The sequence below is a fragment of the Aulonocara sp. 'chitande type north' Nkhata Bay genome, linkage group LG3 (assembly GCF_057382095.1).
Source record: "Aulonocara sp. 'chitande type north' Nkhata Bay isolate Kocher_YH1m ecotype deep benthic linkage group LG3, A_spYH_male_GT1.1, whole genome shotgun sequence".
In the NCBI taxonomy this organism is placed as follows: domain Eukaryota; kingdom Metazoa; phylum Chordata; class Actinopteri; order Cichliformes; family Cichlidae; genus Aulonocara; species Aulonocara sp. 'chitande type north' Nkhata Bay.
This window is the reverse complement of record NC_141346.1, coordinates 18,591,412-18,652,359: the sequence shown is the minus strand read 5'-3', so window position 1 is coordinate 18,652,359 and position 60,948 is coordinate 18,591,412. Positions and strand designations below refer to the sequence as shown.

Below are 60,948 nucleotides of genomic sequence, written 5' to 3'. Positions count from 1 at the left end.
CACCTGAAGATCATGCTACGCACCTGCAGCTGATCAGCCTGTAGGAGGAGCTACTTAGGAGTGTGGTGGAGCTCTCTTTGACGGTGGATTGTTGCGTGAGGTTCCACGTCAGTATTCTTAGTGAGATGCCTGCTGTAGAAAAGTGGCTTTATGGTAGTGATGGCCAAATGAAGCTTTCTGAAGCACTGAAGCTTGGATTGAAAAACGGTTCATTACTCGAAGCTTTTCAACACAGTCCTCTCTGGTGACATCTGGTGGCCAAAAATATGAAGAGCAGCTTGAATCCACAAAATAAAACCAACTGCTTCATAATGACTGCCCACTCTACAGAGTGGAATTCTGTCTGATGTTGGGCCACTTTGTGTTGCTTTAAACGTGTATTTTTTGGGGTGACAAAAATGTTGTTTTTCTTTAATACATAATTTTGAGCAGTAAACTCTGCTTGTTTAAACATGCACCATTGTGTGATTTTTCTTTGCTTGTGACTTCTTGATGTTGGTAAATACAATAATTGAAAAATACCACGTTACATATAATATACATATGATAATGTACAACACATTATGGAGTATGTTTCTGCTGTGAGGTCCCGCCTCCATGTACTTATGCAGTTAATCGCTAGACGGGTATTTTTATAAATAATATTATATTTTGGGAAATTTTCCCAGACATATTTTTGACCTGGAGGTAGATTTGATTGTGAACTGGAAAGGGAAAATGCTTATGAACTTGCAAATTAAAAACATGATGCATTTAAAGTAGCCCTTTTCCATTTGTATTTAAGAAGAGAATTTGTTCTAGTGTGCGTTCTAAGTTCTCTTGCCTTAAGGAAAATCCCTTCACATGGCACAGAAGAGGCTGGAGCGCACAGAAACTGGTAGAGATGCAGTTATATGGTCTAACTGGGCCCCACAAACTATCAGCTAATGAGAATAAATAAATTAAATTGCTGCACATTTTTTGCAGACTAGCAGTTTAAGATTATTTAAAACATAAATTATTTCTTTTTATAACATTAAATGTAAAGAGTCAAATAGAAGTCTTTCTAAAGTTATTTAATGATATTGTAGCGGCTCAGGGCTGTTCGGGGTTCTGTTTGTACAGTTATGTTTTGTGTATGTTGCCATGGTGACGGGTGACGCCCTCTCGCTGCGACGGTGTGTCCTTCCGGGGTCAGAGGGCGCCCTGTGTGTTGGTGTTGTTGCCGCGCTGAGCAGTTAGGTAGCGGCAGTGTGTTTTTCTGCAAAACGGCTGTGCTCCCTGGCTAGCTCACGGGAAGCACGACCAAACGATACCTCCGTCTCCTCCTTGTCTGAGCTCGCCACAATATTTATATTATGAAAAGCAGATTTTTGACATTTTAAGTTTGTCCCGTTGTCAGATAAAATAAACACGCACAAAACAAAAGCAAACAACAAGAACACAAAGCTGGAAAACCCACCCGATTGACCAAAATCAACTCAAAATATTCCCACACAACAGAACCTACTCTATTCCTCGCTGGCTCCAAATCTCTCAGTAGAAATATCAGTGGTTCGCTATCTGTCACCATCAAAACACTCCACAAATCCCGCGAATGATTCGCTTCCTTATAAACCATTGAATCAGATACCGAGGCAGTCAGATTCTAAATGAAGCATCGGACGTCACTGATCACGTGACTCTGGCCAAACAAATCAAGCTTCGACACACGCACCGGAGCGTCAGCTTCAAGCGGGCCATCACTACTTTATGGCTGTCTCCCCCAGGAGGAGTGTGAAAGGCCAGAGAGAGGAGACAGGGGAGCAAAGAAAAACATGGACTTTTTGGAGACGGCACGACACGGGAGTCAAGGGAGTGCACGGCAGTTTTTTGTGTGAATTATTTACACCACTGTAAATAAATGCACTGTTCATCACAAAGAGTCCAAGGTTTGTGTCTTCATTTCCCACATCCCCAAAGTGTGCCACACAGCCAGTGACAGCCATGGATTTAACACCTTTCCTCTGCTTTTTCCTTACTACATATTTTTGGGGATTTGCTTCTGCTCTCGATGGTAAGCTGAACAGCACAAGTATACGCAAACAAGTTTAGAAAATTATATAGAAAATAATTAATTGAAATATTTTTTTTCAGGTCAAGCTGTGCTTTCTGTAGTATACTGACAGTTGCTCTCATAACTCAAGTAACCGTTCTAAAATAACTTTGTCACTGATGTCTTCAAAAAGGTCATTATAACCAGTGTTGGGAAGGTTACTTTTAAAATGTATTCCGTTACAGAATACAGAATACATGCCCCAAAACGTAACGGCGGTACATGTATTCCGTTACTCCCCAACACTGATTATAACCCAGTAGTTATTAAGACCAGTAAAACCAAATGTCAAATACGTGCATGATTTGTGCTTCTTCCCTCTCTCCTTCTGTAATGCATTTTTGCTTGATGATATGAAACAGTATATTTAAACTTTATATTGTTTTATATTTTATTAAGCACTAGCAGTGTCTGCCTATTATTGTCTTTCTTTTTTACCTCTACTACTTTCGACCTTTATCTACTGGATTGAAAGAAAAAAAAACGAATTTCCTGTTCGGGTTTTTCCCCTTCTGTTAACAAGAAACTTGTGTTGCTTACTTCAGGCTAAGCAGGTATTTTGAGTCACTCCAAGGTAGACTTGACAACTGATATGATGATAATTTAATTTTAAAGGATTATGAACAGTCAGTCATTGCATTTCATTTGTAGATAAAAAATGTTGACATTTGAATTAAGAACAACACTAACATGGAGTATAATAGTATAAATGGAGTTAATTATTATACTACTGGTTCTTGGTGGAATGGATATATAAGATTAAAAAAAAGGTTGAGCAGCACCGCCGTGACATTGTACATTTATGGCTCAGAGATATATTTCTTCTGGAAAGAGAACGTTAAACTGTCAAAGCGTCAAAGGCTCATTTGACAGTGACGTGCTTTATATAAATATTTTCTTTCTTTCTTTTCTGTTTGACTTAGACCAAAAACAAGTTGTAGAAGCTGGAGAGAATGCACTACTGAAGTGTTGTGATTCCAGTATCGGTAAAATCGAAAAGTTATCATGGATCAGGAGAGATGTGGGAACAAATCTGCATGTTTTCTTCTACCGAGAAAATCGCCTCTATGAAAACATCCAGCATCCATCCTTTCGTGGCCGAGTGAAGCTGAGTGATCCACAAATTAAAGATGGAAATGTGTCCCTCATTCTCTTCAACACCACCACTAATGACACTGGAACATATGAGTGTTATGTGGTAGGCACTCACGCTGGACGCCGTAAGAGAGCAGTTTCTGAAGCCCAGCATGTAGTGCAGCTGAAAGTTAAATCTATAAGTACGTTTTGGCATCTTTAGCCTAAGTTAGATGAAATCTACACAATGCACCTTTTTTTCCCTTTTTAATAAAGCAAAAGCCATCATACCTTAAAACCATTGTAAGAAGATCAGAAGCCTGTTTATATGATTTTAAATTGGTTTCATTTTAAGTATCGTGTCAAGTGTTTTTAATGTAAATTTATTGATCAGTGATGTTACAATTTACAAACAAATTAGAAACTAACACAAACAAATTCCAAAGTTTACTATGATCTTTCACTGCTTCTTCCATTTATTAATTGATAATGTCTGACAGCACCTCACGCATGTTTCTCACCTGCAGCTCAGCCACGAGGACTCACGGAGGATGGATCTGTTGAACTGATGGTTGGTCTGTCAGCTTCTGCTGGGCTTCTTGTTGCTACTGTTGCTGGTTTTGTGATCTACAGAAAATTTGCGAATTCAAATTATCGCTCTCCTTCTGAACAAAAGCCAGTTTCCAGGACTCCCAAGGAAACTGTAAAGATGACAATTGAAGTCCAACCCGAGAGTCCTCTCCTATTAAACAGTTAAATACAGACTGAAGAAGTCACTTGGACGAGAGATGAAACGTTTCTCCTACAAAACGCTACGTCTGAATGAACAGAATCAACTTTTGGAGAGTTAAATATATAAATTTTTGTTTTCAAGTCTCAAAACAGAGTTAAAGCTAATGTGCACTGTTGTTCTCTCAGCCCACTGAGAGGAAAAGCACATCTTTATCAAAAACTCCTGCAACAACCTCTTTTTGTGGATTGTGTGTTTTTATTGTCTACTTTTTTTTTATTTAGGAAAGTGCATGTTAATTACATGTAAAAAAAAATTACATGAATGTAAACATACCAGATTATAGCCAAGGGCTAATTTCCATCTGTTGTCCATAAAACATAAAAAATAAACATAATAATTCATAAAAAATTCATAATTCATTCATAATAAAAACTCCATCACCAAACTCACACATACACACCATTCTTTTCCCAAATAAAACATTAAAACTGTACAACTTATACATGATCACACACTTGATTTGTCCATAACCAGTTTTTAACCTGTGCCTTTAAGAAGTTGAATGTCGAGCATTCTCTAATGGATTGAGGAAGACTCTTTCACAGATGGCCACCCTGGACAGAAAGGACGTTCTGCCCAAATGCTGTCCGTCTGTGGGGTATAAACAAGTCTCCTGAGCAAGTCTGGTCCTGTCTGAGCTTTCTTTATGCCTAATGAACTGCTTTAGTGGTGGTGGAGAAAGGGAGCGTGAGACTTTATATATTAAACACACTCTTTTAAATTTCACTAAGTTATTGAAGTTCAGTAATTTGTGTTTTTTTAACACATGACAGCGGTGGTGGGAAGTCGGTTTTTTGTCAAGTAGTTTTAAACTTCTTTTATAAATGTTTTCAATAGTTTTAAGTGTTGTTGGACAAGCAAGTGACCAGGACGTGAAACAATAGTCCATATGAGAGATGATCATACTAGCCATGGTTATTTTCTAGAGAAGTGATTATACAAGCCTTTGTTCTTCTGGTATGCTGTTGCTCGTGTTCATGAAGATCTAATTACACTGGAATCTTGAGAATCTAGTTCCTGACTGATTAGAATTTCAAATGCATATTTAAAAAAGTTCCACTACCATCTCCTTTTATTTCCTCATTCCTTTAGTCTTAAAGTGCGCAAAGTTAAACTCACAATCCAACAAGTGACTTTATCTCACAGTGGGTAAATCCAGGGAATTTCTTGTTATTGTTAACAAGTTAATATGAATTAAAAGAAGGAAAAATCTGCAGGTTCAAATGGACAATGTTTATGACATTTATTCTGCTCTTACCTTGTGTTCTATGAGGCAATAATGTTGACTGACAGGAGGCGTGAACATTGGCAATGTTGGCAGAAAAAACACACAAGCCTTAATTAACACTAAAACAAACACACACACCTGACTATGACTGGAACTTAGTCTTAGTCACGTCTTTCACATTACTAAAGGTAAAGTCACCTCTTTGGTCTTGCAATGGGGATAAATAGAGTCCAGACGAGTACAGAGCTGCACAGATTTATCAGGACTGTTTAACACTTTATAGATATTACATTGCATAAAGAAAACACTTCACTTTGCTTAACCTGTAAACCATGTGCCAGGTCACATCTATAATCTTTGATATTTTTATAGAAGAGATTTAACTGTCAGCAGTTCACATTTATGTCCCTTTATTTATATGATTTGCGGTGCTAAGGCTTAAGATGTAATGTGTAGGCCTGCTCCTACTGCTCTAGGTCAGTAAATATCAGCTGCAATATGTACATTAGCAGTAAAGTAACACAAAGACTCATATATTACTATCACGGGGGTCTCAGGGACACAGGGAATAAAGCTTATCCCAGCTCTATAAACTAAACAGGTCACAGTTACAAATATGTGTGTCTTTGAATGGTGAGAAGATTAAAGAGAGCACACAGGTGAACTGTCCCTTTAAACGCTCCTGTCGTGTTCACCTCCCGCCCCTTACTTTAGTGTTCCCATTCTTCAAAATTGACCAGCCAGTTTTAACTGCTCTTAAATCAGCACAACAACCAACAAATCTTTTATTCAACATTCTTCATCTGTGAACAATGTCTCAAAGTAGTGTTTAATATTATAATATTAATATGAATTAACTGCAGTAAAAATACAAATGGGCACTGAAAACATATTACAAAACGAATGAATGAAAGTAAATAAAAAACCAAAGACCAAACTCAACATGAAGCCTTGTGTGTGTGTGTGTGTGTGTGCGTGTGTGTGTGTGTGTGTGTGTGTGTGTGTGTGTGGCATGTGACAGTCAGGTGAGGGCCTTGCAAACATAGGCATCACATTTGCAGCATCTCAGGCTTGTTTTGTTGTCTCTCGGGGCACAGAGCTCACAGCGCTTCCTTTTCTGCTCGTGTCTGTGTTGGGGGAGAGCAGCCAGGCCAGTGGCTGGGGCTGGGGCTTGCACACTCTTCACCAGACTGGCAGAGGCTGGTGTGCGGGGAATGTGCTGGCGCCGTTGAATAAGAGGAGTCACCAAAGCTTTCCCCAGCTCTGCTAGGAAAAGTCTCTTCCTGAAACGCTTCCCCTGATTCCAGGTTGGGTTGATGGCTGTCCACACCACATATGCGTTGAAAGCAGACACATCAAGGATCTTGTGGAACAGTGCCACAGGCCAACGAGCTGTCATTAGCTTGCAGGTGTATGTGCCAGTAAACTGCAATAAAAGGAACAATAAATAAGAGATTGGGAACATATTGAATCTGTCGTACACAAAATGCTATGATTCACATAAATGAAAATGAAATACATGCAGGATCGATGAAACTTTACATTACCTTATCAAGGCAGTCAACAGCTCCTTTGTTCTTCTTGTAGTCCTGGATTATAAGGGGCTTCCTGTCCTCTGTGGTGCTGACCGCGGCGTCTTTGTGTGGCGTGCTCATCGGGATGACATTTCTATTCTCCGTGGGAAAATCCAACACAAGTGTGTGTGTGTCAGTGAAAGCACATGTTGATGAGAGTGCCTCTCTTCCTCTACTTTTTCTGCATAATCCATCATACAAAATGTAATCAAATGGAAAAGTCTCTTTTTAAAACTTGTTTTATTAGTTTTAATCTTTTAACTTTATGCATCAAGCAAAAATTTAATTATATGCAACATTCTCTGACTTGAAGAAATTAGTTTAACATTTAAACCTATTTTCTGCACATTCCAGCACATAAAATATATTTTTTTGTTTACACTCACTCTTTCAAATAGATGCAAGTAAAACACGGCAGAACATAAATAAAGTCAAAGACTCAGCGGTCCTGTTGCTCTATTTTCACCTGTAAAGCAGGAGTAGGGTAGGCAGAGGTGTGCTCTGGTGCAGGTGTGCCGGAGCGGTCAGTGGAAGAATCCGCGAGTTTCTCTGTGAGTTTCCCATTAAACCCTCACGCTGCACGAACGTGGCACTCGCTTACATCATTGTCATGAGACATTTTCGCAAAAAAATCACGGTTTTAGTAACGCAGTAACTGAGCGTTCCTACGGGAAAGTAACGGTAATCTAATTACCATTTTTGCTATAGTAATCCCTTACTTTACTCGTTACTTGAAAAAAGTAATCAGATTACAGTAACGCGTTAACGCGTTACTGCCCATCTCTGGTTGTCACATGTGGTATTATGCACTTGGAGACTGGTTGTTTTGTCCAGCACAACACACACGCCCTGGTTTTCGTCGGCTCCTCCACTACTGGGGTTCCCCGTGTATACCTGCATATTTCAGGCATAGCTGCTCCTGGCGTCACATGCTACCCAGACCTTTATTCCACTGTGGCGTGGGTGTGGTCTCTGGCCAGCTGCAGAGGAGGGGTGACGCAGTGAGCTCCTGGGGTGGCACAGGGGCGGGGTGAACAGGTGTGCTGGGATCTGACAGTGATTGTGTCTCTTTATATGTTGGCAGTGACAGTCGGAGGAGGGAAGCGGACGTGACAGCAGAGAGAGAGCGGGTGTGTCTGTGTCCCAGTAAAAACCACAGTATTAAATAAAAATTCTGCTGTCATCATATTCGCTCCAGCTTATGTTTCTTGGGTCCAACATTACATCCACATTTCCCTGGATTGCTTAAAATGTACACCTTGAAGGGACAGCGACCTCTGAAAGGAACCAGGCAACCATCAACCGTCACCTCAGGGCCTGGATTGTACATAAGCGCCACTGCTGCACAGTTCAAAAGCAAAAGTGGTTTTTATGGAGAACAGCTACCATCCAAGCTCTCTCAAAAATATCTGCTGAATCATTTTTTTCCTTTAAAACAAGTTTATCATTTAAATTTAAATGATGCCTAAAGAACGTGTAAGTGCCTGAGCACAAACTCTGGATGTTAAAAATGTGATCAGATGAGTTTATTCAGTAGTGCGTTGTCAGCTCGAACCTGTTTTTTTGTTGGGTCTTTTTTTCTTTTTCTCTATAGCTTTGCTCTTAGTGTTTTACAGTTCAATTCAATTGTATTTATACAGCGCCAAATCACAACATCATGTCATCAGGATAACACATCTCATGAAAGACTGAAATATGCTTTAAAGAAAAACTCCAGAGCAGAGATGCTTCAGCTGGATCAGAGGGAGTTTCCTCAGCAAGCTGTCTGTGTGTAATTTTTGGCTCACACTTGCTTTCACAAGTTGGATAAATCAGACTGTATCAATTCAGCCACATCTTCCCCTCTTATATGTAAATTGTCAGCAGTGCTGTGACATTTGTGCCACATGTGGCCCAAACAACACTCATTTTCACTCTGTCTGTGGCTATTCGTCGAATTCGGGGACTACAGTGTTATTTTATGTAGCTGTTTCTCTTGTTGACAGTTGTGCCAAAAGTGATTGTCTGTAGTTTTTTATGTGTAATGTCTTTACTTATATTTGTAAATACATGTTAGTGAACAGTTTTTGCAAATTTAAAAATTGCCTATTTTAACATAACATATACCTTTATAAAGCTAGTGTTATATTTTTGTAATTCCTGATATCCTCTTGGCCAGATTACTTCAAAAAATACATTTTTAATTTAAATTAGACTTTTTAACTCGATAAATAAAGGATACATCAGTTTGACAAAAACTGATTGCAGCTTCTGCCTTCTGACAGGAACGTGGTTTGTGGCTCAAAATGACATGATATCATTACTTATATCCATCTGTAATGTGTTTCACGTATTATAGGTCATGTACATTTGTTTAAATATGGGAAATCCTTTTTTGGCATATACTGAAAATCTGTATTTGGTAGACAATGACTTTTTCGGCACAACACTGACGTTTTAAAATGGCGGATTGGATACTTATGAATGAGATGTTCTCATGACTTATCAAGTGATGCCACTGATCAGCCAATCGGTGGCATGCAGTCTGATAAGGTGACATTTTAATACCTTCTCAGATTGTTTGAAACCCCAGCCGAGCAGATACTAAAAAGTACCTGGTACCAGGAACTATGACTCAATGGAAAACCCGAAAAACAGTAGTTGTGATCAGAGCTGTTTTGATTCTTTAAATAACAGGGAAACATGCAGCGGTGTTTCCTTTATGACCTCTATTAGCAGAGTAAACACTGGAGCATCCTTTATGATAAGAGAGCTGTATGAAGGGCAGGGATAGCTCAGTAGGTAGAGTGGTTGCCCCATGATCGGAAGGTCGGGGGTTCGATTCCCCTTAACAGCTACCCTGAGGTACCCCTGAGCAAGGTACCATCCCTACACACTGCTCCCCGGGCGCCCAATGGCTGCCCACTGCTTCACTGAGTGAATGGGTTAAATGCAGAGAGCAATTTCCCCACGGGGCTCAATAAAGTACAATAATGTACACACTTTCTTCTTCTGAAAACCTCTCATCATTCCTTCACCTCGTGATGTTTTCCTTCAACGACAAGGAAACATGATGAGCCAGAGACAGAGTTTTAAACTATTTGTTTCTGTCATTCAGCAGAACAGCGAAATAACAGACTCAGAAAATCAATGATGGGGAAATCTGCTGTTGCTCTCAAAGGAAGTCATTTAAATGTTTCGAGTACTCCGAGACTTGACAAGAGAGAGAGATAGAGAGAGTGAGAAGGCCACGCCCAACAGCAGTTTGTTTATCAGTGGAAAGTTTCTAACATTTATTCTGTGATTTCACCCATTTGAGACATTTTAATGACATAAAGATCACTGTGCATGACTTAGATAGATTTAAAGAAGCTTTCCCTTATTAAAGGTCAGAGGTCACAGTCAAGGCCTTGTGTGTTGTCGGTCTGACTGGGCTTCCACCTGCTGGTGATATCCTGTCAAAGCACTTTACAGTGACACTCCACAAACAAAAAAAAGGAAATTGGGTGGTTGTTACAAAAGTCTAACTTTTAATTGGTACAAAATAATTTTACGTTTCTCTGATGAACGTAATTAAATCATGCAGGATTTGTATGAAATTTAACAACTTCATTTATTCTTGTTCAGATGACATGATACAATCTAGTAAGAGTGGTTAGTTGCCCGGACTCACAAAATTCACAAGATCACACAAGATTTCAAACAACAGGAAAAACACTGGAGTTATAAGAGGCAGACAACTATGCACGCATCACATGTATGCTGTTGCTATTTATTGTGGTTTAACCTCTCAAGGACAAAAAATGCTGCATCAAACCTTGCAATCATAGTTTTAATACTTTTGCGACACATATACTGGCAGCTCGGTGGTGCAGTGGTTAGCACTGTTACCTCACAGCAAGAAGTAGGAGAAGGAGTTCAAATCCACAATTGGGCAGTGGGTTCCATCTGGTTTGCAGTTATTACGCCTAGGTTAATATGTCATTCTAAACTAATTGTAATGTTTTTTTCTCTGTATGTGTTAGCCCTGTCATAGACTGGCGATCTGTCCAGGGTGTACCCTTCCACTTACCCTATCACATCTGGGATAGGCCCCAGCTCCCCCACAACGCCGATGAAGATAAGAGAGTGGAGTGAAAGTTGTTATAAATCTATTACGTTTTAAGTTAACTAGACTGTTGAAGATTATGTAATATGAAGACAACATATAGTACTTAAGGGACCAAGTACTATTGGGGTAAAAGTTATTGTATAGTGTTGGAATAAAGTGACAAAATTGCGAAGGATTTAAATATTCCAAGAGCTCCACTTATTTCATCTAAATATGTTTCAATCACGTTTTATCAGCACAAAAGGTTTATTGAATATGAATAGTTGTGTTGTTTTAACTCAGTTGTTTAAGTTTCTGTCAAAGCAAAACATTTTTGTGCAACCAATGTCCACTATTCAGTTAAATACAGGGAGTGCAGAATTATTAGGCAAATGAGTATTTTGTCCACATCATCCTCTTCATGCATGTTGTCTTACTCTAAGCTGTATAGGCTCGAAAGCCTACTACCAATTAAGCATATTAGGTGATGTGCATCTCTGTAATGAGAAGGGGTGTGGTCTAATGACATCAACACCTATATCAGGTGTGCATAATTATTAGGCAAAATGGGTCAAAAGAAGGAAAAGTCAAAAATAGTGAGATATCTTGCAGAGGGATGCAGCAGTCTCAAAATTGCAAAGCTTCTGAAGCGTGATCATCGAACAATCAAGCGTTTCATTCAAAATAGTCAACAGGGTCGCAAGAAACGTGTGGAAAAACCAAGGCGCCAAATAACTGCCCATGAACTGAGAAAAGTCAAGCGTGCAGCTGCCAAGATGCCACTTGCCACCAGTTTGGCCATATTTCAGAGCTGCAACATCACTGGAGTGCCCAAAAGCACAAGGTGTGCAATACTCAGAGACATGGCCAAGGTAAGAAAGGCTGAAAGACAACCACCACTGAACAAGACACACAAGCTGAAACGTCAAGACTGGGCCAAGAAATATCTCAAGACTGGTTTTTCTAAGGTTTTATGGACTGATGAAATGAGAGTGAGTCTTGATGGGCCAGATGGATGGGCCCGTGGCTGGATTGGTAAAGGGCAGAGAGCTCCAGTCCGACTCAGCAAGGTGGAGGTGGAGTACTGGTTTGGGCTGGTATCATCAAAGATGAGCTTGTGGGGCCTTTTTGGGTTGAGGATGGAGTCAAGCTCAACTCCCAGTCCTACTGCCAGTTTCTGGAAGACAACTTCTTCAAGCAGTGGTACAGGAAGAAGTCTGCATCCTTCAAGAAAAACATGATCTTCATGCAGGACAATGCTCCATCACACGCGTCCAAGTACTCCACAGCGTGGCTGGCAAGAAAGGGTATAAAAGAAGAAAAACTAATGACATGGCCTCCTTGTTCACCTGATCTGAACCCCATTGAGAACCTGTGGTCCATCATCAAATGTGAGATTTGGGAAAACAGTACACCTCTCTGAACAGTGTCTGGGAGGCTGTGGTTGCTGCTGCACGCAATGTTGATGGTGAACAGATCAAAACACTGACAGGATCCATGGATGGCAGGCTTTTGAGTGTCCTTGCAAAGAAAGGTGGCTATATTGGTCGCTGATTTGTTTTTGTTTTGTTTTTGAATGTCAGAAATGTATATTTGTGAATGTGGAGATGTTATATTGGTTTCACTGGTAAAAATAAATAATTGAAATGGGTATATATTTGTTTTTTGTTAAGTTGAATAATAATTATGCACAGTAATAGTCACCTGCACACACAGATATCCCCCTAAAATAGCTAAAACTAAAAACAAACTAAAAACTACTTCCAAGAACATTCAGCTTTGATATTAATGAGTTTTTTGGGTTCATTGAGAACATGGTTGTTGTTCAATAATAACATTATTCCTCAAAAATACAACTTGCCTAATAATTCTGCACTCCCTGTAAATCCTACACGTTCTTTGAACAACATTGCTTTTATTTTCACAGACTGTACACAAAAATGAAACAAACATGAAGGCAACAAAGAACCAAAAACTAGAGACAAAAGTAATTAAAACTCAGAGGTTTTGAAAAATGAAATATAATAATCCTTTAATTCCAAAGAAGTGTTTTGGATTTTGTATGTGTTTTGTCTCTAGGGGCCACCGTAATGACCATATGCACAGAGCATGTACAAGAATTTAAATTTGCAATGCTCCCATGGCCCTCAGTGTATGAACAACAATGAAGAACTTAAAGATAAAAAGATCAAAATAAATGGTTTGGTATGGCTGTGGGGCAGGTGGTTCAGAGGGAAGAGGTGAATGCAGGTCTGGAGTTTTTGTGTGTGAGAGAGTCGAGAGGGACAGAGCAGGGATAGCCTAAAGGCCAGAGAGGGGAGGTGCATTTCACCATAGGTCTTGAATGCAGCTATGGACGAGTGCGCCGGACAACAGCAGCATGTGGAGCAGCTTTAAAGGTATGAAAAGTGATTAGATTTATTTTAAGTTTCTTATATCTATGTCTTAAGGTTTCTGTTGAATAGGAAAAGTACACCAAAAATCTAAATTTCAGCATTTTCTGTCTGAATGTAAAAAGTTATTTCACAATGATGCTAATATTGGTTAGCTAGTTGATAATTTGGAAATATGTTTTAGCCAAGTAGCCCGAATAAGCAAACCACATATAAATTAGACATTCAGAACTGACTTAGCTTAAAAATCAAGATACGTTTGATCAAACTTGGTCTTTGACAACCAAAGTTTCAATATTTTAGGGGATTTCAACTTTCTATGCTTTTATGATTTTAAAATAAAAAAGTTTATTAGCAGCCTTAGGTTTTTCATGTGCAAGCTAGGAATGAGTATTAGTTTGTTGATTAAGAGGTGCTAATCAAAAAGAAAAAACTAGCCTAACTTCACATACAGGTCTATTATGATATTTGTTTTATTTATTTATTATGTCACCCATATGTCACAAAAATTTGATTTGCAAAATACAGATTCCTCAAGCGATGAGAGTGAATCAGCGGCTGCTTAATATGGACATTAAACAATAAGAGATCCAACATGTCCTCTTATCTGGACCGACAGCACTGATCACAGTGAGGATTACAGAGTCTGTTACACATACTAGTCGTTCTGTGGTGAAGGAAATGTGTCTCTATTAGAAGGACCAGACCTCAGACCTCATACTTCCATTCTTCTTGTTATCTCCAAACACCTTCTTGTCCCATTTACGTCTCTGTTCTAGTGTTCATGTCCCACCCTCTCTCTCTTTGCTCGTTTGTCACTTTGTCACGTCTCATTGCAACCAGGGAGATCTGCCTGACCCAGGATCAGACACTGAACCTCAGCCTGAGGCAAGGGTGGGCAACTCCAGGCCTCGAGGGCTGGTGTCCTGCAGGTTTTAGATCTTAACCTGGGTCAACACACCTGAATCACATGATTAGTTCATTCCCAGGCCTCTGGAGAACTTCAAGAAATGTTGAAGAGGTCATTTAGCCATTTAAATCATCTGTGTTTAATCAAGGACACACATAAAACCTGCAGGACACCGTCCCTCAAGGCCTGGATTTGCCCACCCCTGGCTGAGGTGTAGATAGTTGTTTACCATTCATTCAATTGAATTTGATTTATAGAGCACCAAATCATCACAGCTGTTGCCTCTCATCTTCTATCAATAAAGTTATGTTTTATATTCACTCTCATGTTGTTTACCTTTTACATTAGAGCAACCAAATCTATATTAAAAATACTGCAAACTTACTGAAGCTGCATGTATGACCATGTTTTTCTGCACTTGTGCACAATGGTACCTCTGTCGCTCTCTCTCACAAACAAGAACACACACACAGACACACACACAGCCTTTATCTTAAACGGTGCAATATAATAAATATAATTATCACATGTTTAGTCATTACCACAAACATAAATTATTTTTTTCTTTGATCGGAGGATCAATCAGTGAAAGAGATGCGCTACCGTAAACCTCAGTGTAGAAGCGCAAGGAAAATTAACCCGCAGCTGCCATCACCTGACCACATGTAAGTCACGTGTGTGGAGGCTCAAATGCAGCAATGCGTAGCTGTAGTGTCTCCGTGATGTACGAACATATATAAAGAGGATTGGATCCCCGCAAAATGCGCATGTCAGTGTTCGTGTTGGAGTTTAACTTGTGACGTAGAGCTCGTTACCATGGAGCCTGCCGACAGAAGAAGGGGTTCCCCTCTATGGCAGCACTTTGAGCTGATCTCTCCCAATAAGGTACTCCATACAATATACCTCCATCCTTCGTGCATCCTTCGTGCATCCTTCCTCCATCCTTCCTCCATCCTTCCTGCATCCTTTATCCATCTATACTCTTTCTATCCTCCATCTGTCTGTTCTGCTGATCCGTATCAGCGTCACGTGACCACAGTCTTTGCTCCATGTTAGAAACACTGGAGCGGAGTCACCATAATCATCTCATTTTCTGCTGAATTTATTTAAATGTTTATTGAAACCATAGCGACACATTTTTGATCTCAGCATCTCTCGCCCTTTAAACACGTTAAAATGACTGAATCTCACAAAATGATACGTAGCCATTTTTGTTTCCATGGCAACAGCTGAGCAGCATCTTCACCACCAGGTGGAGCACCAGTCTGATCATAGGCTGGAGGAAACATGGTGGATGATCACCTGAGCTGAACTCAGCTTCTGATAAACAATCAAATCAGATACAGAAAACAGGATTAATATTCATGAATGACAACAAGGGAAATGATGACATCATAACAGAAACGCAAACAAGACGTACATGAGTATAAAACATGCCAGACTGAAGATGAGACGTCAACAGCATCGCAAACATTAACTTTTAAAGCTTCCATGTGGTTTTACATTTCTTCCATGAAAACAGGAAGTGCCGCTTTTCATTTGAAGACTCACATTTATGGACGTGGACGTGGAAAAGTATAAATCTGGGAGCTTTGTTTGGACATGAAGTTGGTAATGTGTCTGTGTGACAGCTGTGTGGAAGCATGAGAGCAACGTTTGCGGGAAAATCCACAGACTGTACCACTCGGACGTGTTTCAAGGAGGTTTTTCCACAATAAAATCAAAGCATCGGTTTAAATAAAACCTCCTTCACCTAGTAAGGAAACATTTTGTGGACACGATTTATGTCCATTTAACAAAGTTAGTTCAGTGAGAGATGGCAGGAGGAGCAGAGGTCAGCTCATGGTGACAGAGGTCAAACAGATGTGAGGAGGAACAGCACACACAGCACTGGTGTGTTTCATCTCCACACATAGACAAACCACAGCAACACTGACTCCACTCTCAGCCTCCCAGTGACCATGAGCTTACCCGTGTCACCGGTGCCAGCCTCTGTGGAGCCCAGTGTGTCATATGATGATGATACAGGACATTTTCCACACCCAGCTCCACGCTGAGTCCTGGCTTCAGTGGGTGAGTCCATCCAGCAGAGACGTGGAGACACAAAGACTGAGAACGGCTGGACAGGTTCAGGTGTTACACTTCAGTTCAGTGTTCATGAACGCAGGTTCATTGTTGTGCACTAGAACCTGATGTAGAAGTTACAGCATGCAAGCACACGGTGATGGGGCCGAGGAGCAGCTCTTTACTGACATCTAGTGGTTCTACATCTTTTTCCTGGTTAATAAAGTTCAGCTTTCTTCTCCTGCAGATCATTTGACAAATCTTTTGCTGTCCCCATGACTCGGGAGCCAAAAACGTCGGTGCAGCACTGGACCTGCAGCGTCTGTCTGAAGGCCTGAAACTCCTCCCACGCTGATCACAGGTGAGCATGGTGACCTTCAGTAAGGTAAACCTGTGGTTGTTTCTGTCCAACACAGCTGTAGGGCAGTAAAGAACGTCACCCAACCTCCACCAGAGAGAAAGAAAAATGTCTGTATCACGATTCATATTCTGTGAGAGTAATCACAGATCCCTGTGGGGTGTTTGAACACTCGTACACACTTCCAGCTGCACTGTGGAGGTGCAGTGATTGGAGTGTACCCGTGGGGATCTGTGATTTTGAAGGCTAGGACGTGTTTCAGCCTCTGCTGTCGTTGATGTCACAGAATAGTTAAATCCTTCCTGTTTCATGGGATCGTCCTTGTCTTCTGACAGCAAGCAGAAACATGGCTGTGGTATAGTTTTGTCATGTTGACGTCTTGTCACGATGTGAGCGTTTCATTTTATGACCAGTCCTGATGGACTGTGATTAGTGAAACTGGAGACTTGCTCCGCCTTCCACCTCTTCCATCATTTTCCTGTTTGTTATCCCAGTGTGTGTGTGCTTTGATGTGGATATATCGTCAACGTGTCCTTTAATGACGTGACTGTGTGGCTGCTGTTGCTCTGTCTCTCGTTTCTCTGGATCAGCTTTGTTTTCTCAGTCTGGAGGAAATGGGTGTAATACTCATGCCTACTCTAGGCCCCTCCCACAGGATAGACAGATTGACTGTGGCATCATCATGTGATAAAACCCATTCTGTTAAATCTTTCTGTACTTCCTGTTTAGTGACCTCATCATTTAGCACAGCCTCATTAAATCTGCAGTATTTAGATAGTTTACTCGTCCTGTCCTCACTGCCAAAGATACTGGTTTGTGTCCACACACAGTGGTGGGGTCTTTATTACAGTCACTGGTCCTATATAGTTTTTTACCAGGTGGTGTTGAAGAGCTCCCATGGACACGGGACATGAAGGTGACGTTAGTGGCCCAGTTCTGCTGGGAGCCGCTCCACAGTCTGTCTGAGAGCAGAGGCGGAGCCAGACATTTGAAACACCCGGGGCTTAGCCCAAAAGGATAGTATGCATGTGGGATTTTTTTTCCCTTGGGGGGGGGGGGTAGAAATGACTGAAAGATTAATTGGCTTTGTTTTGAGTTTTGTTCAAAAAAGAATGACTTCATATAGGGAAAAATATATATCACATGTGCAGAACACCTTAAACTAGTTTTTTAATTAAGCAGCAAGGCAGAACAAAGTCGGGCCTGTATCAAGACACGAGGACTACACCCCAATTCAACCAGACCAAGAACTGATCCAGAATTAAAACAGGACTACAACAGTAACCAAGACAGAACCAGAATCAGAACTAGATGATAGTAGCACTAAAAATCATCATAGACCTGCACTACACTTATTTTTTAATTTTACCAAAGTACAATATTTAGATTGAGAAAAGTTTATATAATTATTTAGCCTTGTTGTACAAACAAGCCTGCATAACTTAATAAATATAGAATTTGAAAAATAACAAACCTAAAAAGAAACACTAGGTATGAGATACATGAGTACCTATGATACGGTGATACTTTTGGTAAACAACCATTTGACTAACGTGTGTCTCACCTGCTCTTGTTCATCTCTGTTCTGTCCTCATTCTCCATCTCCCTCTCTGCTCCTCTCTCTCCCTCTCTGCTCCTCTCTCTCCCTCTTTGTGCTGACAATCATCAAATATACAGTTGAAACCAGATATTTACAAACTCTTCAGATCAAAACACAAACACTTTTTTAATTGTAACATCAAATCAGACTAAATGTTTATTTTTTTAGATTGATAAATATAAAAAACATATTTGTTAACTTTAAGAGTAAAGAGAGAAACTATCTGTATTTCTTAATTGCAAATGGCACCAAATTGTATTCAAAATTGAGCCACACTTATGGAGCTCCACAGTTCTTTTCCTGGTGTTTTGGTTGACATCTCTTGATGTTCCCATGTCACAGAAACAGGCTTTGTGTTTTGCCTTATATGCATCCACAGCTGTGCCACCTGTTTACTCACATGGACTCTACTAACCTATCAGAAGCTTCTTCAGCTCAGAATGGAATCGTCTGGAGTTTTCTTATTAATTAACAATAAACTTAGTGTACATGTACTCCTAAATTTGATGAAAGTGATAAAAAACAGAAAGCTGTGTCTCTCTTTATTCTGACATTTAACTAATTCAAAAGATATTTCAATATTTATCTAAAACAAAAGTTTACTCTAAATTGATGTTGTGCAGTAAAAATGTTTTATGTTTTCTCCCTAAAGTGTAAATATCTGGTTACAAATGTGAATATCCTGCTGTGTACTGAAATCCCTCTTGTTTTGCATAGAAATATACTGAACAACATACAAAGCATAATATATAAAATAACATTTACCTGAGTTTTTTCTTTGAAAGAACCCTCTAATGTCCATTCTTATATTTCAGTACATAACTGAAACCGATTTAGTCGGGGAGGGTAAGAACTGAAAATATGAAATAAACACACGTAAGCTAAGATTCTAAAAAAAATAGCATTTGTTCGGCTTTTCATTTCGCCATTTGTTGATTCACTTGAAGAGCAAGTAACGTAATATTGGTCAAGTGATCAGTTTGATATCAATCTTTCGTGATGCACCGTCATATTTACATTATTTGTACGGTACGAATGATTTGCTTTGGTACCTGGTCAAACTTAAGCTCTCCTTAGTATGGCTGGCTCCGTTTCTCCAACTGTGCACACAGGCAGCAGCTGCCCCGCCCCCTCGCTCAGTCGCTTAGTGCCTGAGCTCGGATCATACCAATATCAGGGGGGGATTCACGCACAGTCGTAAATTCCCACAGTGTGCACTATGTGCTTCGAATATTGTGTGTACTTTTTGTTTTATACAGTTGTCAGTGTTGGAAACACGCAGTTCTTTGAATCTTTGGGCTGAAGGAAGGACAATACTCGGTGTATCAATGCTCAATCAACAATCATTTATTTCCATACAATTCAACAATAAGAGCATTACAACGTCCGGACGGGAGAGATGCTACCAGAGGGTCAGGCACATGTCTCAAAATGGTGACGGGTTGCTCAGCTTTTTATAGTCTCTAGTGGCCCCCAGCTAGTCGTAAAAGCCAAAACATCACATTTTTTCTCTGTTACAGTGCCTAAGTTATGACCTCGGCAGTTGTTTCTCTGCTTTCTGTAAGGTGGGGGTGTGGAATGTGGTCTATCTATCTCCCCTGTCTTAGACACAGAGTCTCCTGCTTACAACCTTCTCTTCATGATTCAACAATTAAGCATGTCAAGAAAACAGTGTAACACATTCCCAGCAGATCAAGGATACAGAGTGATGCACATTTATCTAATGAACTAATATGTGAATATGTTCTGTTAACTCAAAAGTATAATGAGAACTAAACTACATACAGCTCACACACTCTATATTAAAGGGTATAATGTGATCTACAGCAGTATTCTAATTCAACTACTTTGATTACATATATAAGGTAACATATAATAACAGAATAATTTAATATCAGCCAGGCATCTAACTATGAAAAAATTGCACTCCAAAATACCCCGGGCTTCTGACAAAACAACCCGGGCTTAAGCCCAGTAAGCCACCCCCACGCTCCGCCCCTGTCTGAGAGCACAGCTGAAGTTAAATATACACAATATAAAAGTTTAAGACGTTTTTGTTTAAGCTCCCTCTTCTCACATGTTCTGTCTTCGCATCCAGCTGTTGGGTCCGCGTCTCGGTGCAGGAGATATCTGATCGTGCTTTCGTCTTTGTTGTTGACTTTGTTGTTGGTCTGTTCGTGCCCCTCTCAGCTTTCTGTCCTTATCTTTTCTCTCAAACTGATTTTCCACATATGCAGCCCGTTATGATCCAAAGCTGTCCAGCGGGAAAATCACAGTCCTTGACAGGCCAATTCTGGCCCCCGAGCCTTATGTTTGACAGCCCTGCTCTAGAGGATGCTGACACTGTAAAAACATTTAGTGTTGCAGTTTTCACTGAAGGCCAGCATATCAGGAATGGAGCTGGGCTTTTGTTGGCTCCTGAGAAGAAGAGCAAAGACAAACACATCTTCTCTTCCTCCTGAATAAACAGGAAACAGGAAAATCCTCCACTACAAATCAGAGTCAGTGGAGCATCGCTGCAGTTAGAAATGCTTCATTTATGCACAGGCAGGTGGAGGTTTTCCTGCTTCAGCTGCTGCTGGAGCTTCAACAGATGTGGTGATGGAGCAGAGGGTAGCTGATTACTGGCTGCATCTATAATAAGCACTGTTTGAATCAGACCCACAGCTGGGTTTCTGAACCTCACACTGCTGAGTGCCTCACTTGAACAGTGGACATTCATTTATAAGGAGCTCTATGAGCAAAAAAGGAATATAAAAGTAATATAAGGAGAAAAGCAGCACTAAGACACTTCACTGTAGCTTTGTGGAGCTCTTACACACAGTGTGTGTGTTCTAGTCCACATCACAATAAGACACTTACTGAGAAACAGCTAGTGCTGAAGACGCTGCAGCCCAGAGGTTGGAGGAACAGACAGTGACACACAGACATGAATCAAGAATCGGTTGCAGTGCGAGAAACAACACAGTGGCAGAAATAGAATATATGTTATTTATTTATTTTAGTATATATGTTATATACATGTCGATTCATCTGCCCATGGATACAGAATACAATTAGAAAATATGAAATATCAATGATTATGAGTGGGGTGAGTGCAAAATCCAGGTAGGACATGATGTGCAAAGAATCCAGAGTGCAACCTTTTCACATAAATAAATAAGTGTGTTATTGTAAGTGTGTTGTTGTAAGTGTGTTATTGTAAGACGTTAGCAGAGCAGTGATCGGTGTGATTCTGTGGACAGGTGTGCTTCATCCACACCTGAGCTGAGATCAGGAGTATCTGTACTTGGTTTGACTCTGTGGGAGATCTATGCATTTTCTTCTGCTTATCCAGCTCAGGGTTACAGGAGGCTGGAGCCAGAGTACACCCTGGCCAGGTCACCAGCTTATCACAGGGTAACATTTGCAGTGACACCTGCAGAATCACCGGGTGACCTAACCCCACTAACTGCATGTCTGTGGACTGTGGGAGGAAGCCTCCAAACACAGAGAACCCAGAGAGAACATGCAGACTCCACACAGGAAGGCCAGGTGGGGGATTCAAACCCTGCTGTGAGGCAACAGAGCTAATTACTGCACCACCGTACTGCCTCTGGCTGGGTTGTAGCACATCTAATACTTACCTCACTCAGGGACATGAAAACAATTCATACACAGCCTTCATGCTTTTGTTGATGTTCTGTCTCTTTTAAAATGAAAAAAACATAACACAAAAGACTTCATTGTGTGTAACTTATCAGATAATTATTCCCCCTTCTGTGATTTAAGCTGTTCCTGCTTCTGCTGCTTTTATAAAAAAAAAAAGCAAATCAGACTTGGAGGAAAAGAAACAAAACAGAAGCATAAGTGGGCTACCAGCATTGGTGTCTCCATTAAAACATGATTCACCATGGTAACAGAGTCCTCTTGACTCAGAAGATACTGAAATTTGTTTTTAATGGATTTATTTATGGTTTGTTTGAGACGGTCTGTGTGTGTGTGTGTGTTTGGCAGCGCTGATACAGAGACTAATGGGTTTGCGAGGATACCGTTTAAATCACTTACTGAGAACAAACAAAGTCTTTTCTTTGAAAGTTTTGAAGCTAAATTCAGACACGGGGACGGATGATATTTATAAGTGCTTTATGAAACCCGTCCTCATCATAGCAATCATATGTTTCCATCATCATGATGGCACGTTGTTTTAGAGCACAGTCAGCACGTGGCCTGTTGGCTCATATTCTAGTGATGTGCGGATCGATCCTGAAATATCGATTCCTCCGATACCAGTCATTTATGTTCTAGAATCGATTCTCACATTAAAATATCAATATTTTAGTAATTTAGGGTATATTTGTAGTTTATCAGTGGAAAGAAACTATAACATTCAGATTGTCTACATTGGAAGCAACTACTTCCTCTTCCGCCTTTCATAGTCATGTGTGAAATACGGCTGTATAAATGTGTCGCAGACCCTTTGCGTGCGCACTCACAACAATGGCTGAGCGTGGAGTCATTTTACATCCACAAACGACGTGGTTTGTGATACATGTGGCAAGACCACTAACCTCGTCAAACACCTCAGAGTAAATCATATCACAGAATATGACGAGGATATGTTGAGGTGAACTGAAGAGGAGGAGAGAGTCAGGTGCTGCTAGGGCGAGACAGACGTCTCTCACAGAGTCCTTCAGTGCTGCAGGCAGGCAAGGTGTTCAAATAGCGCATAACTTCAGTTTTTTTTTTATTTCTATATATGATGAACTCTGCATTATTAAGTGATAAGAACAAGTAATCTGATGTCTTATAATCACTATGACGCTATAATTTGAGATACAATAAAAGATACAATGAATAAAATAAGCTTTTGTACAAAGTATCGGTATCGGATCAGTATCGTCGATACCACCCTGAATATTACTTGGTATTGGATCGGAAAGGAAATCGCACATCATTATCATGTTCTACATCATTGTGTGTCGCTGTGATTGTCACGTTCATGTGATATGACTTTCACCTGCTGGCAGGTAGAACAAATACTAACTGACTTCCTAAAGTCATATGAGTGGGTTTGTTTGTTTGTTTGTTTTTTCTTTTTTTCACAAAAAGTAGTGAGAAACAAGTCTGGGCATGCATGACGCTGTTTGTGCCCGTTCAGTCATGACTTAGCATCTAAGGCAGGGATGTCCAACATATGGCCAGCGGGCCACATCCGGTCCTGATACACTTTTATATGTCAGTTATTAATGACCTGAGCAAATGTGGGAGCTGAATGTTCAGCTCTGCTGATCTCCATGCAAACAGGGGTGGAACCATAAAGCCAATCACATGCAAAGACAGACTGTCATACCATGGTTGGGTACAGGCCGGGTACACAGAGAGACGGAAGCCGATTTAAATACAAGAGTGTCAGGAAAATGTAAAATGAGCAGCGTTCGACTAATAATTGAATATTAGATCAAACAAAGTGAATACAAAGTGTGTTTGAATGGCAGAGATGCAGAAATGTGAGCATGTAACACAGAGCAACAGCATACATGCAAACCCTCCTGAATCTTTTCCAGGAGAATCTCGAATTTCAGTGCCCCTCCTGAAAATCTCCCAGAGCCACCATTCTCCTGAATTTCTGCTGATTTTCCACCCGGACAACAAAAATTAAAAACCATATCCCAGAACCAAAACCCAGCAAATTCCAGTTTCCAACAATGGCGGCAGCTATTTAGTTTTAAGATTACTCCTATTACTCTTTCTGGGTCACAAAATAAACTTTTAGCATATTTTCAGGTGAGAATAAACTTCAAATATCTGAGCCGGCAAGAATAGCAAACTCCCGGCACATCGTTTTCAAACCCCTGCGGTCTTTCGCTACTCAGGTTAAACATGATATTTAAGTAACTCGATAACCTAAAAATTTTATTGTTGGACTTTTTCAGTGTTTTATTTGTTCCTGAGTAAATTGGTTTTGCTGAGATTAAAGTTATTAGATTAGATGAGATTAAATAAAAACTTTATTAATCCCTCGGGAGGATTCCTCCAGGGTTGTGACACTGCTGAAAAAAATGTCAAACAGAAAACTGATTAAACAGAAGTGTGAGACGGTCAAGAATTTACGCCAGCGTCCGGTTATATTTAGATAGCAAGGAGCAGACGGCAGAGTTTCACTCCACTGAGAGAGCCCGTGACGTAATTCTGAACGCTAGACCATCACAGTCGCTCACTTACGGCCTACCCGCCTTTCGGAGGACTTGGCCCACTTAGACCACGAAGGCCGGGTCCTTAGGTCGATGCAGCCTCTGAATTTGGACAGTAATAAAAGTGACATTTAACTTACTTTAAATAAATAATTTTAAATAAATAAACACTGTAAAATTCAAGTTTTTTGTATATGTGTATGTAATCCCCCCTTTTGAACGTCTCCCTACTTCTGAGGCTTCAAGGTTGGCAAGTATGAGCAACAGCTCAGTCTGAGTCTAAACGAGTCTCACAGGCTTGCTGTGCGTTTAAAGCTGTAAGAATTACAAATTACAATTATAAGTTATCATTCTTAACTTGTTTGATCCGCTGGTCACCACAGACAAACACAAGCAGACATTTTGGATTTTTACTGTATTATCATAGTTTTAAAGCTTTTCCTGCAGATACAAACCTCCCTTATGAACATTTATACTACACAAAGTCATTCAGCAATAAACAATTGAAGACAGAAAAGTTTGTTTTTCACTTTCTACTATAGAAATTTCAGTTTTTTGTGATGATTGATGAGCTATCAGAACTTTTTCTATCATTTTATTTCTTACAGTTTAAGGAGTCGTGCTGACAGGTTTCTGTTGTTGTCACAGAGCTTTTTCTTCATCATATAGAAAAACACTTAAATATGTGACTCCTTCACAGTGACAGGATGTTTCAGTGGTCCGGCCCAACTAAAGTCATGTGGTCCCCCATGTAAATTCAGGCTGTTTCTCAATCCTGTCTTTAAGTGATGATGTATGAACCCTGCTTCCAGGTCCAAATTACTCTGCGTTTAATAAGGCTGTTGTGTTTTTAACATTTTTTAATGCTTTGTATCTTGTTCTATTTAATCTCAACAAGTCCCTAAAAAAAGTCAGTGATCACTGTCGGCCTCTCTCGGTTTTTATGATCACTGCTCATTTTAAAGCTTGGTTTTTAAAACCTCACAATGTATCTATATGCAGCAGTATATTAATAACTAACCTCATATCATGGATGCATTGTCTCAGTTGTTCTCGTGGACTTGTGATACGTCATCAGTCATCAATTCAAAGTACGCATCAAGCCAAGCCCAAGTATGCTCAAAATTCCCAGATGTGTTCTCGCTCCACTTTATCGAGCAATAAAGTGGAGTCCACAGCTACTGTGAACTTGGTGCAGCTAAATCTAACTCAAAAGTGGCAATGGCAATTTTATTTGTTCCTGAGTAAATCGGTTTGGTGAAGACTAAAGTTAAGCTTGAATTCTTACTTGGAGAGTGGTCACTGTATTTTGAATTACACCCATCATATCCCCTGATGTAAAATGTTCTGTTCTTATTTAAACAGCTGGATCAGAATTACATCTAAGATGACAAATAATTAAATTCAGCAAAAACAGCATGTTAATGCATGGAGATCCTGAAGGCTGCTCCAAAAATGATCCGATTATATTTTAAACATTTGTTCAATTCTCTTCCAAACCCCAGCAGCTGTGTATTGTAAGTTTTAGTGTCTACTAAAATACAAATAAAAGTGTTCTAACATCTCACCTGTTTGTTTTTATTCAGACATACATGTGTACTATTTTATTAATAGAGACATTAGCCTCGTTTCTGTCATGTAGTGGTTGTGCTGAAGCTTATTAGACATTATGAAACTGATGATATGTAAAATTGATTTTTGCCAAAGTGCTTAAGATACTTTTTTAATTATATATTTTTTAATCTACTACATTTGTAATTTCTATTGCAAATATTAAGCACAGTTAAATTAAGAGGGGATGGCAGTGAAAACTCTGGAGCTGTGTTGTCACCATAGAAATTGTAGAGTGATCTGCTGCTTTCTGTGGAATTCTGGACTCCCGTGTGAACTTACAAAGTCCGTACTCGCGAACAGCAGAGGCTGGTGAGCAATGTTCCCTCTAAGCTGCGCACGTGCGCAATTGCGCACTGCTGGCACGGTCTCTGCGCACAGAAAATCTGTGTTGCGCACACAAAAAAAATCTAACCTAAATTGAAATTAAAATGAATACGTCAACAATTCTGTTTTGCAGTGTTAGTCAGTAAGTGACTGGCTGCTCCCGTATGGGATTAGAACGATCCCACGTTATCCCATAGTCCAGCGATTCACATTCGTATACGCAGCCAATCGATGTCGTTGACAGGCTATGACAGCGTCCTTATGTGCCGACACCGGAGCTGATGTGGAGTGAAGCCACGTTAATGACAACGTGGACAACCATTGGAGATGTGAGCAGGACAGACGAAACAATTGATGGAAAAAGTGTGGACTTTATACCAGTTTTTAAATTGTGTTGATAGGCCACGTAAAACCAGAGTTGTGATTTTAAAAAAAGAATGCAATGTTTGGTTTCCTTGCTGAATACTATCGTTGTTTATATTTACTGCGGGAAGAAACGGTAAAAACTGCGTTTTATAAGAAAAAAGCCTCGAAAGCGCTCTCCACCTGTGAGCAAAAACAAACCCCCCCACCCCCTCTCTCTTTCCTATTCGTCCAAAAAAGTACCATGTGGACCAATCAAAAAATGATATGGTAACGTGGCATCTAGTTGTTAAGAAACGGGGGGAAATTTTAGGAGTGACGGCGGTGCTTTGAGATGTGAGAGATTTGAGACGTGTAGCGCAAATCTTGTGTAGTTAGTGTGTAGTGTAGTCAGTAGATTTGTTGTGTGTGTCAGAGCAATGAGGCGACTGCTGAACGTTACAGGTGTTACAGCAGTGCTACATCTCCTGTTGTCAGGCCTGCAGGTATCAGGCTGTTGTTCTCCTTTATCTCACAGTGGACAGAAATTATTTTTTGGAGTGGCACAAATAATTTGTGTGGCATCAGATTTGATGCAGAACAGCTGATTGTTCTGTAAATAGTTTGAAATGTTTATTTAAAAATGCATTGGCTGCATTTAAAAAAAAATAGCTGCAAAAAACTTTGTTGTTTGCCAAACTGAGTTACTTTTTTGAGGAGTAACTATATAATTATTTGCCCAACATTGGTCATTATATACTGTATTTTGCAGACAGAGAGTTACAGGACTCTCTCCCAGACCACAGACGCATAATACAAGTCAGAGCTGTATATATAAAAAAAGAAAAGAAAAAAGAAAAAGAAAGTTGTGTTTTCGAAATTGGAGTTCAAGTCATTTTTACTTCCAATAGCGTTAACATACTACACAGGCCAATGGCTAGATTTTTTTTTTACATTTTCATTGTAAGTGGGCTAAAGCAGTTTAAAAGTAGTCTAACATAAATGTAAATGCTGTAATTTGATTATTTTAATAAACCATGAAACTTGGATGGATTTGATGCTGGCGTGACCACAGTGCACACGTCTGATGTCGCTCACAGTGGTCCAAGGGATCGCTCAGGGAGTTTGTGTGTTCACTCAGACACATGAAAAATTAGAGGGAACATTGCTGGTGGGTGGGGCTGCTGCAGTGACCTCATTCACCCCTTCACTGTTACCTACAAGTTACACATTGAAAGTCTTGGGGGGTTGGGGAAAGGAGTTGATCACTCAAGGGTGCCCCCCTCAATTTTACCAGCGCTCCAATTTTGTTCGCATCATATTTTAGTATAGTTTCTGAATTGAGGAGAATAAAAACATATTTAACATTCGATGTAGCTGCATTGTTGAGTAGAAAGCACAGATTAAATAAAGATGTTTAAATTTAGAATAGAATAGAATAGAATAATTGCCATTATTGTCACTATACAGTTGTACAATGAGATACAGTTTTAAATTTAATTTTGGAACTTTTTTAATTTAAGAATATCTGAGCAGATGGTGCAAACAGCAAACACCTGCTGCTGAAGACACTGCAGTCCACAGGTTGGAGGAACAGACAGTGACACACAGACAGGTCGGCTGCAGTAACACTTTAATACAGAACACTATCAACAGTAATTCCATCACATGGTCACAGAGTTATCACAGTACAGTCACAGGAACACGGTTACAACATGACAGTAGCTCCTGAGCCAGGCTCCCTGCATCATCTTGAGAAATAAAAGCAAACCATAAAATGATGCTGGAACAGACAGCACTGATGCTTTTGTCTGTCATGTGCCAGTCTCTTTGGATTTCACACTGCTGAGTTTAAAGACATATGAAATGAGCCTCCACCCTTTGCTTCTCCCTGAGCTCAGCTCACATCAGTCGTTAGGCCAGTGTAGCACCTGACTGCATGTTTGAGGCTGAAAGTTTTTTTCCTGTTAGTGATTCCATATTCAGTCACATTCCTGCTGTGTGTGCATGTCTGTCTCTGTAACAGTGACATTTGTGTCCCTGCAGTGCTGATAAATCAGGATGCTTAACCCTTTAAAACCGGTCGGAGCGGGCACGCTCCGTTTTGCATAACTATTTTTAAATCCCGGTAGCACTGCAACCACAGAAGCTAGCGCCATAATTTTTTTTGCATATGAAACCGGAGGAGTTGTGCTTACATCTTATGCCATCAGCTTGTCCTAGGTCACAGTTTCCTTCCACATATAGCTTTGCAAAAACGGCATAAAAAGCACTTGCAGCAACAAAAACATGATATTCCAGAAACACGCTTTGCCGATCCGATCAGCTGTTTGTAACACTTCCTACATCCATCAGCGTGGACTATCGCATGTCCGCCATGACCTGCCCGAAACAGGAAGTGACGTCATCAGGGCCTTATGAGCCTATACTGGTGTTTTTAAAAGTTATGTTTGACTTTATGACTTTCTGTGTCATTTCTGTGATGCTTAGGACTCATATTGCACTGCTGGAAATAGTTTATTTTGATGCACATGCTGGGGTTTTTTTTGCAAATTTGCATTATAATATTTATTTTCGTTTTTCCTGCAGTATATAAAAATTGGTGTATTTAAAAAATAAAACTATGAAGACACTCAAAATACATTTCCTGTGGTGGGAAACTATTTTGTGCAACTTTTTTGTATTTACAGTTTTGAGGGATAAGCCTCTTAAATTTCTCTAACTAGAAATATATGTTAAAAAAACAAAAACGATTTTAAATTTTTTTGTAGTTTATTGCACTTTTTTGCAATTTATGTAATTACCATGCACTTAATGCAGACATATTATTAAAATATGTCTGCATTAATGTATATCAACTTGAAATGCTCCCAATAATGGCACTACAGCATGTAAAAATATAATATAAGCTCTGGTGGACTTCTTCTATGGTACGTCTTAAAGGGTTAAGGAGCCGAAGTCAGCGGCAGCAGAAACAGATGGAGCAGCTCAGTCTCACTGTTACTGTCACAATATTCAACTTTAAGGACACTTTCTGCAGACCTGAGGGAAATCCCAGAGATAACACTGTGTCAGGCTGCACACAAGCGGATATGCATGAATAAGGCAGCTTTTTAAAAAGGCTTTTCTACAGTAAAGAACAGACGGTGACTTATCCAGAGGGACATCATCATTAGACCTGCTCAGTCTGCAGGTTTGCTCACAAACAAGTCAACACTTTAGAACTTTCTGGGGTGTTGGTTGATTTTCTTTCTCTCTCCATTAAAAAAAACTGCCGACAGCAATTAAACTTCAGACTAATACATGATGGTAATTATGTCCTCGTGTGTAATTTTCAGACTTGGGAAAATTATGATGCAGTTAGAGAAAAAAAAATAAGAGAAAAACAAGGCTAAAAACATCCATTCGTGCAGGGATTACCGTAGCAACAGAGTCATTTTCTTCTGACAACACTCATGTGTTAAGAATCAGCAGCGACACACAGACAGAAAGTATTAACACTTTAGTTTGAAAATAGATTCTTTGGTTTGTTTTGCATGTGTGTGTGTGTGTTGGTTGTAGAGAGTACCGTTTAAATGACTTACTGAGAACAAACACAATGTTCCTTGGCGAAGCTGCTCAGCAAAAAAGGAGTTGTAAAGCTAACAGGGACGGCTAAGTATTTGAGTGTTTCGTACGGCGCTTGCTGTTTCACGGTTCATCACAGGATAGTTATCGTACAGTCACGACGCTACAAATAGAGACACAAAGCAAAGGAAAGATAAAGCAGCATTCAAGCTATGTTACAAAGAAATATCAGGCACACTGCAGCTGAGTCAGTGTTAAAGCTGCCTGCTCTGGCTCTGAATCAGCTCTAATGGCACTTTGTTTTAGAGCACAGTCAGTGCTGTGGCCTGTTGGCTCATATTCTACATTCTATGTCGCTGTGATTGTAAAGTGCATATGATACGACTTTCACAGATATTGTGTGTATAGCAAGCGAGGTGTTCAACTCTAAAGCTTTATTTGTCCCCCATGATAGACAGTACCTCCACCCCCTGCAGGAGGCTGTGGAGGCGCTGAGAGCTCCTTTAGCAGTGACTGTTACAGCCACGGAGCAGCTCCTTCATCCCCATAGTAACACTGTGACACAGATTCAAATGTACAATCTGAAGCTCATGGGTGGGTTTGTTTGTTTTTTTTCTTTTTTCAAAAAAAAGTAGTGAGAAACAAATCTGGGCATGCATGACGCTGTTTGTGCCCGTTCAGCCATGACTTGGCGTCTAATACAGGGCTGTCCAACATACAGCCAGCGGGTCACATCAGGCCCCTACGGAAGCGTAGAGCTGCCACCCAGGCAAAAGAAAAATACAAGTGTATCACGTTATAACGTGAAAGGTTTATTGTTCTAACAAGATACTTTTCCTGTTTGTACAATATACTATCATGTTTGTACAATATACTATCATGTTTGTACAATATACTATCATGTTTGTACAATATACTTTTCACGTTTGAACAACATAATATCACGTTATTACAATATACATAATTATCACGTTCGTACAATATAATTATCACGTTCGTACAATATAAATATTATATTGTACGAACGTGATAATTATATTGTTTGAACAATAAAATTTTCACGTTATAACATATATTTTATTGTTCGAGCATGATATATTGCCGTAAAGATACGGAAGTGTAAAACATAGTGAAGTGGGTGACAGTGCAGATCAGAGTGCGAGAAAATGGCTCGTTTATTGGAATTAATTAAGTTCTATTTTATGCTTGGATTGAGGCATGGGGAGATTTTGCTGTTATTGAGCAGTTTGGACAGTATTGTGATAAGCATGCGGACACTTAGAAGAAACCTAAAACGCATGGGACTGTACAGGAGAAAGAATGAGTCCGATCCGATTGAGGTGGCACGATTTCTTATTGATCAACTGGAGGGACATGGGAGGCTCCATGGATACAAACTACATCACCTGAACTGCATTCAGGCAGGTTATGTTGTCACGCAGAGTACTGTGAGACATTTACTGAAATATCTTGACCCTTACGGTGTTGAGCAACGACGCAGAAATCGCCTAATGCGACGCACATATGTAAATCCTGGACCAAATTTCATGTGGCATGTTGACTCCTATGACAAACTGAAGCCTTTTGGAATCTGTATAAATGGAGCTATTGATGGGTTTTCGAGAGTTATGATTTGGCTTCATGCCTATTCAACAAACAATGATCCCAAAGTCATTGCTGGATATTTCATAGCAGAAGTTGAAAAGAGGATGGGAACACCTGCTAGGATTCGCTCTGATTTGGGAACAGAAAATGTCATAATGGCCGAGATGCAACGATTCTTGCGCTGGACTATGGATCCGAATGTCAGAAACTGTTTTATTACTGGATCCAGCAATCACAATCAGCGTATTGAAGGCTGGTGGGCCTTTCTGAGAAGACATCATGCTCAGCACTGGATAAATCGTCTCCAGGAACTAAAAGACCATGATTGCTTTTCTGGATGTTTTTTGGACAAGCAGCTCATATTGTTTACGTGCCTGAACGTCATCGAGGTATGTAACCATGTTTATATTCTTTTAATGAGTCATTGTGTGTGTGTGTGTGTGTGTGTGTGTGTGTGTGTGTGTGTGTGTGTGTGTGTGTGTGTGTGTGTGTGTGTTAGAGAGAAAGAGAGACACGGAGAGAGAATAAAAAGTTTGCTTTAACACCTACCATGCACCATCCCTATTATCACTCCGTTGAGGATATGAAAAAAAATGCATATTTCACTGGCCAGAAACATAAAATCGCACTGTCTAAAACAATTCACGTTTAATAATTACTTAAAATTTTCCAAAGTATCACGTGTCTACCACTGTTATTCTTGTTGTTGAGTATTTTTGATAAACTCTGTTTTTCCGACTGTCATTGTGTGGTGCTTTTGATTGATTGATTGATTGATTGATTGATTGATTGATTGATTGATTGATTGATTGATTGATTGATTGATCGTACTTTATTCATCCCGAGGGAAATTGGGTTAAGGCTGCCAGCCGTGCCAGCGCCGTTTTGGGTAACATGTTGAGCCAAGAGAAATGTGTTCTTTTACTGATATGAGATTTTTTAATTTTTAATATTTAATAGGAAGAGCTGCAGCAAGTTGCACATATGTGGAACACCCACATAATACGCAGAAGCAGAAATGCAGTTGCTCCAAGTGGACGTCCGATTCTCATGTACACCATCCCTCATCTCTTTGGAGGACAGGATCATCTGAAAGAGGTTTCTTGGGAGGCAGTGGATGCTTGTAAGCAAGAATGTCAACAGAGAGGACCTTATACCTGTGATGAAACCGTTTTCAGCTTGTGTTGCCTTATAATGTCAGAGAACTTCTTACTTCCACCAAGCACAGCAGATGAATCCATTGAACTGTATCTCTTCCTGAGAGCCTATATACTGAAGGACTTATAAACCTAAATATAATTGGGCTTTGGGAATTTTTACGCATATATTTTTGGGTACAATGTTTTATTTGTGCAATAAACAATAGAAAAGACATTCATTATTATTTTGTTTGGATTTTCGGTTCAAGATAGTAGCAAGCAAGCATGTCTAAATATATTTAACCAAATCTGCGTATACTCCAACCTTTTGGCATTTCCAATTATTTTTTAACGGAATTTCTATTATATCTGATTTCTGTTTTAAGACTGTCAAAAAAACATTTTTTAAACTGCTGATCCTATACATTATCATTCATGAAATATTGTTTTCAATTTTACTGAACACATTGTGCAACTGCTATTCATCCACGAACAGTTTCTTGTAAACTGGTAAATGTACAAATTCTGCATTATTTAATAATTAACAAATAGTGTTAGATGTTAACCTCCCTTTTATTTGTGTTCAAGGAGAAGAAAACACGGACTCTTGATAAACACTACAAAACTTAACTTATGTGCCAATTTTCTGTCTTTTATTCCAGTCAACTATTGCATCAAACACATTGCCTTCCAAAGTTATTCCCTTAAAATATGTTCTAAACAAATGACTGGTGGAAAGGTAAAAAAAATATACTTGAAAATAATTAATATTAAGTCTTTTGAATTATTACTAAACAAAACATCCCCTCTAGCAGACATCTTGTATCCTACAAAACTGCACCACAGACCTGTGGAAAAGGACCTTGACACATGATAAGAACTAATAATAAGCATAGTTCACCACTTGCTGCTAACCATATGAACTTATTAAACATAATTAGTTAACATTTTAACTAGTAAAACTTTTAAGTATGAAAATTTAAACTGAAATTTACATTTTTCATGGTGGAAACAAATTGATGTTATCCACAATTTTTGAAAATAAATTCAAATATGAAATAAAACACTTCCCTGAAATTTAAGCTCTTTCTTTTTTTATACAATGATGTGTTCCCTGTTTGTGGGTTTAACAAACTTTAGAGCTTCATAGCCAGTCATTGTTAGTGCAAACCTTTCATTCTTTGGTTTAAACATGATGGACTTTAATCAAGCTATGCTGAACTCATAAGAGCTTTTAGCAGCCAAAACATTGTTCAGTTCATTTCGTAGTTCTGGGTAGGACGTGTATGTCCATGGTAGTTCCAGAAGAGGGCCGCATGTGTGTGCCACAGGTCGTCGTGCCAGTCCATCCACAGGCGTGAACAGTACCTCAACCTTGTCAACACAGATGACATCTGACCCAGTAAGAAACCTGAACATCCTTCTGAGCCCTGTATCGTCAAGTCCTCTGATGTACTGGTGCAGAAATCTGAAGCTCTGCTTCTCTGCTTGAGTGGTGGGAGAGGCAGTAAGCAACTTCAAAAGCTTTCTCGTTGTTGGCTTTTTATCCTCATACATTTGTAGGACATCTTGTGGGCTTTGAAAAGCTTCTTTTAGGAAGTAGCTTGCAACTAAGGACATTTTCTCTGCGGCATATGCTGGTTTTTGGATTAATTGTTTGTGTGCGACTTTCAGAAGAAGGCCTTTTAAGTTCTCTTTGGTTGGAAGCACTGATACATCCAGGCGATCCATGAGATCCAGCACTTCATCCCTGTCTTCATCTGAAAGATCTTCTTTTAGTGCCCTTGTTATCAGATCCCTATCTGATTGACTTAGGTAAAAGAGAAGACTTTCAAACAGCAGATCATCTGATACTTGATTCTCACCGAAGATGAGTGCCACTGTGAAAACAGGAGCAAGGCGACAAGGGAAATATCCATGGTCTTGAAATCCCTTCAGTAAAATTCTACCCATGGATTTCCACTCTTCTTCCTGCCATTTAGGAGACAGTGATGGCACTCTGAACTCCTCTCCTTCAGCTGTGTTGTCCACAAACTCTGACCAAAATGCAGCATACACATCTCTTGATACGCCATCTGCGTCAGCTCCTTTTTCATCAATGTAGGTGTATTTTAGAGGGTGTATGAGGAGTGTTGGATCTTTGAACTGGCTGATCATCTCCTCCAGAATAGTAACCCTGTGAAGTTTGATGGTAACACAGACAACATCATATGATCCTGCAGAGCTTATTGCTTCATTGCTTATAGATGTTTCTGGACTACTGACTGCTGTGTTTGTTGGAGGAAGTGTAATGGATGTGATGACCAGATCATCTTCCTCAAACTGCAGGAATGGTTCATCTATTACAGTGTCATCAAGTTGACAAGGCAGAGGCTCTCCAAGGTAGGGTCCAATCATTACCTCAGATGTGTCTAATAATACATCTTCATCAGCATTCCTAGATTCTGATGATGAGATCACAACAGTGTGAGAAGCTTCTTCATCTCCTTGATGTGAGTCAGTCAGTTGTGTAACATTGTTTACATGTGTTTTCCCTCTATCATAAACTTCTTCATCATCTTCATCATTGGAAAATCTTCTTGTGCACAAGTAAAATCTCAACATTCCCATTTTAAGTGCTGAATAGAGTTCTCCAACTGTGACATCTTCATCAAATACGGCCTCTTCCTGATAGTCTAATATGTCATGACTGAACACTTCCCATCTTCCAAATTTGCTTTTTCCACTTGGAAAGAAAAGATCTTTAGCATACTGTAATATGTCAGCTTTTTTGGAGTCTTTGGGCACATCAAAGGTCCTTGTTCCTCCTCCTCTGCGCTTTCTCACTTGCTTACCTTCATGGATCCACCCTAACTCAATTTTTCGTGTCTTTTTCTCAGCCCATTTGTTGTTTTTTGCATATGTTCTTTTTCTCTTAGAAACAAATGCCTCCTCATGATCAGGTTTCTTCTCATTTTCATTGATTCCCATCTTTTCCTTCAATTTTTCGAGCAATGAGTTTTTTCTTGATTCCTTAGTACTTGCACCACTGTTTTCCAAGCAGAACCGTCTGGCAGCTATCCGGTCACCATATGTTGGGATGTAATCAGACAGGGTCTTGTCATCCATGAAATCAATCACTGTGGCATCAATCTGTAATAACAGGGATATTTATTACTATACAGAAGTACAAGGTATACCTGCTGCCACACCACATGAGGTACCTCACTAAAAAAATGTATGTAAATTTCACATGTGTTTTGATAATTGTCTGTTATTATTTTAGTGGCAGCCATCAATATTTAGCATTTATTCTTTTCCTCTCTCTATGGCAGCAACATTAATGAGATTCTCTAACATGTTATTAATAGAAATATTACAGTATATACAACGCCCACCTTTGAAAAAGTAAATTAGTATTCACGTATCTTTCAGTTGCACAGAGCACAAAGGGTTGAACTCACTGTTTTTTTTTAATTGAAGACAAATATCAATATAAACACAGTTTAATTCATTTGTTTTTAGATAAACAAGGAAACATTGTGCATCACATAATATAGCAATATATTTAAGAAACCTGGAATCTGCATACGGGTTAAGTAGTAACATGTGGTCATACAACGACCCAGTTTTATACAGCGGGTTAATTTGTTTTACATTTTCCATTCCATATTAAAGATCCACACCAATGCAGCCTACCGTTACGTCCTTACGCAGTCAAAGCGAGAGAAGCGAAAACCGCTGTGGTTGCTAACTTAGCAATATGTCACATTTTTAGACGCTGTAACTTCGTAAAAAGCGAGTTTTACAAGTTTCCCCCTCAAGAGTGCACTTACGTGTTCTTGTAGCATTCGTAAGAGACAGTCCTCAGGTACACCACGATTCCGAAGAAATCTCAGAAGTGGGCTATCAGTGTTTGTGTCCATGTTGAAAGCAGGGCATTCAAAGTTAAGTGCCAGTTCTGACGAGCGTGCACTCTCCACAACTACCATGGATTTGGGTTTCCGAATGCAAGACGTTTTACGTTCTTACAATAAAAAATGTTATTGTAATGGTATTTTTTTTTACGTTTGTACAATATATGATCACGTTCGTACAATATAATTATCACGTTCGTACAATATAATATTTATATTGTACGAACGTGATAATTATATTGTACGAACGTGATAATTATGTATATTGTAATAACGTGATATTATGTTGTTCAAACGTGAAAAGTATATTGTACAAACATGATAGTATATTGTACAAACAGGAAAAGTATCTTGTTAGAACAATAAACCTTTCACGTTATAACGTGATACACTTGTATTTTTCTTTTGCCTGGGTGGCAGCTCTACGCTTCCGTAGGCCCCTAATACACTTTCATATGTCAGTTATTAATGGCCCGAATGTATGTGGGAGCTGAATCTTCAGTCCTGCTGATCTCCGTGCAAACAGGGGTGGGATGATACAGCCAATCACATGCAAAGACAGACTGGGTCATACCACTGTGTCAAAGAATAACAGTAAGTTTAATGGTACCATTTATAGCTATAATTGGGGCGATCGTGGCTCAAGAGTTGGGAGTTTGCCTTGTAATCGGAAGGTTGCCGGTTCGAGCCCCGGCTTGGACAGTCTCGGTCGTTGTGTCCTTGGGCAAGACACTTCACCCGTTGCCTACTGGTGGTGGTCAGAGGGCCCGGTGGCGCCAGTGTCCGGCAGCCTCGCCTCTGTCAGTGCGCCCCAGGGTGGCTGTGGCTACATTGTAGCTTGCCATCACCAGTGTGTGAATGTGTGTGTGAATGGGTGGATGACAGGTTGTGTAAAGCGCTTTGGGGTCCTTAGGGACTAGAAAAGCGCTATACAAATACAGGCCATTTACCATTTACCATTTATAATTGTGGTTCACCATCTAAAGTCAGTGTGCCACCCCTGCTCTAAATCATGAATTACAGGAACTGTTAACGCTAGGGTTGCCAACTCCCTGAAAAATAAATAAGGGACACCTCGTGGCCAGGGCCGGGCAACCCAGTTCACCCTTCCCAGTGTGGTGAATTTTGTAGCTCTTTTTTTGTGTGTGAAATTATTTTTTAACCATTTGACTTGAATTTGATTTAAGCAATCTAAAACTAATTATAAAACTAAGCATATAAAAGTAGATATTTCTAAGCATAATTGACAATCAACAATACAAAACCTAACAAAAAACAAAACATAAGCATAAGTGGGCCAGCATTGGTGCATCCATTAAAACATGAAGTCACCATGGTAACAGAGTCCTCTTGACTCAGAAGATACTGAAATATATATATTTTTTAATGGATTTATTTTTGGTTTGTTTGAGACGGTCTGTGTGTTTGTGTGTGTTTGTGAGCGCAGATACAGAGAGTAATGGGTTTGAGAGGATACCCTTTAAATCACTTACTGAGAACAAACAAAGTCTTTTCTTTGAAAGTTTTGAAGCTAAATTCAAACACGGGGACGGATGATATTTATAAGTGCTTTATGAAACCCGTCCTCATCATAGCAATCATATGTTTCCATCATCATGATGGCACGTTGTTTTAGAGCACAGTCAGCACGTGGCCTGTTGGCTCATATTCTAGTGATGTGCGGATCGATCCTGAAATATCGATTCCTCCGATACCAGTCATTTATGTTCTAGAATCGATTCTCACATTAAAATATCAATATTTTAGTAATTTAGGGTATATTTGTAGTTTATCAGTGGAAAGAAACTATAACATTCAGATTGTCTACATTGGAAGCAACTACTTCCTCTTCCGCCTTTCATAGTCATGTGTGAAATACGGCTGTATAAATGTGTCGCAGACCCTTTGCGTGCGCACTCACAACAATGGCTGAGCGTGGAGTCATTTTACATCCACAAACGACGTGGTTTGTGATACATGTGGCAAGACCACTAACCTCGTCAAACACCTCAGAGTAAATCATATCACAGAATATGACGAGGATATGTTGAGGTGAACTGAAGAGGAGGAGAGAGTCAGGTGCTGCTAGGGCGAGACAGACGTCTCTCACAGAGTCCTTCAGTGCTGCAGGCAGGCAAGGTGTTCAAATAGCGCATAACTTCAGTTTTTTTTTTATTTCTATATATGATGAACTCTGCATTATTAAGTGATAAGAACAAGTAATCTGATGTCTTATAATCACTATGACGCTATAATTTGAGATACAATAAAAGATACAATGAATAAAATAAGCTTTTGTACAAAGTATCGGTATCGGATCAGTATCGTCGATACCACCCTGAATATTACTTGGTATTGGATCGGAAAGGAAATCGCACATCATTATCATGTTCTACATCATTGTGTGTCGCTGTGATTGTCACGTTCATGTGATATGACTTTCACCTGCTGGCAGGTAGAACAAATACTAACTGACTTCCTAAAGTCATATGAGTGGGTTTGTTTGTTTGTTTGTTTTTTCTTTTTTTCACAAAAAGTAGTGAGAAACAAGTCTGGGCATGCATGACGCTGTTTGTGCCCGTTCAGTCATGACTTAGCATCTAAGGCAGGGATGTCCAACATATGGCCAGCGGGCCACATCCGGTCCTGATACACTTTTATATGTCAGTTATTAATGACCTGAGCAAATGTGGGAGCTGAATGTTCAGCTCTGCTGATCTCCATGCAAACAGGGGTGGAACCATAAAGCCAATCACATGCAAAGACAGACTGTCATACCATGGTTGGGTACAGGCCGGGTACACAGAGAGACGGAAGCCGATTTAAATACAAGAGTGTCAGGAAAATGTAAAATGAGCAGCGTTCGACTAATAATTGAATATTAGATCAAACAAAGTGAATACAAAGTGTGTTTGAATGGCAGAGATGCAGAAATGTGAGCATGTAACACAGAGCAACAGCATACATGCAAACCCTCCTGAATCTTTTCCAGGAGAATCTCGAATTTCAGTGCCCCTCCTGAAAATCTCCCAGAGCCACCATTCTCCTGAATTTCTGCTGATTTTCCACCCGGACAACAAAAGTGAAAACCATATCCCAGAACCAAAACCCAGCAAATTCCAGTTTCCAACAATGGCGGCAGCTATTTAGTTTTAAGATTACTCCTATTACTCTTTCTGGGTCACAAAATAAACTTTTAGCATATTTTCAGGTGAGAATAAACTTCAAATATCTGAGCCGGCAAGAATAGCAAACTCCCGGCACATCGTTTTCAAACCCCTGCGGTCTTTCGCTACTCAGGTTAAACATGATATTTAAGTAACTCGATAACCTAAAAATTTTATTGTTGGACTTTTTCAGTGTTTTATTTGTTCCTGAGTAAATTGGTTTTGCTGAGATTAAAGTTATTAGATTAGATGAGATTAAATAAAAACTTTATTAATCCCTCGGGAGGATTCCTCCAGGGTTGTGACACTGCTGAAAAAAACGTCAAACAGAAAACTGATTAAACAGAAGTGTGAGACGGTCAAGAATTTACGCCAGCGTCCGGTTATATTTAGATAGCAAGGAGCAGACGGCAGAGTTTCACTCCACTGAGAGAGCCCGTGACGTAATTCTGAACGCTAGACCATCACAGTCGCTCACTTACGGCCTACCCGCCTTTCGGAGGACTTGGCCCACTTAGACCACGAAGGCCGGGTCCTTAGGTCGATGCAGCCTCTGAATTTGGATAGTAATAAAAGTGACATTTAACTTACTTTAAATAAATAATTTTAAATAAATAAACACTGTAAAATTCAAGTTTTTTGTATATGTGTATGTAATCCCCCCTTTTGAACGTCTCCCTAATTCTGAGGCTTCAAGGTTGGCAAGTATGAGCAACAGCTCAGTCTGAGTCTAAACGAGTCTCACAGGCTTGCTGTGCGTTTAAAGCTGTAAGAATTACAAATTACAATTATAAGTTATCATTCTTAACTTGTTTGATCCGCTGGTCACCACAGACAAACACAAGCAGACATTTTGGATTTTTACTGTATTATCATAGTTTTAAAGCTTTTCCTGCAGATACAAACCTCCCTTATGAACATTTATACTACACAAAGTCATTCAGCAATAAACAATTGAAGACAGAAAAGTTTGTTTTTCACTTTCTACTATAGAAATTTCAGTTTTTTGTGATGATTGATGAGCTATCAGAACTTTTTCTATCATTTTATTTCTTACAGTTTAAGGAGTCGTGCTGACAGGTTTCTGTTGTTGTCACAGAGCTTTTTCTTCATCATATAGAAAAACACTTAAATATGTGACTCCTTCACAGTGACAGGATGTTTCAGTGGTCCGGCCCAACTAAAGTCATGTGGTCCCCCATGTAAATTCAGGCTGTTTCTCAATCCTGTCTTTAAGTGATGATGTATGAACCCTGCTTCCAGGTCCAAATTACTCTGCGTTTAATAAGGCTGTTGTGTTTTTAACATTTTTTAATGCTTTGTATCTTGTTCTATTTAATCTCAACAAGTCCCTAAAAAAAGTCAGTGATCACTGTCGGCCTCTCTCGGTTTTTATGATCACTGCTCATTTTAAAGCTTGGTTTTTAAAACCTCACAATGTATCTATATGCAGTAGTATATTAATAACTAACCTCATATCATGGATGCATTGTCTCAGTTGTTCTCGTGGACTTGTGATACGTCATCAGTCATCAATTCAAAGTACGCATCAAGCCAAGCCCAAGTATGCTCAAAATTCCCAGATGTGTTCTCGCTCCACTTTATCGAGCAATAAAGTGGAGTCCACAGCTACTGTGAACTTGGTGCAGCTAAATCTAACTCAAAAGTGGCAATGGCAATTTTATTTGTTCCTGAGTAAATCGGTTTGGTGAAGACTAAAGTTAAGCTTGAATTCTTACTTGGAGAGTGGTCACTGTATTTTGAATTACACCCATCATATCCCCTGATGTAAAATGTTCTGTTCTTATTTAAACAGCTGGATCAGAATTACATCTAAGATGACAAATAATTAAATTCAGCAAAAACAGCATGTTAATGCATGGAGATCCTGAAGGCTGCTCCAAAAATGATCCGATTATATTTTAAACATTTGTTCAATTCTCTTCCAAACCCCAGCAGCTGTGTATTGTAAGTTTTAGTGTCTACTAAAATACAAATAAAAGTGTTCTAACATCTCACCTGTTTGTTTTTATTCAGACATACATGTGTACTATTTTATTAATAGAGACATTAGCCTCGTTTCTGTCATGTAGTGGTTGTGCTGAAGCTTATTAGACATTATGAAACTGATGATATGTAAAATTGATTTTTGCCAAAGTGCTTAAGATACTTTTTTAATTATATATTTTTTAATCTACTACATTTGTAATTTCTATTGCAAATATTAAGCACAGTTAAATTAAGAGGGGATGGCAGTGAAAACTCTGGAGCTGTGTTGTCACCATAGAAATTGTAGAGTGATCTGCTGCTTTCTGTGGAATTCTGGACTCCCGTGTGAACTTACAAAGTCCGTACTCGCGAACAGCAGAGGCTGGTGAGCAATGTTCCCTCTAAGCTGCGCACGTGCGCAATTGCGCACTGCTGGCACGGTCTCTGCGCACAGAAAATCTGTGTTGCGCACACAAAAAAAATCTAACCTAAATTGAAATTAAAATGAATACGTCAACAATTCTGTTTTGCAGTGTTAGTCAGTAAGTGACTGGCTGCTCCCGTATGGGATTAGAACGATCCCACGTTATCCCATAGTCCAGCGATTCACATTCGTATACGCAGCCAATCGATGTCGTTGACAGGCTATGACAGCGTCCTTATGTGCCGACACCGGAGCTGATGTGGAGTGAAGCCACGTTAATGACAACGTGGACAACCATTGGAGATGTGAGCAGGACAGACGAAACAATTGATGGAAAAAGTGTGGACTTTATACCAGTTTTTAAATTGTGTTGATAGGCCACGTAAAACCAGAGTTGTGATTTTAAAAAAAGAATGCAATGTTTGGTTTCCTTGCTGAATACTATCGTTGTTTATATTTACTGCGGGAAGAAACGGTAAAAACTGCGTTTTATAAGAAAAAAGCCTCGAAAGCGCTCTCCACCTGTGAGCAAAAACAAACCCCCCCACCCCCTCTCTCTTTCCTATTCGTCCAAAAAAGTACCATGTGGACCAATCAAAAAATGATATGGTAACGTGGCATCTAGTTGTTAAGAAACGGGGGGAAATTTTAGGAGTGACGGCGGTGCTTTGAGATGTGAGAGATTTGAGACGTGTAGCGCAAATCTTGTGTAGTTAGTGTGTAGTGTAGTCAGTAGATTTGTTGTGTGTGTCAGAGCAATGAGGCGACTGCTGAACGTTACAGGTGTTACAGCAGTGCTACATCTCCTGTTGTCAGGCCTGCAGGTATCAGGCTGTTGTTCTCCTTTATCTCACAGTGGACAGAAATTATTTTTTGGAGTGGCACAAATAATTTGTGTGGCATCAGATTTGATGCAGAACAGCTGATTGTTCTGTAAATAGTTTGAAATGTTTATTTAAAAATGCATTGGCTGCATTTAAAAAAAAATAGCTGCAAAAAACTTTGTTGTTTGCCAAACTGAGTTACTTTTTTGAGGAGTAACTATATAATTATTTGCCCAACATTGGTCATTATATACTGTATTTTGCAGACAGAGAGTTACAGGACTCTCTCCCAGACCACAGACGCATAATACAAGTCAGAGCTGTATATATAAAAAAAGAAAAGAAAAGAAAAAAAGAAAGTTGTGTTTTCGAAATTGGAGTTCAAGTCATTTTTACTTCCAATAGCGTTAACATACTACACAGGCCAATGGCTAGATTTTTTTTTTACATTTTCATTGTAAGTGGGCTAAAGCAGTTTAAAAGTAGTCTAACATAAATGTAAATGCTGTAATTTGATTATTTTAATAAACCATGAAACTTGGATGGATTTGATGCTGGCGTGACCACAGTGCACACGTCTGATGTCGCTCACAGTGGTCCAAGGGATCGCTCAGGGAGTTTGTGTGTTCACTCAGACACATGAAAAATTGCTGGTGGGTGGGGCTGCTGCAGTGACCTCATTCACCCCTTCACTGTTACCTACAAGTTACACATTGAAAGTCTTGGGGGGTTGGGGAAAGGAGTTGATCACTCAAGGGTGCCCCCCTCAATTTTACCAGCGCTCCAATTTTGTTCGCATCATATTTTAGTATAGTTTCTGAATTGAGGAGAATAAAAACATATTTAACATTCGATGTAGCTGCATTGTTGAGTAGAAAGCACAGATTAAATAAAGATGTTTAAATTTAGAATAGAATAGAATAGAATAATTGCCATTATTGTCACTATACAGTTGTACAATGAGATACAGTTTTAAATTTAATTTTGGAACTTTTTTAATTTAAGAATATCTGAGCAGATGGTGCAAACAGCAAACACCTGCTGCTGAAGACACTGCAGTCCACAGGTTGGAGGAACAGACAGTGACACACAGACAGGTCGGCTGCAGTAACACTTTAATACAGAACACTATCAACAGTAATTCCATCACATGGTCACAGAGTTATCTCAGTACAGTCACAGGAACACGGTTACAACATGACAGTAGCTCCTGAGCCAGGCTCCCTGCATCATCTTGAGAAATAAAAGCAAACCATAAAATGATGCTGGAACAGACAGCACTGATGCTTTTGTCTGTCATGTGCCAGTCTCTTTGGATTTCACACTGCTGAGTTTAAAGACATATGAAATGAGCCTCCACCCTTTGCTTCTCCCTGAGCTCAGCTCACATCAGTCGTTAGGCCAGTGCAGCACCTGACTGCATGTTTGAGGCTGAAAGTTTTTTTCCTGTTAGTGATTCCATATTCAGTCACATTCCTGCTGTGTGTGCATGTCTGTCTCTGTAACAGTGACATTTGTGTCCCTGCAGTGCTGATAAATCAGGATGCTTAACCCTTTAAAACCGGTCGGAGCGGGCACGCTCCGTTTTGCATAACTATTTTTAAATCCCGGTAGCACTGCAACCACAGAAGCTAGCGCCATAATTTTTTTTGCATATGAAACCGGAGGAGTTGTGCTTACATCTTATGCCATCAGCTTGTCCTAGGTCACAGTTTCCTTCCACATATAGCTTTGCAAAAACGGCATAAAAAGCACTTGCAGCAACAAAAACATAATATTCCAGAAACACGCTTTGCCGATCCGATCAGCTGTTTGTAACACTTCCTACATCCATCAGCGTGGACTATCGCATGTCCGCCATGACCTGCCCGAAACAGGAAGTGACGTCATCAGGGCCTTATGAGCCTATACTGGTGTTTTTAAAAGTTATGTTTGACTTTATGACTTTCTGTGTCATTTCTGTGATGCTTAGGACTCATATTGCACTGCTGGAAATAGTTTATTTTGATGCACATGCTGGGGTTTTTTTTGCAAATTTGCACTATAATATTTATTTTCGTTTTTCCTGCAGTGTATAAAAATTGGTGTATTTAAAAAATAAAACTATGAAGACACTCAAAATACATTTCCTGTGGTGGGAAACTATTTTGTGCAACTTTTTTGTATTTACAGTTTTGAGGGATAAGCCTCTTAAATTTCTCTAACTAGAAATATATGTTAAAAAAACAAAAACGATTTTAAATTTTTTTGTAGTTTATTGCACTTTTTTGCAATTTATGTAATTACCATGCACTTAATGCAGACATATTATTAAAATATGTCTGCATTAATGTATATCAACTTGAAATGCTCCCAATAATGGCACTACAGCATGTAAAAATATAATATAAGCTCTGGTGGACTTCTTCTATGGTACGTCTTAAAGAGTTAAGGAGCCGAAGTCAGCGGCAGCAGAAACAGATGGAGCAGCTCAGTCTCACTGTTACTGTCACAATATTCAACTTTAAGGACACTTTCTGCAGACCTGAGGGAAATCCCAGAGATAACACTGTGTCAGGCTGCACACAAGCGAATATGCATGAATAAGGCAGCTTTTTAAAAAGGCTTTTCTACAGTAAAGAACAGACGGTGACTTATCCAGAGGGACATCATCATTAGACCTGCTCAGTCTGCAGGTTTGCTCACAAACAAGTCAACACTTTAGAACTTTCTGGGGTGTTGGTTGATTTTCTTTCTCTCTCCATTAAAAAAAACTGCCGACAGCAATTAAACTTCAGACTAATACATGATGGTAATTATGTCCTCGTGTGTAATTTTCAGACTTGGGAAAATTATGATGCAGTTAGAGAAAAAAAAATAAGAGAAAAACAAGGCTAAAAACATCCATTCATGCAGGGATTACCATAGCAACAGAGTCATTTTCTTCTGACAACACTCATGTGTTAAGAATCAGCAGCGACACACAGACAGAAAGTATTAACACTTTAGTTTGAAAATAGATTCTTTGGTTTGTTTTGCATTTGTGTGTGTGTGTGTTGGTTGTAGAGAGTACCGTTTAAATGACTTACTGAGAACAAACACAATGTTCCTTGGCGAAGCTGCTCAGCAAAAAAGGAGTTGTAAAGCTAACAGGGACGGCTAAGTATTTGAGTGTTTCGTACGGCGCTTGCTGTTTCACGGTTCATCACAGGATAGTTATCGTACAGTCACGACGCTACAAATAGAGACACAAAGCAAAGGAAACATAAAGCAGCATTCAAGCTATGTTACAAAGAAATATCAGGCACACTGCAGCTGAGTCAGTGTTAAAGCTGCCTGCTCTGGCTCTGAATCAGCTCTAATGTTTTAGAGCACAGTCAGTGCTGTGGCCTGTTGGCTCATATTCTACATTCTATGTCGCTGTGATTGTAAAGTGCATATGATACGACTTTCACAGATATTGTGTGTATAGCAAGCGAGGTGTTCAACTCTAAAGCTTTATTTGTCCCCCATGATAGACAGTACCTCCACCCCCTGCAGGAGGCTGTGGAGGCGCTGAGAGCTCCTTTAGCAGTGACTGTTACAGCCACGGAGCAGCTCCTTCATCCCCATAGTAACACTGTGACACAGATTCAAATGTACAATCTGAAGCTCATGGGTGGGTTTGTTTGTTTTTTTTTCTTTTTTCAAAAAAAAGTAGTGAGAAACAAATCTGGGCATGCATGACGCTGTTTGTGCCCGTTCAGCCATGACTTGGCGTCTAATACAGGGCTGTCCAACATACAGCCAGCGGGTCACATCAGGCCCCTAATACACTTTCATATGTCAGTTATTAATGGCCCGAATGTATGTGGGAGCTGAATCTTCAGTCCTGCTGATCTCCATGCAAACAGGGGTGGGATGATACAGCCAATCACATGCAAAGACAGACTGGGTCATACCACTGTGTCAAAGAATAACAGTAAGTTTAATGGTACCATTTATAGCTATAATTGTGGTTCACCATCTAAAGTCAGTGTGCCACCCCTGCTCTAAATCATGAATTACAGGAACTGTTAACGCTAGGGTTGCCAACTCCCTGAAAAATAAATAAGGGACACCTCGTGGCCAGGGCCGGGCAACCCAGTTCACCCTTCCCAGTGTGGTGAATTTTGTAGCTCTTTTTTTGTGTGTGAAATTATTTTTTAACCATTTGACTTGAATTTGATTTAAGCAGATGCATATTCTTTGTGATATGACCATATGGGAAACAAATGATCATTTAGCCATTTATTTTTAGCTCAAAATGACAACATTAACACAGTAAAACAGGTCTCTTTCTTAAACAGAAGCCTGTCATGCTTAACTTTTGAGAATATAAGTAAATCTTTCTTTAAAAGAACTCTGTCCTGCTTAACTTAAAATTATATAAATTAATAGAAAACAATAGAACGAAAAATACTCTTGTAACAGTGCACATATAGTGCATTTAGTACAGTTGGCTTCAGTTGAGGTATTATTTCAGCTTTTCTAATGCTAATCAGCTGCTCCTGTTTGTAAACCCACTTGTTCCCATGATTACACATCTTAACTCATCATCATTATTCATCTATGTATTACTTTTATGTATTAGTCATCTATTTGTTGTAATCATCTATCCTTGCTGTTGTTTATTACACAAAATAAATTATATTATCACACTTCTGGCCACATAGCGCTGATATTCACTGCACATGCCCATATTAACCTTAACCAGAGGGTTTAAAAAAAACAAACCAATGTTTACATACCATATCTGCTTCTGCCGTGGCCTGGTGGACAAAAACTTGGTTATGGGTTCCCCGAGCTGTCACGCCCCTCATGTTCTTCATGTGCCCCCACCACTAGAAGCATGCCTATGGAAAAAGTGCGCCGGCACACAGTGCAGTGCGCTTTAAAGGTGTTATCGTGCATTTTCCCAGCCAGGTGTTTTCCTTTTCCCATTCCTCCCTGTACTTTTGCAGCCTTTTTTTTTCTTTCTCTGAGGGGAACAAACATTGCTGCTCTAATGCTGGGCTTACACTGTGCGATTTTTGGCCCATTTTGAGACGATTTTTGAGTCGTGCGACCGATTTGGTGATCGGCCCGATTTTGGCCTTCATCGTGCATCGTGTAGTACACGTGGGGTAACGAGAAGCGATTAACACCTCACGACCAGCTCCCGATCATCAATCGCTCGTGAGGGTGTCAACACAGCCGCTCACACTGCTCACGCGCAAACACGTAAACGTCGTGTGCTTGTTGTTGTGGTCATCTGTTGTCTTCCGGTATTTTCTCCGTAAGCGACCTTTCCTCGACCAATGAGATGAGCGGTAATCTGAATTGTCATACTCGAATTGTCATAAGTGTGCTGTCAGCTCATTGGTCACAAAGCAGGAGAGGGGCTGGGAATTATGTTTTCAAACAAAGCGTTAATTCCATTAAAAGTTATAGACTACTTTTGATTCTCACTGTATTACGGGACAAAGTGCGTCCCTTATTAGCTCAATACGGGACGTGTACTTTTGTTTCTAAATACGGGACGATTCCGTTTTTTAAGGGACGGTTGGCAACCCTAGTTAACGCTCTAGCATAGCATCAGTATATAGCATAGCAAGCATGTCCAGTCAATTGTGACATGCGCAAGCAGTGCCTTCATTAGCAGCTAACGTTAGCCATGCTACCTGCCTGTTACTGACAGTGTTCATGTGCAACACCCTGATAGTTGATGTTGATGCTCCACAAACAGTGATTTGATTGGCTAACGTTGGTTTGTACTGTTAGTGGAATAAATTCAGTCTGTTCGTGAACGTGTGGAGAGTCTTTTGACAACAGTGTCTTTTAGTTTTGGTCATAGTCGATGAGAAACAGTTTCACTGTTTGCTAAAAGAGGTGGACCGTTTGGTGGGAGCAGATCGAACATGTGCTTTAAACTTACTGCACTTCTGATTGGATCTTGTTCACTGACAGAGGTGTTTAGTTATCGTCTTGTTTTCATCATGAACATCAGTGAAACTAATGTGACTCCTGCCTGTGAGTCCAAACATGCTAAACAAGTACCTCCTTTAAAGCAACAGCCATGAAAACTGTAGATTATAAGAGGAAAACTGCAGTGAAATCAAAACCTGTGGTTATCTTTAAAAACAAACCACAAAAAGAATACATACATATGAGTTTCCACCCTTTACATGTAATCTCAGCATTATCACTCATTGTAACAGCTGTTATATGAAAAAAACCAAAGAAATGAAAAAAAAAGTTTTCTGTTTAAACTCAGAGGCAGGACTTTCAGGTCAGAGGTCGGTGTTAACAGAATCATCAAGATTAAACACAGAAACAGAAATATGAGAGAAGACCCAAAGTCAAAAGCAAATCACATGTAGGTGGAGCAAACCGCCTTTTGCCAGCATTCAGTGGTGGAGCTGCAGGTGAGAAACAGAAGACAGGTGTGAGACATGATCTACTTCCTGCTTTCTACAAAGTCTCATCAACAATATCTGCATAAAAGGACACGTTCCCCTCCCATAGCAACAACCCGACACCTTCTCTATGATCCATCCCGCCTGTTCCAGCTGCTGCTCTGGGCACATTTTCATGGCACATTTTGGACCCCTCAGTGTCTGAGATTGTGTGAACGTTACAACATACGTGAGCATTGCTGCTGACCATGTCCATCATATTTTGGTCACAGTGCACCATCTTCCAGCAGGACAAAACACTGTGATACTAATTGGTGAACAGGACAGTGACTCAGTTCTCGGTCCAGTGGAGAAATCTTGGGATGGAACAGGAGAGTCACATCGTGGATGTGCAGGAACTGTGCAACGCTTTCATGTTAACATGGAGCAAAATGTTAGAGGAAGGTTTCCAGCTCCATGTTGCATTTATGCCTTGAAGGATTAAGGCAGTTCTGAAGGTAAAAGGGGGCCAACCCAGTGCTAACAAGGTATACCTAACAACATGAGCAGTGAGTTTAGATTGATGAAAACAACTTCATCATGTTTATTGTAAGTCATGATTAAACTAATTGTGCTATAACTCCCAGAACCTCGGCCTCATGTGTGCAGACGTTTTATGAAAGGGGCTCAAAGGCTGATCTTCACAAGGGGCTGTAACTGAAGGAACAACGCTTCAGGTGTCCTGCAGTGTACCCCCACCCACTTAAGCAAACAATTTAGGTGACAGTGGGAAGGTAAAACTCCCTTTTAACAGGAAGAAATCCTCCAGCAGAACCAGTCGCAGAGAGGAGCAGCCATCTGAGAGACCAGCTGAGGGGAGCTGACGTGGACAGGAGAAAAGACACGCTGTGGAAGAGAGCCAGAGATTAATAATTACTAATGATTCAGTGTAGAGAGGTGTCTAAACACATAGTGAGGTAAGAAGAAACACTCATGGGAATCCCCCAGCAGCCTAGACTGCAGCGTAACCAAGGCAACTGTAGTTGTGATTTGAGGCACACAGAGAACAGATTGTTGACGACTCTACAAACTTACCCACTGGAACAATCATCAGCTGGATGGTGTTGATGGTATCAGTATTCTCAATGTGAGTCTTCCATTGGTATCTTTCTTTGTCGACGGCCAGACACTCATATGTTCCATTCTCAGCCTGCGTCACATCCTGCAGAGCCAAGGACAAATTCCCACTGTCCATCCATCCATCCATCAGATGAAAGCGGCTAGTTGAAGATGGATACTTGTTGGCTCGATGAGACATCTTGCTCTGGTACAAAAGTACTTTTTCTCGCTTTAGGTCAGTTCTCCTCCACACTACAGCCGCAGTGGGATAATCTTTATGGACCTGACACGGCAGAATGACATCCTGTCCACACTCAGCTCTGATAATTGTCAGGGCTGAAGGAGAGAAGAGACAACACAGGACAGAATCAATCTTTTCTAAGTACATTTCAAGGCAAACGCTAACTCTCTCTCTCTCTCTCACACACACACACACACACACACACACACACACACACACACACACACACACACACACACACACACAAACCCATGCATGCACACACACACACACACTTCCTGTAACAAACCCAGGAAGATAAGAATTGTGTCACCAACTCATCACTTGCATGATCCTGAATCTGAAAATAGAATTACTGTGATTCTAAAAACAGGCCTTACTGAGAGCTGTGTGTGTGTGTGTGTGTGTGTGTGAGAGAGAGAGAGAGAGGGAGAGAGAGTGTTCACCCTGACACGTGTTTGTGGGGACCAAAAATTGGACAATTAATATACTTGTGGGGACCAACAGACCTTATGGGGACAAATTCTTGGCACCATGATTTTGAAGACATTTGTTGAGACTCAAAATGTGGTGTTAGTGTCAGAGTTACAGATAAGTTAGGGTCAGGCATTCAAACTCACATTCGCACCTATGGGCAGTTTTTTGTTACCAGTTAATCTGACTGTGTTGAAAACAAACATGGGGAGACAAGCACAGAAAGACCCCAGCCTGATGGTGGAATTAATGAAGGAACTTTAAAGTTTAAATCATGTAAGTCTGAGTGAGAGCGATAAGGTGTGGTTGGACATCAGATAATTAAATATCAACAACTTGATTGTGACAAAAACAAAAAACAAAGAAAGAAACAAAAAAAGCAACATTTTACAACTTCAACCTAAAGCGCTCCATCTATGCAAGATAGCATGGGTGCTGTGTAGGAGTAAAGTCAGTCAAGTTTTTGGTGGTGCTGTCACTTGTTTTTTGTTCTCTTTGTGGTAGAGTATCATTTCCTGTTCCTGTTACAACACACACAGTGATAGAGAGGGCCAAATGAAACTTTCCGAAGCTCGTATTGAAAAAGGGTACAGTACTCGAGGCTTTTCAACACAAGTTTAGGAGTGACGCCGTTTGCAATGTTCAGCGTGTTTGGAGTCTAAAGTCAGTGTGTTGTCTTGTGTAGTTAGTGTGTAGTGTAGTCAATTGTTTTGTTGTGTGTGTCAGAGCAATGAGTCGACTGCTGAATGTTACAGGTGTTACAGGAGTGATACATCTCCTGTTGTCAGGCCTGCAGGTATCAGGCTGTTGTTCTCCTTTATCTCATAGTGGACAGAAATTATTTTTTGGAGTGGCACAAATAATTTGTGTGGCATCAAATTTGATGCAGAACAGCGGATTGTTCTGTAAATAGTTTGAAATGTTTATTTAAAAAAACACCTTGGCTGCATCTTTAGATAAACAGATGCAAAAAACTTTGTTGTTTGCAAAACTCAGTCACTTTTTTGAAGAAGTAACTATATAAGTAATTTCCCAACATTGGTCATTATATGCTGTATTTTGCAGACAGCGTTACAGGACTCTCTCCCAGACCACAGACTCATACTCATAAAGTCAGAGCTTTATAAAAAAAAAAAGAAAAAAAAAGTTGTGCTTTCAAAATTGGAGTTCCAGTTATTTTTACTTCCAGTAGTGTTAACATACTACACAGGTCATGAACAAGATTTACTTTTAAATTTTCATTGTAAGTGGGCTAAAGCACTTAATTAAAAGTAGTCTAACATAAATGTAAATGCTGTAATTTGATTATTTTAATAAACCAAGTAACTTGGATGGATTTGATGCTGGCGTGACCACAGTGCACACGTCTGCTGTTGCTCACAGTGGTCCAAGGGATCGCTCAGGGAGTTGAAAAATCAGACACATGAAAAATTAGAGGGAACATTGCACATCATCATGAATATTAAACTGTAGTGTATATATTGTATAATATGAGTGAAAAGTAAACCATGTGACATGTAAACTTGGGTTACTAGGAAAGACCAAAATAATTTCTTTGATCAAGCATGTTGAATCTGACCAGAAAAGCCCCGAAATGAGAGGGAGCCACAGAGAGGAGGAGGATACGGGCTGTGAGGGACACACAGTGGACCAGTCCTTAGACCTGTGTGTCTCACACTGCCCTGTGATGACACTCCATACACGCAGTTTCATTAACACTAATGAATAATAATGAAAAGATAAAGTAATGAGTTACTATAGTTCTCAGTTACAGCCTCATGTTTACTCCATATTCATCTCTTTTCAGACATCAGCAGGATCGAGGATGACCCCCCCCCCCCCCCCAAGTCTGAGGATGTTCCCCACCACATGAATGGGGCACAGCTTCCAGCCCAGCTGGTAGGAAAGTCCTCCTTGGGTGGACTTCTCTGTAACTATGGACTCTGCCTGTTGTCATGGGTGCAGACGTTTCAATCCATAGACATTTCAGCCAGTGCTTTTTAAACATTAACTGTGCACATGTGCGGGATGTGAAATCTTCTGTTTCATTGTTAAATGTTCATTCACTTTGTTTGTGCTCCAAATAAATCCCCTTCATAGATGAAGCAGTTCAATTTTGTCCTCTTGGTTTGGTTCAATGCCCCCATGAAAAAACACCCTGAGCCCAACCTGCTAAATCTGGTGTGGAACTGCCACTGCTGTGAAGCTTCATCTTCATGTATCAAATTCTGTACTTAAAAAGTCCCCTTCCACTCATTTTCATGTCCATTTCCTGCACAATGAAACCTGAGGCAATGCTTAAACATGAGTCTGTCAACACCTATAAACACAACAGCCTTCATGTGCATGAATCAGGGTCTGTCATTTAGCAAAGAAACTTCAAACACTAGTACAAAAACAATCAAGCGGTCCTTCCAAATCTCATATTTGAGCGCACGGTAATAAAAACACTTGAGGATAATCAGTGCCCGTGTCTGAATCTTGACAGATGCAAAAATAAACAGAAAACAAAACAGCAGATTTTTAGTTAGAGAAGTGAAGAAAATGCTGTTTTCATTTTCTTCCCAACATTAGAAGAGTCTAACATGATGCACACGTGTAGAAACAGACACATATACCTGTGCATGAACACTGCTGTGCAGACAAAACACACGATTTCCATCTTTCTCATGCAAAAACTCACCTACAGATCTTGTAAACCGGCAGAGAAGAATCAAAGCCAACACAGCTTTGCTGAACATGGTTGTATTCTCAGCAGTGGAGGTGCAATGCTCAGAGCTCCTTAGTCCTCTTGGGTTTGGGGGATATGAGCGCTCATAGCAAGAGGACTGCAAGGGTACAGACCTTTATACACTTGAGTGTGCTGACAGCAGTCATGTGCTCATGTTGCGTCTGGCCCTCACTGTCACACTCACTGTATCCACTAACACATCCACCCGGCTGAGCAGCTGCACACACGTGTCTACACTCATACATGCAGCTGCTGAGAGTGACGTCAGGCTGCAGGTCAGTAACCATGGTTTCAGGCGACGCTCTGAAACTGATGATTCCAGCCAAAGATGTCAGGTTATTGTTTCCATGCAGAATCAAGACTGAAGACAAATAAATCCACTTTCTGTTTACATAGTGCTTTACTGTAATTCCCATGGTAATGCTGACTTATAAAAACAAAGGTGATCCATCAGTCCAGATGAATAATGTGAGCTCATTTAAGCGCACGTTTGTGTATTCAGAGCCATGAATGTTGATGTACTCTGTCCACTGATGACTAGTCATCCACACACACATTCACACACTGGCGATGGCAAGCTGCATTGTAGCCACAGCCACCCTGGGGCACACTGACAGAGGCGAGGCTGCCGGACACTGGCGCCACCGGGCCCTCTGACCACCACCAGTAGGCAACGGGTGAAGTGTCTTTCCCAAGGACACAACGACCGAGACTGGCAGAGCCGGCAACCTTCCGATTACAAGGCGAACTCCCAACTCTTGAGCCACGATCGCCCCCCATATAATACATATATTAGTAATTATTTTAAATGATTGAATATTTTAAATAAAAGTACAGTTATGAATCAGTTAAACAGCTAAGAGAGCGGGGTGAAATAAAGGCTTTAAGTCTGAGGCACCATGAAAGCGAGTTAATAGAGAAAGTTTAAACTCATGATTAAAGCTGGAGGACTGATGGATGGGGAGCTGTGTGTGAGCACTCCTGCAGGGATGGGGCTGCTGGCTGGAAGTAATTACTGAGGTTGGGTCAAGGAGATCGATCAGAGAGACAGTCTGAATAAACATCAGCACTTATTCGTTCAGTTTTATTCACATAGCATCAAATCAAATCAAATCAAATCAACAGTTCATGCACTTTATATTGTAAAGACCCTACAATTACAGTTAAAACTGCTGTAACTAATGATCTACATGGAAACACATCTATGGAGAGGAAATCCACCTGCTGAGGGTCACATCTGCATCATTGTAGCTACAGTGGATGTTTCAGTGTCAGGACTGAAGGTGGAGCTTTGTGTGTCTCAGGGTGAGCCCGCAGCAGCTGCCTCCAACCGAGGACATGCCTCCATCACTCTCAGCACTGGAGCCCCCCAGGGGTGTGTTCTGAGCCTGCTGTACTCGTTGTACACATATGGCTGTGTGGCCACTACCAGCTCCACCACCATCATTAAGTTTGCTGACGACACCGTCGTGGTGGGCCTGATCTCTGATAACAACGAGACGGCCTACCTGAAGGAGATTAGGAAATATATATTTATATATTTTTCTTATATATTTGTATATTGTGTATTTGTGTATTGTGCATTTTGTTGTACAGTTATTTTATTTTTAACTTTAATATATTTTATTTTATTCCTTCCTAGCTAAATTTACCCTTCATTTTAATTTTCATATTTATTTTATTATCCTATTCAGTCTTTTTTTTTTTTCTTTAGGTCACGAGCAGTTGTCTAAGCATTTCACTGCATATCGTACTGTGTATGACTGTGTATGTGACAAATAAAATTTGAATTTGAATACTTTACCATCTTAAATCTAACAAATTCCTTCATGAATTACATTTAGTCAAAGGTCAAAGGTCAAATGCTTCTTTGTCTTTCTCCACAGAACCATTTCCATCCTGGACCACAGCTCTCCTGGCTTTTCTTGTTGTTTCTGGAGGTCTTTTATTCTATTTCTGGCAGTATTTCATGTCAGGTGAGTGTCTCCTACTACAGACAGCTGTCTGAAACATGCTAACACTGAACCCTCACACAGAAAGTTTATGGCCTTTTTATCTAATAATGACAAAACAACGTCTGAGCCATGATCCTCATGTTGCTTTTAGAGAAAGCCATTAATACTTTTTATCAAGAGTAATATTACTATTATAATGATACTTCCCAGGTTATTGTCATGTGTTTTACAAGAGAAAAGGCATTTCTCTGAGCAATTCTTTCTTTGCTGTCCACCCACAGATGCCGATTAACATATACAATAGAAATAGAACATATAATACAAATAGTACAAATAAATAAATGAAGACAGAAAACAGACAAAATATGGAGATTTGAAACAGAGATCTGTGAAAAAGAGCTATAGCTTAATATGCAGGATGACCTGATGTGCAAAAAATCATTATTACTATTCAAAGTGGGTCGGCTGTTCAAGAGTGATGGCAGTGGGGAAGAAGGAGTTGTTGAGTCTGGATTTCAATTCAATTCAATTTTATTTATACAGCGCCAAATCACAACAAAAGTTGCCTCAAGGTGCTTCATAGATACAGAGAAAAACCCAACAATCATATGACCCCCTATGAACAAGCACTTTGGCGACAGTGGGAAGGAAAAACTCCCTTTTAACAGGAAGAAACCTCCAGCAGAACCAGGCTCAGGGAGGGGCGGGGCCATCTGCTGCGACCGGTTGGGGTGAGAGAAGGAAGACAGGATAAAGACATGCTGTGGAAGAGAGACAGAGGTTAATAACAGATATGATTCAGCAGAGAGGTCTATTAACACATAGTGAGTGAGAAAGGTGACTGGAAAGGAAAAACTCAATGCATCATGGGAATCCCCGGCAGCCTACATCTATTGCAGCATAACTAAGGGAGGATTCAGGGTCACCTGGTCCAGCCCTAACTATATGCTTTAGCAAAAAGGAAAGTTTGAAGCCTAATCTTGAAAGTAGAGATAGTGTCTGTCTCCCGAATCCAAACTCCAAATTTCACACTTCTAAACCTTTGTCTCGAGGGCAGAAGTGTGAACAGTCCGTGTTGGGGGTGTGTGGGGTCTTTGAGGATGGAGGCAGCTCTCCTCTGGACTCTGCGATGGTAGATGTTCTGCAGAGAGGGCAGCTGAGTCCTGATGATCTTCTCCACAGTTGTTATCACTCTCTGCAGGCATTTGCGGTCCATAGCAGTAGTGCTGCCGTACCATGCAGCTGGTCAGTGTTCTCTCTACAATGCAGCAGTAGAACCTGCTGTAGTCCTTGTGGGTGTTTTTGACCAGTCAAATCTTTGTATTTCACTCTCTTCTCATTGTGTTTGCTGTTCTCTCAGGGTGTCGGGTGGAGGTGGAGGAGTCTGTCTGGTTGCCCTTTAAAACCACAGCTCAGCTGCCTGAAGACACTCTAGTAGAGTGGTGGCACCGTCCTGAGAAGCCTGACAAACAGGAGCGGGATTATAGAGACCGAGTGAAGATGAAAGACGAGCGTCTGAAAAGCAGACAGTTCAGCCTGACCTTTAAACGCTCCACAGAGAGAGACAGTGGCAGATACAGCTGTGTGGCCTGGAGCCGCGGACACGTAATCGGATGAAGAATCGTGCTGCTCACAATTACAGGTGTTTGTTCATTTTCATTTGGTTCTCTCTGCTTTCACTTATTATTTTATTGTATTTGTGTGTGAAGGTGTCGTGTCTCCTCTGCAGGGAGAGATCAGCACATCAGGAAGAGAAGCAGCTCCACTGATCCGACTCCTCTGATGGCTGATCGATCAATTTGATCTGTGTGTTCTTTGATTATTGATCAGTGATGTCAGAGTGGAATCAGTGTGATGATATGAATTCTACTGTAAACACTTATTCCTTCATTTTCTCCTACTGATCACTTTATGTCTTTACTCTGTAGTCATGTCCTGTTTAAAGCTTTGTGAGTGTCGGGTAAGCAGTGAGCAATCTGCATGAGTGGGAGATGTGGACGCTGTTGCAGGAACGCTGTATTTTATTTATTTATGTGAGTTTAATCCATTAAATTAATAAAGAGCCACTCTGATGTTCTTTGTGAGTCTTTCGGGTGATTCTGTTTTCACATGCAGCTCAGCTGTTACTATGAGTACAGCATGAAGAAGATAAAAGGAGGATTAGACATCAGTTGGTAGTTAACTAACATACAAAGTCCTGCAGCTTCCTAACCAGCTGGTTTCAACAAGTCTCACCTGTGAGGTGGACTGTTAACACCTCCTCCTCATCATCTTTCCTGCGCCTTCAGGGAGAAACGGAGGACTCCCCTCAGTTATTACATTCATTCATTATTACGTTCTTAGCTGATCCTACATTACAAAATGATTTTAACAATGAATGCAGTGGTGAATATGCGTTTAACCTTCCTGTCATGTTCGGTTTACATGTTTCGATTTACAACTTAAAACACTCATAAATATTGTGTTTTGCATCCGATTGCCTCAAGGCCTTATGACATCCTCCATACTATGCACTTGAACATATAACAGTGATTATCGCCTCTTTAATTGAAAGCTTGTAGACAAACAGCTTTTTACAGCTACAGTGTAATTACCTGTTTTGGTTCGGTAAGGGTTAATGACAGGATATCCTCAACTGCTGGTGAGCGAGAGAAACCACAGCAGAGACCTCTGTGTTTAAGAAGTGGACGGTTGTGGTCGCTGATGCTCTCAGCTGGCTCAGTTTCTTTTTTTTCTTTTTTTTTTTTTTTTGCCTGTCCCGTTTGGCTCTTTTGCCATCAGAATTGTTGTCTAAAGGCAAAGAAAGATGCCCAACGGATTTACTTTACCAAACTGACCATCCCAGCCTTGCCGTAACGGTCCATTTGATTCACCTTTTATTGTTTATTTTATTTTCACTTACTGAATACGGGACAGACTTGACTGGGGGAAAGAAGGGGAGAAAGAAAGAGGGAAAGAGAAACAGCTGAGAAGAGGGACGGGGGAGAAGGGCAAAAAACAAAAACCAACAGAACGGGCAGAGAAAAAAAAATGCATATATCAGCTGGCTCAGTTTCACACACAGGTACAAGAGCACAAGCCTCCACTGTGGAGTAGATACTACAGGGACAACATCTGAATGCCTGTAGAGCAGTGTGTAGTCACAGGAACCTGCCAGAAGGTAGCAGCACATCACCCCAGCGTCACCCTCCAACTAAAACCTCTGCAGAGACTCTGGCAGGTGTCTGCAGGTTCAAACCTGCAAAAGCTGATTTGTCATCTGATTCAGGATCAAACTCATCAGGATGCGATAGGATAATAAGATTATTCCTTTATGACATCATAATTAAATAAGAAATGATTTATTTATCTCACAAGTTTGAAAATTAGGCAAAATAATATGAAAAACATCTCAGTATAAAAAATAAAATGTCAGAGGAAATGGCTTGGATAAGTGTCACTAGATGGCAGCACCAGACCGTGCTTTAAGCTGTGGTTAGTGCTTTTTACTGTCTGTGGATGCTGCTGCAAGGCAATTACTTATAGTTAGCTGTGAACTGACCAATTATGCTTTTAATTAAAGTGGCTGGAAAGACTAGATCCATGGTGTGAACTGCAACTGTGAGAAGCCTTTTTTTCCTCCCACTGTGTTTAAACCAGGGGTCCCCAATCCCAGTCCACGAGGGCCGGTGTCCTGCAGGTTTTAGATGTGTCCTTGATCCATCACAGCTGATTTAAATGGCTAAACGACCTCCTCAACATGTCGTGCAGTTCTCCAGAGGCCTGGTAATGAACTAATCATGTGATTCAGGTGTGTTGACCCAAAGTGAGATCTAAAACCTGCAGGGACACCGGCCCTCGTGGACTGGGATTTGGGACCCTGGTTTAAAAGACTGGAATGTTCTTTGTTACAACTCTCCCAGACTGACGTTACTCCTCATGCATGAGATTGAAGCACTAAAGGCTTTGTTACAACCCGCGTTGGTCAAGTTACTTGAAAAAAGTAATCAGTAAATAATTACTGATTACTTCCCAAAAAAGTAATCCCATTACTTTACTGATTACTGATTTTCAAAAGTAATCAGTTACTAAGTTAATTTTTTTTTTAAATGATTTACAACCTGAATAGGTGATAAAGCGACAGATCTTTCAGCCCAATTCTACTTTTTCTGCATAATCCATCATGCAAAATGTAATCAAATGAAAGAGTCTCTTTATAAAACTTGTTTTATTAGTTTTAATCTTTTAACTTTGCGCATGAGGCAAACATTAAATTATATGCAACATTCTCTAAATGGAAGAAATTAGTTTAACATTTAAACCCATTTTCTGCACATTCCAGCACATAAAATAAAATATTTTTTTGTGTTTACACTTAGGGCTGTGTATCATCACTCATTTCTAGAATCGATTCGATTCATGATTCGATTAAATTCGATTCGACTCGATTCAGTTTTAATCGGGGAAATTTTGCCTCAGACAGTCAGAAATATTAAAATTTAGATCAGGCATCAGTACATTTCTATATTTTTATATCTATAAAAACAAAGCTGACACTTGCGAGACTTTATCAAAGGTGTATAAGCATCACAGCAGATGCCTTTGTGTCAAAGTAGCTGAGGATAAAACACAGAAAAACATGAAGGTGATTTTCCTGGCCTGGGATTTTATAAAAATATTCTGCAGTAGATCAAAAACAAAGAAAACCATTAATCAACTTATAAACATTACCTGATGCTGCTGAACTGAAGCAGAGCAAAGTTACAGAGGTTTTATTAGAGAAACATCTCTGCATGTAGTGTGATTTTATCGTGGTGGCAGCAAAACAGTAAGAGGGAATTCATGACGATGTTTATGTGAAGCATAGTTTGCTG

General features: G+C 40.1%; 3 protein-coding genes and 2 long non-coding RNA genes across 6 annotated transcripts; 3 read left to right on the top strand and 2 right to left on the bottom strand.

The window, feature by feature from the left end:
• Positions 1-1,703: 1,703 nt before the first annotated feature.
• Positions 1,704-4,418, top strand: LOC147334338 (uncharacterized). Its single transcript, XR_015126077.1, has 3 exons — positions 1,704-2,035; positions 2,998-3,351; positions 3,676-4,418. It is a non-coding gene; the product is annotated as an uncharacterized LOC147334338 (long non-coding RNA).
• A 10,376-nt stretch (positions 4,419-14,794) lies between these two features.
• LOC147334334 (uncharacterized) lies at positions 14,795-58,154 on the top strand. Of its 2 annotated transcripts, XR_015126075.1 has the most exons (6): positions 14,795-15,000; positions 16,427-16,540; positions 53,217-53,308; positions 56,027-56,116; positions 57,456-57,737; positions 57,825-58,154. It is a non-coding gene; the product is annotated as an uncharacterized LOC147334334 (long non-coding RNA). The 2 variants fall into 2 exon arrangements; XR_015126076.1 differs by lacking the exon at positions 53,217-53,308.
• On the top strand, positions 31,426-33,736 carry LOC147334337 (uncharacterized). The gene is made up of 2 exons (XM_086287752.1): positions 31,426-32,151; positions 32,723-33,736. Exons 1-2 carry the CDS (start codon positions 31,426-31,428, stop codon positions 33,047-33,049), a joined length of 1,053 nt encoding a protein of 350 aa, XP_086143878.1. The 3' UTR covers positions 33,050-33,736.
• Positions 33,932-36,872, bottom strand: LOC147334336 (uncharacterized). Its single transcript, XM_086272137.1, has 2 exons — positions 36,717-36,872; positions 33,932-36,033 (listed from the first exon to the last, which is right to left on the bottom strand). Exons 1-2 carry the CDS (start codon positions 36,870-36,872, stop codon positions 34,108-34,110), a joined length of 2,082 nt encoding a protein of 693 aa, XP_086128263.1. The 3' UTR covers positions 33,932-34,107.
• Positions 49,126-53,122, bottom strand: LOC147334335 (uncharacterized). The gene is made up of 4 exons (XM_086287750.1): positions 53,086-53,122; positions 51,864-52,011; positions 50,671-51,020; positions 49,126-49,599 (listed from the first exon to the last, which is right to left on the bottom strand). Exons 1-4 carry the CDS (start codon positions 53,120-53,122, stop codon positions 49,502-49,504), a joined length of 633 nt encoding a protein of 210 aa, XP_086143876.1. The 3' UTR covers positions 49,126-49,501.
• Positions 58,155-60,948: the final 2,794 nt, after the last annotated feature.

Bases quoted from the DNA above. Each gene is read 5' to 3' on its own strand.
- LOC147334337 (XM_086287752.1), top strand. From the start codon at position 31,426: ATGCGGACACTTAGAAGAAACCTAAAACGCATGGGACTGTACAGGAGA. The intron at 32,152-32,722 runs GTATGTAACCAT...AATATTTAATAG, and splicing joins CGTGCCTGAACGTCATCGAG to GAAGAGCTGCAGCAAGTTGC.
- LOC147334336 (XM_086272137.1), bottom strand. From the start codon at position 36,872: ATGGTAGTTGTGGAGAGTGCACGCTCGTCAGAACTGGCACTTAACTTT. The intron at 36,034-36,716 runs GTAAGTGCACTC...CTGTTATTACAG, and splicing joins TACGAATGCTACAAGAACAC to ATTGATGCCACAGTGATTGA.
- LOC147334335 (XM_086287750.1), bottom strand. From the start codon at position 53,122: ATGAAACTGCGTGTATGGAGTGTCATCACAGGGCAGT. The intron at 52,012-53,085 runs GTGAGACACACA...TGTGTTGAAAAG, and splicing joins GAGTGTCATCACAGGGCAGT to CCTCGAGTACTGTACCCTTT. The intron at 49,600-50,670 runs GTAAGTTTGTAG...TCTCACCTGCAG, and splicing joins GCTGATGATTGTTCCAGTGG to CTCCACCACTGAATGCTGGC.